The sequence below is a fragment of the Pelobates fuscus genome, chromosome 2, assembly GCF_036172605.1.
Source record: "Pelobates fuscus isolate aPelFus1 chromosome 2, aPelFus1.pri, whole genome shotgun sequence".
In the NCBI taxonomy this organism is placed as follows: domain Eukaryota; kingdom Metazoa; phylum Chordata; class Amphibia; order Anura; family Pelobatidae; genus Pelobates; species Pelobates fuscus.
This window is the reverse complement of record NC_086318.1, coordinates 11,237,481-11,309,569: the sequence shown is the minus strand read 5'-3', so window position 1 is coordinate 11,309,569 and position 72,089 is coordinate 11,237,481. Positions and strand designations below refer to the sequence as shown.

Sequence of the window (72,089 nt, the reverse complement as noted above, 5' to 3'; positions counted from 1 at the left end):
CGGACATAGTGAGGTAAGTCAGGCAGACCTATTGAGTCCGGGATGCCGCGGAGTTTAAGATTATAGCGCCTTTTCTGATCCTCCATGGCGTCCAACCTGTTGGTGGTTGTCAGCTGGTGTTTTTGTAGTTCTGCAATCTGGTTTTCCACTACGGTTAGCCTGGAGTCTTGGGTGCTAGTTGTGGCTTCTAGGACAGTGATCCGAGAGGTGGCTTTTCAATGGGCATTTTAAAGTGGGCCATATATGCCGCTATATTTGCCCTGAGCTCTGCCAGCATGTCTTTCAGTTGGGCAGCGGTTACGGGTTCGGCTGGGGCTATATATTTGGCTGTGGGTCTTCTGGATATGTTGAGTGGTATCTCCTCTCCCATGTCGAGTGGGTTGTCGTCCGAGGAGTAAGAGGAGCCATCTCCCACCTCCCTCCAGCGCCATTTTGTCCCATGACGCCCTTTGGGCGCCTCTCAGGAGTTCACCGATATCTCGGCTTGCCGGGGTCCGATCGCTCTTGGGTTTTTTGTTTTTCCGTCCCATACTCCTTTCCCCTCCACTGGTGACGGTATTTGGCTTAAAAGATGACAGTTTTTACGGTGTATTTTGCTATATAGGTGAGCCAAGCTCGGAGCTCGGGGAAAACGCGTCCTCTCTGTTCAACAGTTGGCTCCACCCCCGAATTTTGACAGTTTTAATGGAAGAATATATTTATAGTGCTTTTAGATTGTCTTGAAATAAAAAAAGAACACTCATAATGGCTGTATAGACTTTTGATGCCTAAAGCTAATTCACTGTTGCTTATATTTTATAAATTTAAAAGCTACAAAAAAATAAAACAAACTTTTCATGAATGCTTTACCCTGCCTGTAACACTACTGCTTCAGCACACTGGACTGAACAGGCTACAAAAAACACAATATTTTCTTTCTACAAACAGTTAAACAGACCTGCCACACTTTAAATCAGTGAATCAAAGTTTGAGTAAGTGGCACAGCAGTAACCTAACCGGTCTCACACTAGGATCGGGGACACGGACTATATCTCACTCCAACAGAATGCCAGCTGGTCTGTCTCTCGCAATAGCTAAAATCAAAGTGTCCGGGAGAATCGTGCTTGGAAATATATTATTTCTACTGATTCTCCTTGTCTCCCACTATTGCTCACGTCTCATTCGATCTGTGATTAAAACACTTAGTGACGGTCCCCTAACCATCAATCATATTTTTCTCTCTCTCAAATGGACAGGAGACATAGCCAACATTGCAAAGCATCATGGTGAATTAAGCTACTTATTCGTTTAATGTCCATTTCACTTGTTTTGGGATTTATCCTTAAATTATTTCGGATATGTGGAATTCAGACCAATTGCCAAAAATGCTGATGTATCACAATTGGTTTGAAACCGAATGTACACGTCTAGTTGTTTGTTCTTAATTACCATTTATTAATTATTCACTTTTAATATCATTTGAAGTCTTTTTTTATATATTTTTTTATTCAGCTGTTGGTTCCACTGTCCTTTTCACCATTTTTCTAAATTCAGGGAATGCAGTATTCGTCAAAAAAAATATCTGTATTCCACAGAGGTTTTCCCTTACAAATCACTGCTAGAGAAGCTTAATTTGAGAATGTGTACACTTCTGAGACCTATCGGTAATGATTCTAGAGAACTTAGTAGTGTTAGTGTTTAGATTTATTATTGAGGCCATCATCCTTCAACACTTTAATAGAGATACTGCTGTAATGTTTTATATTACAGTATTATAAAAGGTACGAGTTCCATGATTGTAAAATATTTGAGGTTGTAGACACTAGTGATGCAAGTAACCAACAGCAAATGTATTTTTCTTGTTAAAATTACACCAGAACCCACCAACACTGGTGTACAGTGATATGCTGATAGGCTTATTTTGAAGCTGCAGTATTGTTTTTAACCTGAATATTAGATATTAGATAATAGCAAAATAAGTTTAGCAAAATGCAATGAAAACTCCAACTGAGAAAGTGTTACAAATGTTACCTAGAGTTGTTAAACATGATATAGACTAATGGATAACAACATACATATTGGATGAGCGATTGGGCTGTTTTAGTAGACATGCCCCAACTCACGGCATGGGTGGTATGGACAGAAGGGAGGATGTAACCATAATTCTAATAAAGCGGTATTATTGACCTCCTCCGTGGGCCAAGGGTGAGAGGGGCAGGGGGATTTAGGAAGTGGAGGGGAACACAGCCCACCGTTGCTTCTTTTTTACATTGAGGGACCCTCGAGCCGGAGGCTGCCTCCTGTAACTGTAACAAAAGTAGAACAAATAGAAATTTCATCCAACAAGCAATTCAGTCTTCGTTTTATTATTATTGGGCATTCCGAAAATGAATGCCTAAGTCTAGACAGTAAGTCACACATTTGTATGGTTAACCAGCAGATTTGTTACTAATTATAAAGACCACTAAAAGTAGAATGGTTGAGTAGATCCATTGGTGTTTGGACATACAATCTTCAGATGTCTACCAAAGCAACATTATCCCATGGAGCTACCATCAAACTTTATTTACCGTAGATGTATCAAACATCAATCCTTCTTGACCAGGGTAAATAATGACATTTATGGATTTGGTCTAGAATAAAATGTTGTGGAGACTAGAAGCTCTGATTAGATCAGGAGTGTATGTGTCTTCAACCTATTGTTTTACTTTGGATAACTGACAAATGGGACATACGATAGTATAATGGAAGATAACAATTTACCTGGAATTGCGTAAATACCAGAAGGCAGACTATTGATATTCTATTGTATTATTAAATAGTGAACCAGGTGTCTGGATACTGAAGACTCTTTTTCCCTGTTTTTCCTACTAATTTTGAATGCAGCATATTTAAAAGAAGAAAAACTACCAAAACAAGAGGACATAGTTTTAAATTAGAGGGGCAAAGGTTTAAAAATAAAATCAGGAGAGGGTAGTGAATGCATGGAATAGCCTTCCAGTTGAAGTGGTAGAGGTTAACATAGGGAGTTTAAGCATGCGTGGCATAAGGCTATCCTAGATATTGTCATGGCTCAAGGCTCTGAGTGTATGTATAAACTTAAAAGAATGTCACACAAGAAAAAGGAAAAGGGAAACGTAAAGGGCTGTGCCACTTAAAATAACAATAACCCAAAGCAATTCAGATAACAAGTATTGAAACAAAATATAAAATGTATAGTCCCAACGATAAAAGTTCTCACATACCAAGATGCCTCTAATTTAGAGGTAAGTGCAGCTGTAGATGCTGGATAAGCATAAATTATTTGTACTTGGGGGATGTGATAGTTCAATTTCTTAGGTTTCCATATGTGAGAGGAGATTAAAAAAAACAGGAAGAACTGATAGTGCAATATGTCAGAGCTCAATAACTGAATATAGTCAAAATAGCGATATCACATTCGCATGTTAAAGATCTATAGCCAGTTCTAGCGTATGTTGTATTCAGTGGTACAAACCCCACTTATAGGATATGATGAGGGCATATAAACTGATAGATTTTTTTAATTAGGGGAGATAAAATATATGGATATATTATAAAAATGCTTCAAAAGACGGAACACGTGACCCGCATCATGTGCGCTTCATAATATACCGGCTGCAAGGCCTTATGGGGACTGTAGCCCTTGGTATGGTGTATATGATGTCAGCAAAACTCTTGTAATCGCTGGCATCAAAACAAAGCTGTACACACCTGATTAGTGCATTAGACAGATAAAGGAAGAGGTAAATAGACACCTGGAGAGTAATTAATTCTAATTACATAAGTAATAGTTTAAAAAGTGGCCGCAGTGGCCATCTCGGAAGAGGAAGATAACGAAAGATAGAAAAGAATAGTGCAGCCATTTCAAAGAGAGAATTAGTCAGTATAATTGTGATGTTGAATGCCTGTAAGATATAATTTAATGGTGCTGTAAGATAAGTGTAGTTTAAGGTGGCAAGAAGAAACAAAGGCTAGGATAGATGTCATTGCAAAAGGTTGGGATATGTCGTAGTCCAATAGAAATATTTTAAACAGTGTGAAGGCTCCGTTGTATGTTTTGCGAGTGTTGGATGACAGTGCTAAAGTGGACAGATCCCTGCTGTGTTGCATTATTACTGCTAATCCGCTGGAACGGAGGAGTGCTTGTGGCTGCTTGAGCGGCTGACGGAAGTGCTTGTTGAAAAGCTTGAAAATGTAATCGAGACAAACTGTCAGCGGCTATGTTACAAATGCTTGGTACATGAACGCAAATCAAGAAGAAATTGTGACATGCTGCCAACCAAGTAAGTTTCCTGAGAAATCTAATGGTTGTTAGAGATGATGAGCGGCCCTTGTTGATGATGTGACATGTGGCCTGGTTGTCTGAGTTGTCTGGGAGGAACAAGCTTTTACCATTCCATGTGGTTAAGAATTTCTTACACATGTGCAGGTCTGCTGTGGCTTGAATATCTAGGGACAGTCTATGTTCGTCGTGTCGGAAGTGTGGAGAAGGCAAAGAAATCTGGATATGAATGCCCGACCTTGTGGTATGATGCGCATGGCAAAGTTTAAGGAACCTAGAAGAGATTGTAGTTCATTGTGGTTGCAAGTACCCAGCATGATGTAATGATTGATGCTGTTGAGAATGTTTGTTATTTTCTCTTGTGGTAAGCTTGCTTGCATGGATGCTGAGTTGAGTTGTAGCCTAGGAATGTAATGCTGGTGTCTGGGCCTTCGGTTTCTTAGGGGATGCTGGAACACTCAAGTGGTCGAACAGACTAATGGCTTCTTTCAGGCTTCTGGGGGGAAAGGTGTTTTCTTCGACCAGCAGAAGTCATCTAGATAATGTATGACTGTGGGGCATCTGGAAATGTTTAGTAACAGCTAGTAAAATGTCAATGATTTTGGGGCTACTTTTTGACCCAAAGGTTAAGCGGGAGAATAAATAGTAGTCTTCCCACTTGATGCCATGTAAGTGCCAGAGCGTGGGGTGTATTGGTAGTAGTTTGAACGCATTAGTGATGTCTGTCTTACTTAACGAGGCTCCGACACCTGCTTGGGTTATGGCTGTAATGGCATGATCTAGGGTGGCATATTGCAGGGAAAACACCTTGGAGGGAATGAGGGAGTTGATACTTGGGGTAGCAGAGGTGTGTGGTGCAGATAAGTCTATGGTTAGTCTGTGTTTAAGGGAAGATTTCCCTGTGACAATTCCACTGGTTTGTGCGCCATGCTGTATATGGTGGAGATTGGCAAAGCCCAAGTAGAAACCCCTCTGCAATGCTTGGGCTATGAGTGTGTTTACAGCCGTTGGGTTCTGTTGTGCTGACTGCAAGTTAGGCCATTCTAGATTCTCTGAAGGTATATGTATGATACCTGTATGAGAACCCTCTGAAAATCCAGAGCTTAGTAAAAAAAAAAAAAAATAGAGATTTGTTGAAAATCTGGGATTTACCGAAAAGAAAATGGGATGACCCAATTTGTCTCTGGTAGTTGGCTCCATTTTACCAGAGGTGTTGCTACCTGGAGCCTGATAGTGATTGTCCGTTTGGTTAGGAGAAAAGTTTGTTGTGGGTATGAAAGAGTTAGGGTACATGCACAAATAACATCTCTATATATGCCAAATGTCAAAACAACTCAGGAATGGTCAGATTCCGTTTACCTGGAATCCCTGGATCTGACCCCCACGGATACATTGTCATACATATATATGCTTTGTTAGCCATTGTGCTGGGATCATATGTGCAGGGTTAATGTCCTGAGTGTCATAAGAATTGATTGTACCAGGTAACCGAGTTTCGGTTGGTGCTGGTTGTATGGTAGCGGGAGGCCCAGCCTTTGTGAGTGCTGTGGTGAGAGACTTGAGATTTGCCAGTCTGTCGTTAATTTTTTGCTCATGGAGTTTATGAGTGAGGTTAGCATGGCCTAGGATGGTCATTGGTAGAGTTGTTAAGTTGACATCTTTCACCTTCCAGGATATCTGTTACTGTGTGCTGGGATCATATGTGCAGGGTTAACGTTCTGAATGTCCGGAGAATTGATTGTACCAGGTAACCGAGTTTCGGTTGGTGCTGGTTGTACAGTAGCGGGAGGCCTATTGCCAGTTTGTTGTTAATTTTCTTATGAGTTTGTGAATGAGGTTAGCATGGCCTGGGTGTCACCTGAGTTGGTGTTGCTGAGCCTCTACGTGAAGGTGTATCGATTCTAGCCGAGGTGCTAGGAAGAGATAATTCTTCGCCACATTCTTAAAAAATAACAATAAAGATTGCAATTATTGCTTGTACCCAGGGGTCTTGTACTGGCTTGCTAGCTAAGCCGGGAGGCGAAACAATTAGGCTTGGTGTTTTTGGTGACTGGTGAGGCCCTGCTAGTTGCCAAGTGGCTTGAGAGGCTCTATCTATGCGTTGGCGCGAGGGTTTTTTTGTGGCCACCAAATGTAGTGGCTCTTGGTGACAGTAACCAGAAAATAGGAAAGGGAGTGACAGGTGAGGCCCCCTCTATGATACAATGCGAGGCGGCTAGCTCACGAGTGGCCCGAGGGTGTATGCCTCAGAGTGTGAGGCGGGGTGTTGGCCTCGCGGGACCACGAATCCGAAGCGTACTGCAGAGAGAGGGGGAGCAATACCTATTGGCCCCTATCAACCTAATTGCCAGTACGCTATTTCTATTCCAGGGGAGATAAGGTATGTATATACAGTGTAAGCAGGTGTATGTACCTGAAAGTATGGTTTTGAAACCTGAGAATCCGTATAGGTTTCAGTAGTACCTGTAAACTAAATAGATGGAGACCGTATGAAATAAAGAAAATCTGGCACAAAACCAAGTTTACCTTAATTATGTTTGGCTGTTGACCTGTAGAGGTCAGTGAAGATGATGTTTGTAAAATCTCCATACATTTATTAATGTACTTGCAGGCCTGTAGGGGGCAGTGTTGGTAGGCCTCCGTTGGTCTTGGTGTACTGTAATATTTATACATTAAACATGCAATTGGGCCCATACTGAGTTTGCTTAGGCGAAATGTTTGTAGCACGGTGGACGTACTACAGTATTTAACATGAATCCTGAGTTAGAAGTCTATGTGGCGCGAGTATATGATTGATCTAGGCAATATAATATAATATATATATATATGTACAAATGTATATATTTATATATATATATATATATATACCCGCAGTTTCCATAAGGCATGTACTATTATTATAGGGGGGGAATGTATTTGTGATAGGTGATCGTAGTATGTATTGTATATGAAATAGATTACCGGGTATTTATGTGTAAAATAACTGGCTACTGTATGATAATATATGTGTCCGTTTATTATTAGTAGCATATGGTTTGATAAGTGAAAAATTGCGTTTTGGTTGTTAACCTATAGTGGTCAGTGCTTCTGAAAACCCCAAAATTTACATTATATAGAGTGGTCTGTAGGTGGTAGTGTAGGTAGCGATATTTCCGTAATAGATGTATTAAAATGTGAAATTAAATGTTGAGTGCGTGTGGGACGGTATTTCATGTAAATAATAAGGTGTAGCCTGTGATAGTAACAGGCATATAGTGAATAGGGATCCCGTGGGATGGTAAAATGTGAAGCCCGTAACATGGCTAAAATGTAATGTGCCCAGCTGTTCCCGTAATGGGGGGAATACTTCTAACCAGATAACATTAGTGGTTTAAAACCCTGAGGTTTCCCCCCCGTTTGTGCAGTTTAAAACCGCACGAACGGTAAATGCCTGATGTACACGAATACATGAAAAGGTTACCGTACGGGAGTATGCAAATGCCCGGCGGCCAAGATACAAGTACAGGCGAACGATTGTAAAACCGTTCGTGAGTACGAAAAAGTGTTATGCCGTATACAATAAAGGAACACAGACTCCGTTCGGAGGAGTCATACAAACAACAATTAAGCTGGTTCCCGTTCCGGACTATGCGAAAGGTCCTGCAGGCACGGTACATGGAATATGCATGGAAATGTTAGAAACAAACCGAAAAGTGCACGAACGGTTTGCATAGAGAGTCGGTTTGTAGCATGACAGTGTGGATCAGACCAGTCCAGGCGTAATGGGTAGGTTACCCAATGGGTAATGGACCCCACGCGGGTCACGTGACGCGCTAGAGTGTAAATACAATCTAATATTATACAAGCTATATAGCTTCGTTTTCCAATTTTCTTCTGCCTATTATGTCTGGCACACACCAGACTTTTAGAATATACCTATCCTTAATAGTATTATAAGTTGTATCCTTCATATGTATTATGCCTAACTGTGATTGGCTTATGTTAATTGATGCTATGTTTGGCGCCGTTTTTAAAGTAACAGTGCACCTATATATATTTTATTCTTGCCAGGTTTTAATGTTATTCCATTTTGATAAAACCCTTGTGGTGAAACGCGTTAATGGATTTTATTGTATACTTTTAATAATAAATTACGTTTGGCTTTATCACTGTGCCATTCATATTTTTATTATATACATTTTTATCACTCCAATTTTATATTATCTTTTCCTGGCATTTTATATATCCTAAGGTGGGGATTATACCACCCACGCCATATCTCAAGTGCAGTGTCATCTGCATTGTATACTGTGAGTATATTTATTTTGTTTTGTATATATCACATCTTATCTTCAGAGAGCACTATCTGTTATATATTTTTCTCCCTTCTCCTGAGAATTGGACAGCACCAGTGGATCAGAATTTCCTGATATCCTACTAGCAGGGATTATACTGCAGAACGCCCATTCCACCTGAGCTGGTTATAGCTCATACAAATGTGAGTTTATTACATCTTTATTCTTCATTTGCCACGTACCCCACAATCTGCACCATTGTTCCTTTTCCCTTTTCCCTTTTATATTTTACATATCACGGGAGGATCCAAAGCATCATAAGAAGAGAGAACACCAGTGCAACATTGACATTTATCCTTCTTTTATTTTTATATTGACTTTTATATATATTTATATATATTCTTTTTATATTTTTATTGGGACTTATTTTTATTGTATCTCTTGGCGCAGCCTTTTCTCCTCTTTTTCCTGTACATCCTTATCCCAGAGGGTTAGAGGGTGACCCTCTGTAAGGTTGCTGCCTCCTTTGTATATTATTAGCGCTAACCTACTCCACACTTTTTTCTTGTAATGGGTAGGTCAACTTATGGTTTGCGAGTTATCTGCGGCGATGGAAAGAAGCAAGAACTTGGTCGAACGGAAAAGCCTGCGGCAGAATTCCTGGACACAGCTCAGCGTGGAAGACCTTGTGGGTGTCAGGATCGGGACAGGGATCCAACACGCAGAGTACAAACAGTAGCCAGATACGTATACCGGACCTTAGAATGGCCGGACTAACGTAAGTAGTACAGTATAGAATGGTCAAAGACAAGCCGAGGTCGAGGGTAACAGAAGACAGGTAAGCGAGAGACAAGCCGAATCAAGGGTAACAGAGATAAGCAGAGTAAGGTAAACAAGCCGGGTCAAAACCAAAAGGGATAATAGAATACACAAGCACTGAGTGACTAGAACAAGCTAGAACCACGACAGGGCAATGAGCTAATGAAAGAAGCTCTGTTAAATACCCTGTTCAGAGCAGTAACCACGCCTCCAAGGCGTCCTGATTGGTCCTGCAGCCATTGACTGACAGGATGTTCCGGGGGAGTGTCCTGATGACTACTTCCTGCCTAGATGCTGTAAAAGGCAGTCACTCCCTCGCGGCCGGCCTAGCATGACCGGATAGACCGCGGGGAAGGGAGCCATCAGACCGTCTGGATGGAGGAACAGCTAAGTCTCTACCTCTTTCGGAGGTAGAGACCACAGGTACCCTGACAGTACCCCCCCTCTCAGATACGCCCACCGGGCGGAATGAACCGGGACGAGATGGGAAGCGAGAGTGATACGCCCTGCGGAGACGGGGAGCATGAACATCCTCCTGAGGTACCCAACTCCTCTCCTCAGGACCATATCCCTTCCAATCAACCAGATATTGTACTCTCCCCCGGGAGATTCGAGAATCAATAATAGAGTTAACCTCATACTCCTCCTGACCCTCCACCTGAACGGGGCGAGGAGGGGCTATTGTGGAGGAAAATCTGTTACATATGAGTGGTTTCAGCAATGAAACGTGAAACGAGTTCGGGATGCGTAAGGTATTAGGAAGAGCTAAACGATACGCAACTGGATTGATACGGGTCAGCACCCTGTAGGGTCCAATATAACGAGGAGCGAACTTCATGGAGGGCACTTTTAAACGGATGTTCCTCGTGCTCAGCCATACCCTATCACCTGGAACAAAGACCGGAGCCGCCCTTCTACGTTTATCAGCGTGTTTCTTGACCAACATAGAGTTGTGCACAAGGATTTGTCGAGTTTGATCCCACAACTTCCTCAAATTGGCAACATGAACATCAACCGACGGCACCCCCTGGGAAGGGGAATCCGAAGGAAGAATAGACGGATGAAAACCATAATTCATGAAGAAGGGGCTTGAATGAGTAGAATCGCAAACGAGATTGTTGTGTGCAAACTCCGCCCAAGGAATCAAACCGACCCAATCATCCTGGTGTTCAGAAACAAAGCATCGTAAATATTGTTCAATTTTCTGGTTGGTACGTTCAGCAGCTCCGTTAGACTGAGGATGATAGGCAGAAGAAAAGTTTAATTTAATACCAAGTTGAGAGCAGAAGGACCTCCAAAAGCGGGAAACAAATTGGGAGCCTCTGTCCGATACAATTTGAGAGGGTATCCCATGTAGGCGAAAAATCTCCTTAGCGAATATCTCTGCCAATTCGGGAGAAGACGGGAGTTTAGGCAGGGGAATGAAGTGTGCCATCTTAGTAAACCTGTCAACCACGGTGAGGATAACAGTCTGTCTTTTAGAGATAGGTAGATCGACAATAAAGTCCATGGCCAAACAGGACCATGGTTTTTCTGGAACCTCCAAGGGTTGCAGGAATCCACATGGAAGCGTATGGGGTTGTTTGGTTTTAGTACAAACTTCACATGCAGCGATGAACTCCTCAATATCCCTCCGTAAAGCAGGCCACCAGAAGTCCTTAGAGATCAACGCGTAAGTTTTGCGAATACCAGGATGTCCCGCCATCTTGCTATTATGTAAACACTGTAAAAGTTCCAGTTGAAGAGCAGGAGGAACGAAATGACGGCCCGCAGGAGTCTGTTTAGGTGCTAGATGTTGCAACTTAATGATCTCGGCCAGTAATGGAGAATGAATCCTAAGATTCGTATTAGCAATGATATTGCATTTCGGAACTATAGAAGAAAGAACTGGTTCAGGTACAGTAGAAGGTTCATATTGGCGAGATAATGCATCGGCTTTAGAGTTTTTAGAACCAGGTCTGTAAGTCAGTACATAATTGAAGTGAGTCAGGAATAAGGACCAACGAGCTTGTCTAGAGGATAAGCGCTTAGCCTCCCCAATATAGGACAAGTTTTTGTGGTCCGTCAAAATCGTAATAGGGTGTAGGGTCCCCTCCAACAAATGTCTCCACTCCTTTAAGGCTTTAATGACTGCTAACAGTTCCCTCTCCCCGATGTCATATCTGCTCTCAGGCCCAGAAAATTTCTTAGAGAAGAAACCACAAGGGTGTAACGGTTTATCCACCCCTAACCTTTGAGACAGAACAGCCCCAACTGCTGTCTCAGAGGCATCGACCTCGAGCAAGAAAGGCAGAGTCGTATCAGGATGGACTAGAATGGGAGCCGAGGCAAAAAGTTCCTTGAGAGTCTTGAAAGCACCCAGAGCTTCCTTAGACCAGAACTTAGTATCAGCCCCTTGTTTGGTCATATTGGTAATAGGCGCAATGATAGAGGAGTATCCTTTAATGAAGCGCCTATAGTAGTTGGAAAAACCAATAAACCTTTGGATAGCCTTGAGTCCTTTGGGCAAGGGCCAGTCTAAAATAGATTGAAGTTTTACAGGATCCATTTTAAAACCCTCCCCAGAAATCACGTATCCAAGAAAGTCTACCTGAGACTGATCAAAACTGCACTTCTCCAATTTGCAATATAGACCATGTTGCAGCAGCTTGTGTAATACCTTTCTGACCTGTCTATGGTGAGTCTCAATCTCCTTAGAGTGTATTAGTATGTCGTCCAGGTAAACAATAACACAATCATGCTGAAACTCCCTAAGTACCTCATTAATCAAATCTTGAAATACTGCAGGAGCATTGCATAGTCCAAATGGCATAACAGTGTATTCGTAATGGCCATACCGGGTATTGAATGCCGTCATCCACTCGTGACCTTGCTGGATTCTCACCAAATTGTAAGCCCCTCTGAGATCTAACTTGGTGAAGATTTTGGAGCCCTTAAGACGATCAAATAACTCGGTAATCAGTGGGATAGGATAGGCATTTCTGACAGTTATTTTATTCAAGCCTCGGTAATCGATACAAGGTCTCAGCGTGCCATCCTTCTTCTTAATGAAAAAGAACCCAGCCCCGGCCGGAGAAGAAGACCTCCTGATGAATCCCTTTTCTAAATTCTCCCGAATATACTCCTCTAGAACCGAGTTTTCCTGAACAGACAAAGGATATACATGGCCCCTCGGAGGCATAGTGCCGGGTAGAAGCTTAATCTTACAGTCAAATGACCTGTGTGGAGGCAAAGAATCGGCATTCTTCTTGTCAAACACTGCCCTTAAGTCTAGGTAAAGGTCTGGTATTTGTCTTTCTGTGGACTGAGTAGGATTCTCCGGTATGTTAATATTAGCTAATGGAGAAACCTTGCACAAACACCGATCCTGGCAGCCCTGGCCCCACGAGAGTATCTCTCCTAACTCCCAATCGATAATAGGGTTATGTTTTTTCAACCATGGGTACCCCAGAACTATGGGAACGGAAGGAGACGAAATGAGCAGAAGAGATAAATTCTCCACGTGTAGGATACCCACATTTAAATTAATGGGTATGGTCTCACGAAAGATAACAGTGTCTAGTAGTGGTCTACCATCTATGGCCTCAACGGCCAAAGGTGTCTCCCTTAGCTGGGATGGGAAATTGTTCTTACTAGCAAAGGCTTGGTCGATAAAATTCTCAGCAGCACCGGAATCTATCAATGCCATAGCCCTTACTACTTCCTTCCCCCAAGTTAAGGAAACTGGTAGCAGAAGCCTGTGATCTTTATAATCAGGAGTAGAGGACAAAATAGAAACACCCAAGGCCTGTCCTCTAGAGAGACTTAGGTGCGAGCGTTTCCCGGGCGGTTAGAACAGTTCGAGAGTAAATGACCCTTGGCTCCACAATACATACACAAACCCTCTCTTCTCCTGTGCTGTCTTTCCTCCTCAGAGAGGCGGGTATACCCTATCTGCATAGGTTCAGTAAGCAAAGATATCGTGGAGTCAGGACTTGGAACAGCAGGAGCTAACCTAAAAGAAGGTCTCTGGTTCCTCTCTCGAGTGTTCTGTCTCTCTCTTAGACGTTCATCTATACGAGAGATGAACGAAATTAAATCCTCTAAATTCTCAGGGAGTTCTCTGGTAGCAACCTCATCAAGGATTACATCAGATAGGCCATTCAAAAATACATCCATATACGCCTGCTCATTCCACTTGATTTCTGCCGCCAGAGACCTGAACTCTAGTGCATAATCCACCAGTGTTTGGTTCTCCTGTCTCAGGCGCAACAGTAATCTGGCTGCATTAACCTTTCTACCTGGAGGGTCAAATGTTCTTCTAAAAGCAGCTACAAATGCGTTATAGTTAAAAACTAATGGATTATCGTTCTCCCATAGTGGGTTGGCCCATCTCAGAGCTTTCTCAATGAGTAGGGTGATAATAAATCCTACTTTTGCCCTATCTGTAGGATAAGAGCGAGGTTGCAATTCAAAGTGGATACTAATTTGGTTTAAAAAACCACGACACTTCTCAGGAGCCCCACCATAGCGTACTGGGGGGGTAATGTGAGAAGAAGCACCCACTGTGGCTACCTCTAGACCTGAACCGACAGGAGAAACAGGGGTATTACGTTTCTCCTCTGGTGGGTTATTGGCACAAGCTAATAGAGCCTGTAGCGCAAGCGCCATCTGATCCATTCTGTGATCCATGGCTTCAAACCTAGGATCAGGAGCAGCCAGCTGACTGTTTGTACTTGCAGGATCCATTGGCCCTGTCGTAATGTCAGGATCGGGACAGGGATCCAACACGCAGAGTACAAACAGTAGCCAGATACGTATACCGGACCTTAGAATGGCCGGACTAACGTAAGTAGTACAGTATAGAATGGTCAAAGACAAGCCGAGGTCGAGGGTAACAGAAGACAGGTAAGCGAGAGACAAGCCGAATCAAGGGTAACAGAGATAAGCAGAGTAAGGTAAACAAGCCGGGTCAAAACCAAAAGGGATAATAGAATACACAAGCACTGAGTGACTAGAACAAGCTAGAACCACGACAGGGCAATGAGCTAATGAAAGAAGCTCTGTTAAATACCCTGTTCAGAGCAGTAACCACGCCTCCAAGGCGTCCTGATTGGTCCTGCAGCCATTGACTGACAGGATGTTCCGGGGGAGTGTCCTGATGACTACTTCCTGCCTAGATGCTGTAAAAGGCAGTCACTCCCTCGCGGCCGGCCTAGCATGACCGGATAGACCGCGGGGAAGGGAGCCATCAGACCGTCTGGATGGAGGAACAGCTAAGTCTCTACCTCTTTCGGAGGTAGAGACCACAGGTACCCTGACAGTGGGAAAGCAAAAAGGTATTCCAAAATGGCGACTGGATGAACCGGAAGTGCATTTAGAAGCTGACCTCGAGCGGTATGGAGTCAGGTAAGGGGTGTACCTTATATAGGTAAGTGAATTAACTTAAGCCTCTCCCACAATTACAAGCTAAACGGCCTTAATACATATATATATATATATATATATAAAGATATACTTTAGAAAAGATTCTTTAGAAATTCTAAATCAAACAGAATTTGCTGTAAAGGAAGTGTAAGCATTAGATGTCTTGTTACAAGAAGTGTTTAGGAAGGCTGTGTAAGTCACATGCAGGGAGGTGTGACTAGGGCTGCATAAACAAAGTGATTTAACTCCTAAATGGCAGAGAATTAAACAGTGAGACTGCCCTTTTTGTTGGTTTGCACACTTTTTTGTTGGTTTGCACACAGGCACCTTTTTGTCTCTGTGGAAGTCCCTGGCTGGGACGAAATGCGTAGATCTGGTGGACTGATATTTAACTTATATGTGAGTTATTAAAATTATCTTTGCACTTTATTGGTATTTGCAGTATATTGTATATATTTTGGCACTTTCTTTTTCCCATCTATGGTTCAATGGTATTGAAGCTACACAGCAACAAGAGACCTTCATTAACATCGCCAAGACCCTACCCCCTACCCCTACCTACTTTTTTGCCACACAATATGCACTTTGCCATTCTTGGAGGCAATCCCAACGATTTCCTCAGCACGAGACATTAGTGTAGCAGACTCATTGCCCTTGTGCTCGGTTGTCCGTACCCCCCTTGTTCGTTTCCCAAATAGATGGTGTGTGGTCCCCCTTTTTATACCTCCCCAAACACTGACCACGCCTGGCTGTTAACCGCAATTAAGTCATTAATTCAAGTGTTTTCCGTTGGTGGTCGCCATTTGTGTAACCGAACGCACATGCTCCAGTGAATGGTGGCCATTTTGTCTCCCGAACTTAGAATGGCCGGACTTAACGTACCAAAGAATAGTCAGAATACTTGCCGAGGTCAGGGACACAGAATGAGACACAACGATGAGGGAAAGCCAAAAGTCAAGGATACCAGAATACAGGGAAGTAAAAAACGAAGCCAGAGTCAAAAACCAGAAAATAAAAGCTCAGGAACACATTCTCAGATAACCACTAAGGGAAATCACAACAGAGATAGGGAAAATCAAATGACCCCTGGGAAGGCAATCCATAAGGAAGGGGCAACTCTGAAAAAGTCCTGTAGGCTACAGTCTGGGGTAAAAATGCTAGAAACAGACAGTAACAGCTTGACAGAGTGAAGAGGCTGGCTGGAGCATATCTGATAATAAGTGAGCTGATGTAAGTATATGCTGTGCAATTTTGGGCACCTGTTCTAAAGAAAGATATCATGGCACTAGAAAAAGTGCAGAGACAAGCTACAAAATTGATAAAAGGAATGGAGAATTTTAGTTACGAAGAAAGGTTAAACAATTTATATCTGTTTAGTTTGGAAAAACAGCGCCTGAGAGGGGATATGATAATATTATACAAATATATTCGGGGCCAGTACAAACCCTTACCTGGAAATCTATTCATAAACAGGGCTATACATAGGACACAAGGTCACAAATTTAGGCTGTAAGAAAGGAGATTTCATCTAAGGCAAAGAAAAGGTTTTTTTTACATTAAGAGCAATAAGGATATGGAATTCTCTGCCTGAAGAGGTGGTTTTATCAGAGTCCATACAGATGTTTAAACTGCAATTGGATAAATACTTGCAAAAACATAACGTACAGGGATATCATTTCTAATTAGTGGGGTAATAGCTGCTTGATCCAAGGAGACATCTGACTGCTATTTTGGGGCCAAGAAGAATTTTTTTCCTAGTTTGTTGAAAAATTGGAAGCGCTTCAGACTAGGTTTTTTTGCCTTCTTTTGGATCAACAGCAAAAACATATGTGAAGAAGGCTGAACTTGATGGACGCAAGTCTCTTTTCAGCTATGTAGCTATGTAACTATGTCAATATGGGGCATGGTCATGGAGAGCTTTGTAAGTAAGCACGGGAACTTTGAATGGAACTCTAAATTAAACAGGAAGTCAGTGTAGGGACTGACAGAAAGGGAAGGTGTGAGAGTTGCTGGATGTAAGGTAGAGGAGTCTGGCAGATGCTTGCATTGCGGACTGTAGATGGTCAATCTGGGCACTTTTTAGGCTGACGAACAGTGGGTTATAATAATTAAAGTCATGAAAAACGAGTGCATGGATAAGTGGATTTAGTTGCATCCTGAGTGAAAAGAGGTGAACGTGAGAATTTTGAGGTGAAAATGACATATTTTAATTTGATGTAAGGTGATTAAGTTTTAGTAAACCTGAAGTTATCCAATTAGAAACAAAGGACATGTAGTCAATGACACGTTCAAGCAGACGGGGAGAAAGATCACATGAAGAGAGGTAGATTAAGGTATCATCAGTGTACAGGTGATATTCCAAGCAATAGGGTGATATTAGGTCACCAAGAATTGCAGTGTACATTGAGAAAAGATAGGTCCCAGTACAGAGTCTTGAGGAACTCCAGCTGAGAGAGGTACAGATGAAGCGCAAGAACCAAATAACCCGACAATAAAGGAGGAGCAGCTAAAAGAATAGGAAGAGACCCAAGATAGAGCAATGTCACCATGGCCAAGGTTGCAATGGGTGAGGAGGAAAACAAGGGGATCAACAGCATCAAAAGATTCAGATCAAGAATAATAAGTAGCAAATAAAAGTAATTAATCACCTTGGTCAGAGAGGAAGCCCAATTGTAATGGTTTGTGACGAAATAGCCCTAATGTCGTCCGTGGGTACTTCCATTAACTTGATCACTATAATAAGTGTTTAGTGTTATGACCTGGGCTTGGAGTCCCTTTATCCACCAGCATTCAGCAGATCGTGGATATTTACAGCAAGGAAAGAGACAATCAGCTTCTTTCTTGGTACAAACAGCAACTGTCTTTATTTTTACTTCACATTAGGATATACAAACTGCATTTCCCTTTCCCCATCTGCAAGTTCACCTTGACAACAAAAGCATACCTAGATCGGCCAGGCAGATATTCAGCATGGGGAGAGGTTCTGCATCTTGTGCTATATGACACATTAAAGTATCTTTTTGTCACATTTCTCACCCCCCCCCAAAAGAAAGTCCTGCTGCCAGACTGGGACCCTTAGCTGCATATACACACACACACACACTGCTTTATGTATAAAACAGGTACACAATACAGCGATATCTAGATACATGGAAAACAGTCACAAAAATGGCACCACAAGCTTGTGGCTTACACCAAACAAATCAGGCCATCCATCACATATCTCCCTGCATAGAAATAGACAGACATGTGGCCAGAACCACGACAGGCCTGCAACAAGTCTGTTGGACTCCCCTGAGTCCACAGTCCAAGTCCTTGGGGGTAAAATGTAACTGGACAAGTGGGTTCAAGACAGTCCCTGGTCTCTTTGTGTGTGGGCGAAATGGTAGCCAGTCTCCCCTCCCAACTCCCCTCTCCCCTGGCAGAATCAGTCCAAGGGAAAAGACATGGGAACATCACAACAATAGTTAGGTAGTTACATAGCTGAAAAGAGACTTGTGTCCGTCAAGTACAGCTTTGCTGTTGATCCAAAAGAAGGCAAAAGAAAAAACACAGTTTGAAGCACTTCCAATTTTGCAACAAACTAAGAACAAAATTCCTTCTTGACCCCAAAATAGCAGTCAGATGTCTCCTTGGATCAAGCAGCTATTACCCCACTAATTAGACATTATATCCCTGTATGTTATGTTTTTGGATGTATTTATCCAATTGCTGTTTAAACATCTGTATAGACTCTGACAAAACCACCTCTTCAGGCAGAGAATTCCATATCCTTATTGCTCTTACTGAAAAAAAAAAAAAAACCTTTTCTTTGCCTTAGATGAAATCTCCTTTCTTCCAGCCTAAATGTGTGACCTCGTGTCCTATGTATAGCCCTGTTTATGAATAGATTTCCAGATAAAGGTTTGTACTGGCCCCGACTATATTTGTATAATGTTATCATATCCCCTCTCAGGCGCCGTTTTCCCAAACTAAAGAGATTTAAATTGTTTAACCTTTCTTCATAACTAAAGTACTCCATTCCATTGTAGCTCGTCTCTGCACTTTTTCTAGTGCCATGATATCCTTCTTTAGAACAGGTGCCCAAAATTGCACAGCCTATTCAAGCTGTGGTGTTACCAGCGATTTATAAAGAGGCAAAGTTATATTTTCATCCCAAGAATTTATGCCCCTATTTATACTACACAATACCTTACTAGCCTTAGCAACTGCAGATTGACATTGCATATTGCTGCCTAATTTATTGTCTATAACAATTCCCAAATCCTTCTTGTGTGTGGTTATCCCTAATTCACTATCATTTAGGGTGTAAGTTGCTTGTGCATTCTTGACCCCGAAGTGCATAACTTTTCATTTCTCTACATTAAAGGAGCACTATAGGGTTTAGGAACACAAACATGTATGCCTGACCCTATAGGGTTAAAACCACCATCTAGCCACCCTGGTCCCCTCATGCCTCCCTAAATATAGTGAAATCTTACTTGTATTGAAGTCTGCAGCTGCTTACGTAGTCTTTGTTTCTTTTAGACGTGCCCACTGCCTGCTGACATCAACAGAAGTGTTAGCCTGATCCAATCCCATTGCTTCCCAATAGGATTGGCTGAGACTGAGAAAGAGGCAGATCAGGGGCAGAGCCAGCACAATTTAAACACAGCCTTGGCCAATCAGCATCTCCTCATAGAGATGAATTGAATCAATGAATCTCTATGAGGAAAGTTCAGTGTCTGCATGCAGAGGGAGGAGATACTGAATGTTTGGATGCATTTTAGGCAGCCATGACCCAGGAAGGATCTCTAACAGCCATCTGAGGAGTGGTCAGTGAAGTTATCACTGGGCTGTAATGTAAACACTGCATTTTCTCTGACAATACAGCATTTACAGCAAAAAGCCTGAAGGTAATGATTCTACTCACCAGAACAAATTCAATAAGCTGTAGTTGTTTTGGTGACTATAGTGTCCCTTTAATACATTAACTCTTGGGGAGGTCACCCATGTTTGTAAGGACTGGATCACGTCTTCTGAGACAGATCTAGAAATGTTGAGGAGTAACTCCAGCGGAGGTAAAAACAATGGGAAATCCTTCTCGGCCCACCCAAATATTATGGAACCCTTCCCAGGGAAAACTAATAAAGTCGCATCCTTGCTGGCCTCCTCATCAGGCAGTTGGGGCTGAGACTGTGTCAGGCCATCTGGGCCTGGGACCCTGGGCATCGCTGGTGGGGACTCTGACCCCGCGCTTCCAGTGACTGACACCTCTGCCATTGCTGGCGAATCTCCCATCGGCTGCACTACAGATCGGTTATCTGCTGGGGCATGTGGCACATTTCTGCTTTTGGCTTCTGCAGTGGTACCCAGCCACATCTCAGGAGGGGCCATTAGCTTGTCCCCTGCTGGCACATATGAGGGGGCAAGGGCATAGTACTCATAGGGCACAAACTCCTTCACATAGGATGCCTAATCAACCCACGGCTCCACTTCCTCATAGAAAGTGTCCCTTCAGCCTGGATGGGTCACATTCACCTGGCGATCACGATCCTCACGGGCCAGGTCCTCTACTGCTATTGCTAGCAGATCTCCATTGCTTACTTGGCCACCTGTGGCATATCTGTAGTCCTGCATTCACTGGGCCACTTTGATTGCTCGGGTTGACATTTCAGGAGCGATGCTGGAAGCCTCTGGTTGTGGTTTAAACACTATTCTGCTGCACAGCCCTGTTGCGTCCATCAGAGTGCCCTGAGCTCTGGCGTGCGTCTCCCGTCAACTTTAGACTCTTCAGATCACTGTACTGCAAGTTATCCCACGGCTTGCCACCAGTTTGTGACAATACAGCCCTAATATCGTCCGTGGGTACTTCCATTAACTTGCACAGCCGATCACTATACTAAGTGATTTGACTTAGGCTTGGAGTCTCTTTATCCCCCAGCATTCGCAGATCTTGGATATTTACAGCAAGGAAAGAGACGACCAGCTTCTTTCTTGGTACAAACAGTAACGGTCTTTATTTTCACATTAGGATATACAAACTACATTTCCCTTTCCCCATCTGCAAGTTCATCTTGACAACAAAAGAATACCTATATCGGCCAGGCAAATATCTCAGCATGCAAACACATCTCCATGTGCTCTGCATCTTGTACTATGTGACTGTAACAGTCACCTGGGGACTTATGGAACAGTTGGAGCCCAGTTGCAGGAGATGGCACAGGAAGCAGACAAAATCCAAAACACAGTACAGATTAAGGGGAAATCCAAAGGCAGGGTCAGTTTAGAAGCAGAAGTCAGGGCTGGAAGCGCAGTAACAAAGTCGGTAAATCAGGCAGAGGTCAGAGTCCAGGAAATCAGTCAGTAGCAAATCAAAGATCCGGCAGGAAACACCAAACAGGCAATATGACCAGATACCAGGTTTCAGGCAGGGCTGGCTTTTTTACAGCCTGCTAATTAGGTGCAGCTGACCCTAATTGGAGAAGGGCTGCAGGTGGATCAGTGCTGCTTAATCCAGGGCAAGGTGGTACGGAAGCAGAAAAATTCAAACAGAAACTGAAGCCCCCTGTCGGATGTCATGGCAGAGAACCTGACTGAGATGCTGGAGCTGTGAGTTCAAACCCAGCCAGGTCTCTGTCTGCAGGGCTCACGCTGTGCCATCACAGTGACACATTAAAGTCTCTTTTTGTCACATTTCTCCCCTTCCCCCAAAGAAAGTCCTGCTGCCAGGCTGAGTAAGGTGCAAGATAATGGCATCAATGGGGCATGTGGTAGGGTAGGAAGAAAAGAGTAGTTCAGAAACAGAAATATTTAGTGTAGAGGAAGAGACCGGGCAAAGAGTTGGTCAGCTGAGAGGGGAAGCAAGCAAGACGATTTATTGTCAGATGTTTTTGATCTTTTCTGTGAAACAGGAAGCAAAATTCACAGCAGTAAGATTAGTTGATGGTGGAGGCAATTCAGGATGCATGAGAAGAATGAGAGGGAGGTGAAGTAAGTTTGTTGAGAGAAAAGGCACAGGTGTAGGTATACAACATAAATTTGTAGTGTCAGAAGCCAGCCATTCAATAAGATGTTATCAAGTAGCCATTCAATAAGATGTTCTCAGCTCCCCCGAGTTCCTTTGCAGTTGACAGGTGAATTTTGTATGCCAGAGTTGGTTTTTAGTTTGACCGACAGGGTGGGCAGTGATTGGACATAGCTTAAGTACTTAAGAAAGACAAGTTGTGGAGGGTAGATGCTATACAAGGTCAAGTGGTAGTCGACATCAGTAAGTGGAGATATTGGATGTCAATGGAAAGTTGTTGCACGTCAAGAGATTTCAGGTTTCTGAAGAGTGTAGGTGTGGCAAGTGAGGGTGATTGGGCAGGTGGCAAGATAAGATTGCATCTTAGGAGGTGGTGACCAGAGAGAGGGAGAGATGTGATATTTGAGGTTATAAATTTTACATAGATTGCAGAAGATGAGGTCTAAAGGATTACCAGTTTAATGGTTAGGGGAATTTATCTACTGCGTGAAGTTGTTTGAGAGGAGTCAGTGGTAGAGAGAAATTTAGAGGCCTCAGACGTATTCAATGCATTTATGAAGATGTTAAAGGGAAACTATAGTGCCAGAGAAAAAAAAGTTGTTTTCCTGTCACTATAGCTCCCTATAGTGCCTGCCTCCCCCCCTTAAAAACCCCTTCTGTGACTTACCTGAGTCCAGCGCCGATGTCACTCTGCGCTAGCTCGGGCTCTGCCTTTGCTTCTCCCCTAATGTGCATGCACATCAATGCTTTCCTATGGTGTTTCAGGTGACACTGGATGTGCTCACGCATTGCTTTAGAGTTAGACAAGCAAAAGTTGCCTAGCAACATGGAAGTTCCTCTAGTGGCTGCCTGGTAGACAGCCACTAGAGGTGGAGTTAACCCATAAAGGTAATTATTGCAATTAATTAAAAACTGTAATAAATACCTTTCCAGAGTTAAAGGACCTGGGAATATGCACCCAGACCACTTCAATGAGCTGAAGTGGTCTAGTGTCCCTTTAAACAAGGTTATTCAGTCCAAATGGTCCCAAACAAAATGGGGCAATACTATCCAGTAACTTCAGAATATGGACATTGTTTATGGAAATTATCAATGTCCGGATTGTACAATTCAGGTTCCGAATGAATCAAATGACTCAGAGCCTTCAATAAAAAAGAAGGTGAATTATATGACCATTAGCAGAACAAGCAGCCAGCTGGCAAATAGTTAAAACCTTTTGGCAAGAGTTAATTATGTGACTTCAGGCCAGAAGTTGAAAGAAACAGAGAGAAGGAGACCAACACCGCTACCCTTGTGGTCACCAGGTCTGGGAGTATGTGAGAGTTGGAGGCAGCCAATGCCATAAGCCAAAGAAGCAGGGACAGCACAGCTCAGCGGGGGAGAGCCAAGTTTCAATGAAAGAAATCAAAACGTTGGAAATAAAGGAATCATGAATGAAAGCGGATTTGGTACAGACAGAGCGAGCATTCCAGGGGGTGCAGTGAAAAGGGATAGGGCACATGGCACATCACAGAAGGTGTTTCTGTAAATCATTTCAAGAGAACTTGCCACGAAAGTTTGTGGTGATATTGTGTCTGCATTTTACATGTGTTGACACATATATTATCTTTAATCTGTCTGAGACACTTGCAGCATTGGGTAAAGAGATGTCATCAGCATTGATGCATTGCTATAAATACTGTCACTGACAGAGATAAATTAGAGAATACGTTGTTTGATTTCTGACGTGACTACAATCCATACACTCAATATGGCATTTCAGGTAAGTTATAAAGCCGAACAAAATGCTATAACATATTGCATTATATCTGTCTATACATGTTACTTATTCCAGTCTGCACCACAATCACTACAGCCATTGTTATTGTGTGAGGAGTAACTGGCCATGTTCCCCAGTAATTTGCAACAGTTTTCCCTGTTACCTGGTCCCTGTCTGGCACCTGGGAGAATTACAGCCAGTTTCTGCAGAGCTTCAAAACCCGGGTGCCAATCCCACCACTCGTTAACGGGCTGAGAGCATCAGCTGATCACTCTTAGCCAATAAATGAGTATCTGTGCATCAAAATATACCCATAATTGACATGAGTCCAGAACTCTGCAGGTTGGGATAAAGACAAATTACGCAGGAACCTTTACATTTTTATTGACAGTAAAATGATATAAATATTTATCTAAAATGCAAATAAAATTTGTGATTGATATAGAAGCAAATGGCTTAATTATTTTTATTTTAGTTATAAAATTTTAAATGCAGGGTCATCAGATGCAAGACAGACATACAGACAAGCAGACAGATTCTATTTAATGCAGTTTACTGTCAAAAAAAGTAATTATTTGGCGTCATCTAGTGGCTAAATTCTATATCACACTTGTAGTTTGAATTTAGCCTTAAAGGGACACTATAGTCACCCAGACCACTTCAGCTCAATGAAGTGGTCTGGGTGAAATGTCCCTCAGCTTTAACCCTTCACATATAAACATAGCAGTTTCAGAGACAGTCGCGAATTTCGCATCCATCGCACAGAGCGTCCATTGAGAAATGCTTTCCTATGCACTGTTTGAATGCGCACGCGCAGGGCCGCCATCAGGGCATGACAACCGCAACGGTTGTCATGGGCCCGGCGGTCCTGGGGGGCCCGGACTGCTCAGGTCGTCCAGGCCCCACATTCAGTGGGAACATACCGGGTCGCAGGGGGCCCTGCGACCCCGGTATGTTCCCACTGGGCCAGCCTCTTCTCCTGGGGGGCCCAGCAGCCGGTCACCTCAGGGCCCCCCAGAGGCTGGCCCTGCTGACACCCTGCGGGCGCGCGAGGGAGCACTCTCCTCTGAGTGCTTCCTCTTCAGCTCCCTCGCGCACCGTACTGATGCCGGAGCCGGAAGATGACGTCATCTTCCGGCTCCGGCATCAGTACGAGGCGCGCGAGGGAGCTGAAGAGGAAGCACTCAGAGGAGAGTGCTCCCTCGCGCACCCGCCGGGTCACCGGGTGTCAGGAAATTTGAGTGGGTGGGGGTGGCGGTGGGGGTGGGGGGGGAATTTGAATGAGTGGGGGGGAGAGGGAAGGCAGGAAATTTGAGGGGGGGGAGGGAGGAAATATGAATGAGTGGGGGGGAGAGGGAGGGAAGGGAGGAAATTTGAGTGGGTGGGGGTGGGTGGGGGGAATTTGAATGAGTGGGGGGGAGAGGGAAGGCAGGAAATTTGAGGTACGGGGGGAGGGAGGAAATATGAATGAGTGGGGGGGAGAGGGAGGGGGGGAGGGAGGAAATATGAATGAGTGGGGGGGAGAGGGAGGGAAGGGAGGAAATTTGAGGGAGTGGGGGGGGAGAGGGAGGAAATTTGAATGAGTGGGGGGAGAGGGAGGGAAGGGAGGAAATTTGAGGAGTGGGGGGAGAGGGAGGGAGGAAATTTGGGGGGGAGAGGAAGGGAGGAAATTTGATGGGGGAGAGGAAGGAAATTTGGGGGGGGAGAGGAAGGAAATTTGGGGGGGAGAGGAAGGAAATTTGGGGGGGACAGGAAGGAAATTTGAGGGAGGGGAGGGAGAGGTAGGAATTTGAGGGGGGAGAGGAAGGGAGGAAATTTGAGGCAGGGGGGAGAGGAAGGGAGGAAATTTGAGGGGGGAGAGGAAGGAAATTTGAGGGGGGAGAGGAAGGAAATTTGAGGGGGAGGGTGGAAGGAAATTTGAAGGGGGAGGGAGGAAGGAAATTGGAGGGGGAGGGAGGAAGGAAATTGGAGGGGGAGAGGAAGGAAATTGGAGGGGGGGAGAAGGAAGGAAATTGGAGGGGGAGAAGGAAGGAAATTGGAGGGGGGGAGAAGGAAGGAAATTGGAGGGGGGAGAAGGAAGGAAATTGGAGGGGGAGAAGGAAGGAAATTGGAGGGGGAGAAGGCAATGAGAGGGAGGGGGAGAAGGAAATGAGAGAGAGGGGGAGAAGAAGGAAATGAGAGGGAGGGGGAGAAGAAGGAAATGAGAGGGAGGGGGAGAAGAAGGAAATGAGAGGGAGGGGGAGAAGAAGGAAATGAGAGGGAGGGGGAGAAGAAGGAAATGAGAGGGAGGGGGAGAAGAAGGAAATTGGAGGGGGTAGAAGAAGGAAATTGACGGGGGTAGGGGGAGAGATTGACATCCATCACACACACACACACAATGCACCCCTTGCACACAGAAAAACACACAATGCATTACACACAGACACACATACACAAGCAATGCATCCCTTACACACAGCAACACACAATGCACCCCTTCCACACACTCAGTGCATCCCTTACAGACACACACACTGCATCCCATACATACACAAACTCACCTTGCAGCCCTTACACATACAAACACAGATTCACACAATGCATTCCTTACACACATCAGGACATCCCCCCCCCACACACACACCCCACACACACACACCCCTGTGAACAAACTCATTGGTGGAACATGAAGGTGGACCCTGGGACCCAGACCTTGAGCTGTGTAAAGGGCCCTCAAAAAAATGGAGCTGCTTCTCGTTCTCCCAGAACATTGATTTTTGTGACCACAGTTACAAACCGCCTCCAGAGAGCCTGTTCTACACCAGACCAGTGGAGCCAGATGGCAGCTGAAGCCCATCATCATCTTCATCTGGTTGTAAGTAGGCAATCTAGTATATTATTCGTGGCACTAATCTTTAATTTACCTCACATTAAAGGGACACTATAATCCCCAGAACCACTGCAGCTTAATGTAGTGGTTCTGGTGTCTATAGCCTGTCCCTGCAGGCCTTTTATTGTAAACACGGCGGCACTGCAGCACTGTGTTAGTTAACATGGCAGATCATATGGGTGGGGCACTGTGATGTCACATGGGGGGGCGGCAAACTTTACTTTTGCCTAGGGCGGCAAAAATCCTTGCACCGGCCCTGCAGAAACTGCATCCCTGTGGGCGGACTCAGGGGGGGGGGAGGAACTCGGGTGCAGGCGCCGGGGGGCCCAGACCTTGAGCTGTGTCAGGGGCCCCAAAATTTCTGATGGCAGCCCTGCGCACGCGGCATGTGCTTTTCGCTCCAGTCGGGAGCTGATGTCGGCTGGATAAAGGTAAGCTGCTGCAGGGGTTTTAACCATGGGAGGGGGACCCTGAGGGTGGGGGCACCCTCAGGGCACTATAGTGTCAGGAAAACCGCTTTGTTTTCCTGACACTATAGTGATCCTTTGAAGTAGTCAATTTATTTCACTCATTAATAGGAATAGGTCTGAATGGTTTATTCCCTTTATATGGGATCATTCACATATTTTAGGGTATTCCTATTTATGATTAAAAACATTTAGAGGCAGACTCAAGACTATGTGTGCAGTCAGGCACCCCACCAGCTGGAAATGTCACCACCCACCACTGAACAGGTATGGGTTATTCAATTAGGGAAAACAGCAGTAAAAGGTATTTTGGAAAATAATAGTCAGTGAGCACTCCAGCATTGTGCGGTGTACTTCTAATTTGTGAAGACATTTTGTAGTTCATGCATTATGCATTCAACTGAAGCACATTGACATTGTAGTGGGCCTGCTGACAACCCGACCGATTTTCCTTGCCCAGCCACATCGTGTCCCTGGAAGGGAATCAGTTATCACACAGAGAGACCCATTTCCCACCCAGTAACCGGACGACACACAGTCCTGGGGGTACAACAACAATTTTATTGGCCACAATCAGCTTTATACTTTCCCCATGCAAGGGGTGGATCACACACAACGGCAATGTCCCCTCCCAGGGTCTTCCCCCTCCTGGGGGTCGCACAATGGAACCGGAGCCTCAGTCCCTTTGCCCCTTGTTCCTGCCACTCAGTGCCCCCTCCCAGGGACTTGTGCGTGTGACAGTAACTCTAGTCCCTTTGTCCCCAGTTCCCGCCACCCATGCTCAAGGTTTCCCACCTCCGGTGACCAGGGGATCTTTATCCCTTGAGCCTCTGTATCTGGGAGTCCCAGCACAGGAAAGCTTCCCGCCTCTGTTACTCCCAGCTACAGAAAGCCCGCCAAACCGCCATTGTCCCCAAAGAATATCCCCACCAATCTCAGGGTCCCCTGGAACGGTAATCGCCCGAATAGCCTTCATTCGCAGGGTCACTGGGTGAAACCAGGCAAGGGAAGCATCTCCTTTCAGGACACGAATGCTCCTCCTGGTCGCCGCTCGTCTATATGAACGGCGGCCACCCAGGGAAGTACTTATTTATTACTTCCTTTGCGGTTTCACACTTATGTTGCAAGTTGCCAACATTCTAATTGATTGGTGCGAACATTCCAAGAGGCACTGGGAAAGTCCTCGTTCAGGAACCAAATGAGACGAGAAGCAATCCGCAAATGCCCCCCCTGGACTGCATTTTTCTAACAAACGGGCCGCAACCCAGGGTCGACATGCGCTGAGGCTTCTCTTGAGGTTTGCGGCTTTCACAATAATTGGAGTATTAGGAATAGGAATAATAGGAGTATTGCACATAAATACCAGGAATTCCTTGCGGAATTTAAACTGACGTTTGAACCATTAGGCAGGGAGGACGACGCCTCCACTAAGCTAATGCGTATCAAACAAGGGAACCGGTCTATCTCAGGGCCAGGAGGTTCTGGGATTTGCTGCTTACATAGGCAGAACTGATTAGCAGCAGGGTTGATTACTACTCTCAGGTGAGTAACCGTGGCAACATACTGAAGGAGCTGATAGTAATTACAGCTGAAAACTCAGTCACTGAAACAGGAAGGGTTACTGTTTAAAACAGCAAAGAAACCCTGACAGTATGCAAGGGAGGCGCCCACAGACAATTAAACATTACCCAATCACACAATGGTTACATCCCACAGATTCCCTCCCCTTAGCCTGAGAGGTAACCTAATTATCCGTACAGTTTAAACATAGTTTTTACCCAACTTTCATAACTCTAAAACCATACATCTAATATTAATTAAAATATATATTATTAATCAGCACATTCCAAATACAAACATACCCAAAAATCATTCAAATCCGTTCAGCCATTCGGGAGATAGGTATAAGTCACTTTTGACCGACCGCAAGCACATTTTCATGCCCAAAACAGTTCCATGGATTTGGGCTGTGCGGTCGGTCTATTTTACACCGAGAAATGGGACTTAGTCTCCAGCCGCGGTGTCGAAGAAGGTACGGGTCAGCGGTGTTCGTGCATTTGGGTAGCCGCAAACAGTTCCATAGATTTGGCTGCACACACCGCTGACCGCATTCGAATAAGTTAAAATGGCCGCCGCCACGTGTTCGTTTGTCGAATGGCGGCCACTTCGACGACTTCGGCACTTCGACAACTTCGGCACTTCGACTGCATCCGAAGTGCCAGTTTAAAAGTTGTAACACTGCTCCAAAGTAATTAAAGGGCCAGGAACAGCATTATACAAATCCATTATGCCCAAATACAGTCTGTCTCATTAGAGATATATTTGCCAGAGGCTCAAGGAAGAAAGGTGAAAGGTCAGTGTAGGACCCGCTTAGGGGGGTCTGCCTTGACGTTGGCAGGCGGGAATTCTATCCAATGGCCATTGGAGTAACTAAATGACCTCCATTTGTCTAAATATACATAGGGATTAAGGAGAGAGCGCATGTAACTTTTTTTTCTTTGGTTTTTATTATATATTGGACGTGCACTGTGGATGTGCTGCCGCCCAGGAGTGATGGGAGTGAGCGCAGGACTTATCTTTTTGTATTTGTATCTAGTTGTGTTGTATCTGTGGCTGCTAGTCCCCCTGCCAGAAGGAGACGTGCTGCTCCAGCTGTCAGTACTGCTGAAGCCAGATATCCCATCCTGCAAATCCTGGCATTAATTTGGATGTCACAGGATTTAGCCCTCAGCAGTTTATGGAGGTGTTTCTGGGCTATGATGTATTGGGGAACATTGTCACCCAAACTAATTTATATGCCCATCAATTCCGTGCTTCTAAGCCTGAGTCTTTTTTGGCAGAGCAGCAATAGGCCCCCATCGATGTGCCAGAATTTAAAAGATTCTGGGCATTGACTATGCTGATGGGCATCATAAAGAAGCCCTCCATCCGCTCCTACTGGAGCAGTAGCCCCATCTGCTCTACCCCCATTTACTCCCAATGTATGTCGAGGAAGAGGTATGAAATGATTCTACATTTCATGCACTTCAGTGACAACAGCCTGTGCCCCCCTAGGGAGCATCCCCAGTTTGACAGGCTGTATAAAATCCGCCCCCTGATTACCCACTTTGCTGCCAGGTTTGCAGAGGCTTATACACCTGGAAGGAATATATGCGTGGATGAATCCCTGATGAAGTATAAGGGAAGGCTGGGATTCAAGCAGTATGTTCCTTCCAAGTGCTCTAGGTATGGTGTAAAGATGTATAAGCTCTGTGATAGCGAGACTGGGTATACTCAGGCCTTCCGGGTGTACGAGGGAAAGGATAGCCACCTTGACCCTCTAGGTTGCCCAGAACATATGGGAACCAGTGGCAAAATTGTCTGGGACCTGATATTCCCCCTGATGAACAAAGGGTACCACTTGTATACTGACAATTTTTATACAAGTGTCCCTTTGTTCAAGCTACTGTACTGTTTTGATACAGTAGCTTACAGTACAATAAAAAAGAACCGCGCAGGTTTCCCAGGACAAGACCTCAGCTCTTTGCCAGGAGGAGCTGTTGGCAGTTAAGGATGTGTACCTTCTTACCACCATCCACACTGAGAGGACTGTGGAGGTTTCTGTACATGGCAGAGCTGAGAGCACAAGGAAGCCAGTGTGCATTAAGACCTATAACCGGCATATGGGTGGGGTTGAATTGGCAGATCAGCTGCTGCAGCCCTACCTAATTATATGACAAGGGCCTGGTACAAAAAGGTTGCAATCTACTGTCACGGCCCCCGCTCGCCGCGAGGTGTGGTCGCAGTCGACCGGTACGACCGCCCTGACAAACTGAGCCTACCTGCTCAGCGGCGAGTCGAGAACCGCTCCGCCAGATCCTCCTGGCCGTCTGCCCTTAATCAAAACTCATGTTCTGGGGTCAGAGGTCACCCCCTAACCAATCACAGCCAAAGGAGGGGTATTTAAAACCCTGAAGTGCCCTGTTGTGGTTTCCGTTCCTGGTTCCCGAGAGTGCATTTTCTTGTCCTGTTGTTGATATTCCCAGTATTTTGACCTAGGCTATTCCCGACTATTCTGATTTCTGGTTCCCTTACTTGGCTTGTTTTACGATATTGTTTATTCCTTGCTTCCTTGACCTTGGCTATCCCTTGACCATTCTCTGTCTTTAACGTATTAGTCCGGCCATTCTAAGGACCGGTTTACGTTCTCTCTTTTTCTGTTCTGTCTATGTGCTGGACCATAGCTGTCGTGACATCTACTTAATGCAGATTGCAACCCACAACGTTTTTTTGTTGTGCAAAAAAGCAAACCCCGGAATGCAACTGACTTTTTTACAGTTTCAGCTCCAGATCATTTTGGGAATTTTGTGCCAAGATGCACCTGCTCCCCGGGCAGTGATGGGAGAGAGCAGAGTTGGGGCTACACATTTTATTTTTAAAATCCCCCCTACTGCGGCAAGCAGAATCCTCAACGAAGATGCAGAGTCTGTTTTAAGAGGGGGCAGAGAAAAGATACGGTATATCACTGTCCTGATTGCCCTGGACAGCCTGGACTCTGCATGGGGGACTGCTTCAAACGATACCACACACTGGTCCATTTTTTTTAACATTTGCCGTTCTGTGTTTTTTTTCGGTTACATTTACCCTATGTATGGGGGGGCATGGGTGGACTCAGGAGGCCTTGTAGAAAACACCCTGGAGTGTTTTCTTGCAATAACCAACAACAGGTTCCCCTGAATCACAGTCAAAAAGCAATGTGTGTGTAAAAATGAAAATTTAAAAATTACCATCACACACTTTCTCCAATTTTGGGGGCTAAAACGGTTGGATCAAAGGCATCAAAACACTCCATATACAATACCTTGGGGTGTCTACATTTCAAATATATACACTTTCATGGCAATAAATAAAACTGAGGTACGTGATCGGCCCCAAACTAAAGATAGGCGTATCAGAACCTTCCAAAGATCCAGGCAAACCTATGCATGGGGGACATGAGTGTACTCAGGAGGCCTTGCAGAAAACAACCTGGAGTGTTTTCTTGCAATTACCAACAACAGGCTCTCCTAAATCACAGATAAAAAGCAATGTGTGTGTAAAAATGAAAATTGAAAAATTACCCTCACACACTTTCTCCAATTTTTGGACTAAAACGATTGCATCTAAGGTATTATCCAAGGTATCTCCGCTGGTAGACAGGAAAGGCAATCCAAACAGGTACAAGACAGGTAGCGTAGTTACAATCCCTTCCCTCCAAGAACTAGACAACACATAGCTTGGAGGTCAACTGAGGCTTTATTCACACACTTCCAGTATTTATGGAATTTCCCAGGCAAGGGGTTTCCCTACTGACAATTCAGGGGTTATACAATAGGAAACTGAACAATCTGGATATTTCTCCCATCAGCCCCTGCTGCATGCGAGGGATACTCCCACTAGAATATACAGTTAAGTGGGTTATCCCTCGGTGCAGCAGAACATACAATTTACATTAAAATGCATAACTTTTATAATATTCGTCTGATTTAAACAAATGGACGTTCGGTAGATAGCTGGGGTCTGAGCACACAATTCGTGGGAATCCCGCTCAGATCCCAGCATAAATAACCGAACGCCGCCCGAAATCAACATTACATTCAAGTGACCTTCAAACTACCGATTAACTGTAGGGAACCACTTTACCGAACGACCGGGGCTCCCGAACGGCTTGGAAGTCCAGCGGTATGCGTGCCGCCGAGTAGCCGATTTAGTTCCAGGCGCTCGACGACCAAATACCGCTGGGCTAACAAAGGATCCAAGATGGCCGACCGCCGCCTGAATCCGCTTAATTTACCGATTGCAACAATGTTGCAATCCTTAATGAGAGGCACACGACCTCCTGAGGGTGGTCTCCCTTCGGCAGTTTGTTCGTTTCACGAACAGAGATGGAATTCACTGTTCGTGGAACGATTACATGAATGCCGACGGGTTTTTATACCGCCAGCATGCGAACGCCAAGACCTGTAACACATATTACACATGCATACCCTTGGTTCTTAAAGTGGTACATACATATTCAAGAAAATACAGTTTTAAAGTGGCTGCTGCTGCCACACGCTCCATATACAATACCTTGGGGTGTCAACTTTTCGAATATATGCACGCTCATGGCAAGAAAATAAATTGGGATATCTAAAATTCCACCAAAAAGAAGATAGGCAAGAAGGATATGGCAAATTTGAAAAACACATGTCAGAAGTTTGTATTTGCACCCCCCAAACAACCCAACAAACCTATGCATAGGAAGTATCACTGTACTCTGGAGATGTTGCGAAACACATATGGGGGTGTTCTTTGTAATATTTTTAGTAGTAATAGTCTGTGTCCTACAATAAAAAGCTAAAAAATCCGTTGTCACTGGTAAAAGAATAAGTAATGAATCCACCCAATAGTAAAGGTATATATGGTACCCGGAGGGTAGGGAGCTCTAAAACCCACCAAACGTCTAGGTATCAGGTAAGGTAGCTGCGCTGAAACTATCCCCAAGTCTGAAAAAACTCTGGGGGTTTGCCAGAGCAACTTAGCCTGTCCGCTGAACTAAGCGTGAGGCTGGGGGAGCACGCCAATCTACCCGCCAAGCGATAGGTGGGTGTTCCACTTCGGCAGTTTCTGTTACCGGGAATCACTACCGGGTCATACGGTTCACGCTGGAGATGCAGTGAGAAGACAAGCAGTCTACGCGTTTCACCTTATATAAGACTTTATCAAGACTAATGTCCATTGAAAAGCTAGTGAGTATATATACCCAAATCCAAAGTTAGCTTATAACGGTATTGACATCATAAATCAAAATGGGGCACATTTACTAAATAATGCTCAGTTTTTATATAAACCCCTTTCTTTTGTGTATCCTTTAACTCTTGATACATAGTTTTCAAGTTACCGCTGGATTTCAGATTGAGTACGGTGTTGAATTTTAGTTGAAGCGCTCACATAATGGTTGTAGATGCGTAACAGATTTTGGTGGTCAAAGTTAGAAAAAGTATGGTGATTTTTAAAAAAAAAAATTCATCATATTTTATATTTTTTATAGTAAATTATATGATATGATGAAAATAATGGTATTGTTAGAAAGACCAATTAATTGCAAGAAAAACAGTATATAATATGTGTGGGTACAGTAAATGAGTAAGAGGAAAATTACAGCTAAACATAAACACCGCAGAAATGTAAAAAAAGGGACACTCCAGGCACCCAGACCACTTCTGCCCATTGGAGTGGTCTGGGTGCCAACTCCCACTACTCTTAACCCTGCAAGTGTAATTATTGCAGTTTTTTATAAACTGCAATAATTACCTTGCAGGGTTAACTCCACCTCCAGTGGCTGTCTATTAGACGGAGTAAGAAGGAGGAGCGGCGCGGAGGAGGAGACAGCGACGAGGGACATCGTCGCTGCCTCAGGTAAGTGACTGAAGGGGATTTCACCCCTTCAGTAACTTGGGATTGGGGGGGTAGGAGGGAGAGGGAACCTCCAGTGCCAGGAAAACAGATTGTACTGGAGATTCCCTTTAACGGTAAGAAAATTGAAAAACGGTCTGGTCACTAAGAGGTTAATGTATTATTAGGTATACATATAGTATATGAAATGAAAGCCCTTTCTGTTCTTATGTAATATATGTAATATGCAGGGCCGCCATCAGGGGGTGACAACCATGACGGGCCTCCCGGGCCCCACGTGGAGTGGCGAAACTGCCGCAGGTGCATCTGCACCGGGGGCCCATCAGGTGGTCCAAGCATTTAGGGCCACCCGATGGGCCCTATATCTTCAGGGGCCCAGTCAGCTCTGCAGCCGTGTAATAGCGCGACCGGGCCCCTTTAAAAAAAATTGCGCGCGGGAGGAGAGGAGAGGCATCCGCTCCCATCATCCCCAGCCACCTTCCTGCAACTTAAAGGTAAGGAAGAGGAGGGTGGATGATAAATGAGGTGTGTGTATATGTATGTGTCTGCATGTATGTATGTATGTCTGTTTGTCAGTATGTATGTGTGTGTGTGTCTGTGTCTGTCTGTCTGTATGTATATATCTATCAGTATGAATGTGTGTATGTATGTCAGTATGCATGTATGTCTGTATGCATGTATGTCTGTATGTATCTATCAGTATGTCTGTGTGTGTATGTCAGTATGTATATATATGTCTGTGTGTGTGTCAGTATGTATGTGTGTATGTATGTCAGTATGCATGTATGTCTGTATGTCAGTATACATGTATGTCTGTGTGTCTGTATGTCAGTATGTCTGTGTGTATGTGTCTATATGTATGTGTGTGTATGTCAGTATGTATATATGTCAGTATGTATGTGTATATGTATGTCAGTATGTATGTATGTATGTGTGTATTTCAGTATGTATGTATCTGTGTATGTATATATCTATCTGTATGTGTGTGTATGCCATTATGTATGTATGTATGTATTTATGTGTATGTCTGTATGTCAGTTTGTATGTATGTGTGTCAGTATGTGAGTATGTATGTACGTCAGTGTGTGTGTCTGTATGTCAGTATGTGTGTGTCTATCTGTATCTCCTTATGCATGTGTATGTGTCTGTATATGTGTGTATGTCTGTTTCAGTATTTGTGTATCTTTCTGTGTGTGTGTCTGTGTCCTTTTGTGTCTGTGTGTGTGTATTCCTGTGGGTGGGATTTGGAGGCGGGGCTTGGAGGCGGGCACTCGGGGGCCCAGACCTTGAGCTGTGTTAGGGGCCCCAGAATTTCTGATGGGGGCCCTGGTAATATGCATGGGGGCACTTACAAAGAAAACATGAAGAATGCATTTATCTTTACAAGACTAGATAAAGATTCGGACAGGTTATAATGTTTCTCCTTTTCTTGGCTGACTACACCTCACCAGGTGTGACCGCTTCAACTCATCAGTAGCGGTGTCTGAAATTCTCTACAATACCACAACAGGGATATTGAACTTTTTCTCTGAACTCCAAATCCGGATTAGCAGTTCCTTGATTTTCCATAGATCACTTTCTGTTTATGTAAGCTAACTTGACATGTTTTTAGAAAAATAGAGTGTTGCTAAAACATTCCTGCCCGCATTCTCCACCAAACTGTTTACAGATTCTACGAGATTTGTTCAGAGCATTTTGTTCTTATTCAGTATTTAATGTCTTGGAAAAAAAATGCCAAAGTTGGTACCGAAGCTCATAGTGTGGTTAATTCTTCATTATTGCATTAAGGTTGTATCTTATTAGATGTTCATGTTGTGGTGGAATCTCGGTAAAAATAAATTTAGTAGGCCGAGATTACCACGTGGCATGTGTACGTGCATATGCTGACGTATCGATCAGTTGGTTGCACGAGGCAAGATACGATCAGTAGTGTACGGAGCATGTGCAAGAATACAGGATGTAGTATTCCCCTCCTCCATTGTGCTGGACAAGCCATGCGGTCAAGCAGGAAGTTAATTCTTATTTGTATTGATTGGTCAAGAGAATGTGCGGGTGGAGCTTAATATGGGAGGAGTTATGTGCCTATATAAGGAGCCTGCACTATTGTCCGGGACTCAGAACATGTGGTATTTTGGTGACGCTAGTCCCTCTGAGTCCCGATCGGTGATCCAATAAAGAATCTCTTCCTTCCTGAAGAAACCTGTGTCCATCTCTCTGTGCTTCGCTTCCGTCAGTTTCTCCGGTATCATTTGGTGCATTGGCCGGGAAGCTCATCGTTCAACGGTAGCTGAGAGGCAGAGGCGTGAGACGGTCTATCTTTGCCCACGTTCTCTACGGCTGCACCCCTGAACTTCTGCGTGGACCTCCCTTCGTCTCGGCGCCACTGGTCTGTTGTCCAGGAGATCATCGGCCTCTACGTGAGAAGTGCTGGGGTGTCCCCGTCGATGAGTGTGAACTCAGGTTCAGGAACGAGGAGGTAAGACAACTGCTGTTTTAGACGGCAGAACCCACTAGGGGTATACCGATTGTGCGGTAGGCCCAAAGGGGTTTGAATCTGTGTATCTGCCCCCTCTGTCGGAGGGAAGGAGCGAAGGCGCACCGCTCGATCGAACGCTCTTTAGTCAGACCGTTTGATTTTGTTAGTCAGGCGGGGTCCTGTGTAAATAGCCCTAGCCGGACACCGGTGTCTTGTCTAGACTAGCGTTCTAGGGTGTATATTACGTTCGCTAGGTCGGAGGGACCGGGAGACTAAGCGGCGCCTGTGTAAATTCGGTTCGCTAGCTCTCAACCTATCTGGGCTAAGTGGGAAGGCGTGTAAATTTGGAACCCACTAGACTTTTGATAGTGCGACTAAGAGGCGCCTGTGTAAATTCGGTTCTCTAGCTCGCTATATGTGGTGATTGGGCAGTGTGGCTAACCAAAACGGGTGTATATAGTTTTAGGTAGTCCATTCAAGGTACTGGCCAATAGTTTAGTTGGGAATTGTAAATGTGATAAAGATTGTTTAGTAAAGTGTATATCTTGTTAGATAGCGCGAGCTCAGCCGTCTAGCGAGAGTGTTAATAGTGTGTTGCTGTATCATAGTGCACGGTACCATAACCCTGTATATTTACTGACACTGTATATAAGTACTAATCATTGTCGTCTATTGCATGTTTAACACCATAACCACTAATAATTGTATTGTGACCTTAACTTGTGCTTTGACTTATGCTAACCGTACTGTAACCGCTATTTGTAAAAGACGATGTTACTGGGGTGTGTTATAGACGGGTAATTCATATATAGAGAATTATAGCGTGGGTGACTGTATAGTTTCGCCAAAGGGCATAATATTGATTATATAGTGACTGGTGTAACAGCTGTGTGTGTACGGGAATTCCCTGAGTGTTTATTGTTATTGTGTACGTTTCACTTGGTAACCGTACCACGTGGTGCTGTTGCCAGAGGAAACGGGTGTGATTGTTGAATAGTACGCGTGTATAGTATTCGTTGTCGACGACGTTCCATTGATAAGTATGGGTGTGTCGCAGTCAACGATTCCGGATCCCTTAGGTTGTATGGTGAAGAATTTTAAAAAGGGATTCAAAACTTGTGATTTTGGGGTTAAAATGTCTCCTGTACGTTTGGTCACTTTGTGTACTAGGGAGTGGCCTACTTTGGTTGCGGCATGGCCGCCACGTGGCAGTTTGGATCCAACTCTGGTACAGCGCTTACACGTGGCTGTATCAGGTAGGCCTGAACTTTACGGCCAGTTTCCTTATATTGTTTGTTGGAGACAGGCCGTAAATGACTCGCCAAAATGGCTCCAGACATGCCACGAGGAGCAATGTCGCCTCATGGTAGCTAGGACTTGTTTGTCCACTAGGATTGGTGTTAGGCCCATTTTGGACACGCCCCCTGAGTCCGAGATCCCTTTGCCGCCCCCTTACTTTCCGTTAAGAGGAAGTGACGCAAATGCAGGAAGTCCTGCAACCCTCCCCTCATTACCCTCATCCACTTCCGCTTCCTCCTCCAGTACAGGATCCACCCCCCCTCGTACTAAATCTCCCCTTCCGGAATCAGAACCAACCCCCATTAAAAACGAATATCCTGATTTGGCGCCACTTCAGACTTCCGGTCAAGCTTCATCTAGCTCGGCTCGAAGTGTTTTATTTACAACCTTTTCCCAAAACCAAGCTCCCATATCCCCATACCCTATTTCTCCCCGACTGGAACCTATGACTGACGCCCCTCCACGTAGCCCCATACAGACCCGACAGTTGACCGGTGCCCAACAATTAAAACACTATCAGATGCCTCTTCGTCTGAATCCTGGGTCAGCCTATATCGATGCCGCAGGCCAAATGGCACATGCTGACCCAGTCTTTGTATATGTCCCATTCACGACAACCGATCTCTTAAATTGGAAGACCCACAATTCCTCGTATACTGAGAAACCACAAGCTATGACTGATCTGTTCACCTCAATAGTACAGACACATAACCCGACATGGGCTGATTGGCAGCAGTTATTAATGACTTTATTCAACAATGAGGAAAGGACAAGAATAAATCAAGCGGCTATTAAAGCGCTAGAAGATAAAGCCCGTACTTTGAACCAAGCTAATCCAGCAGCATGGGCCGCAACACATTATCCCAATACCGATCCCGACTGGAATGTAAATGGTGCTGATATGGTTCAACTCAGAGCCTATAGAGACGCTATAATTGCTGGCATGAAAGCCGGAGGAAAGAAAGCCATTAACATGTCGAAGACAGTTGAGGTGATTCAGAAAAGTGATGAAGCGCCCAGTGTCTTTTATGACCGATTATTGGAGGCATACCGCTTGTATACCCCCTTTAATCCGGAAGACGCAGATAATTCCCGAATGGTGAACTCCGCCTTTGTCAGCCAAGCTTACGGAGATATTAAGCGCAAGCTACAAAAGTTAGAAGGGTTTGCAGGTATGTCCATCACCCAACTAATGGAGGTAGCGAATAAGGTTTATATGAATAGGGAAACAGAAAGTAAGAAAGAGGAAGAGCGCAAGATGCGTAAAAAGGCTGATATGCTAGCGGTAGCGATCGCAGGCGTAGATAGACGGGGCCCAGATAGAGGCGATAGTAGATGGAATAGGGAGCCTTTGAGTAGGAATCAATGCGCGTATTGCAAGGAAGAAGGGCATTGGAGGAACGAATGTCCACAAAGAGAGCAGTACGAGAGAGACCAACCCAGGGCAGGTTACGGAAACTTTAGAGGCAGAGCGAGAGGTAGAGGAGGCCCCGGAGGGAGTAATGGTAATAGAGGGAGTAATGGGAACAGAGGAAGTGTTAGGGAAGATAGATATATCCCAGCAGCGCAAATGTCCCGCGATAGAGAAGGCAGGGACTTTGTAGGATTGGCTGACACGGTCATGGAGGACTATTGATACCGACCGGGCTCCATCCCCCTTGGTCGAGCGGAGCCTATGGTCGATGTATCAATAGGGGGAAAAAGGAGTGCGTTCATGATCGACACTGGTGCTGAACATTCAGTGGTGACTAATCTAGTTGCTCCTCCATCTGGAAGGACTATTACTGTAATAGGAGCAACTGGAAGAAGTGCTGAAAAACCGGTTCTTAAAAGTCGACTCTGTACATTGGGAGGCCACGTAGTAAAACATCAATTCCTTTATATGCCTGAATGTCCAGTCCAATTGCTGGGACGTGATATGCTATCTAAGTTACAAGCGCAGATTACGTTCCTACCAAATGGAACAACAAAGTTTAATGGGCCTTCAGGTATCATGACATTATCCGTACCAAAGGAAGAAGAGTGGCGACTTTATACAGCGTTGACTAGCCAAAACCCTAGGAGTGATGAGACATTATTTAACATACCAGGAGTTTGGGCAGAGAACAACCCACCAGGACTGGCCCGCAATATTCCACCTATAAAAATTGAACTAAAACTTGGGGTTTATCCAGTGAGCCTAAGACAATACCACATCCCGCAGAAGGCTAAGAAGAACATCCAATCCTATCTGGATAAGTTCATACGGTATGGTATCCTAAAATTCTGTACTTCCCCCTGGAACACCCCATTGCTGCCTGTTCAAAAGCCCGGTACAGATGAGTATCGACCTGTGCAGGACTTGAGAGCAGTCAATGATGCGGTTGTTAGTATACATCCAGTTGTACCCAATCCATATAACCTGCTTGCTTTAATTCCGGGCGGGGCTACTTACTTTACAGTCTTAGACCTCAAAGATGCCTTCTTTTGCCTCCGAATTGCCGCAGAAAGTCAATGTATTTTCGCTTTCCAATGGGAGAACGCTGTAACGGGCTTAAAACGCCAAATGACCTGGACAAGACTGCCCCAAGGGTTTAAAAATTCACCTACCCTATTTGGTTCAGCCCTAAGTCAAGATCTACTGGATTTCGAGTCCATCCCAGGAGAGTGTGTATTGTTACAATATGTAGATGACTTGTTGATAGCAGCAGTTACAAAAGAAATCTGTCAGCAAGCAACGCACGATCTACTACACATTCTCTGGAAGGCAGGATACAAGGTGTCTAGAAAGAAGGCTCAGTTGTGTTTGCCAACTGTCAAATATCTGGGATTCCATATCTCTGAAGGTCAAAGAATAATGGGGCCAGAGAGAAAAGAAGCTGTGTGCCAAATACCAATACCCAAGAATAGAAGACAAGTGCGAGAATTCTTGGGGGCAGCAGGCTTCTGTAGGATATGGATTCCCAGTTACGCGATACTGGCAAAACCTCTGTACGCAGCTATAAAAGGTACAGAGCACGACTCCTTCTTATGGACCCAAGAACAGCAAACGGCATTTGAAGATGTGAAGAAGGCTTTGATGAGTGCCCCAGCATTAGGTCTACCTGATCACACACGACCATTCTACTTATATGTACACGAGCAAAGAAGAATGGCTGTGGGAGTATTGACACAGTACTTGGGATCATGGCAAAGACCTGTTGCCTACATGTCTAAGCAATTGGATGCAGTGGCCAGCGGACTTCCACCTTGTCTAAGAGCCGTAGCTGCAGCCGCCCTGCTAGTAGCTGAAGCCGATAAACTCACTCTGGGTCAAGAACTTTATGTACGAGTCCCACATGCAGTACAGACGTTGTTGGATTACAAAGGAAATCATTGGTTTAGTAACAGCCGTATGACCAAGTATCAAGCAATGTTGTGTGAAAACCCCAGAGTGCATTTAGAGACTGTAAACACCTTAAATCCAGCTACCCTTTTGCCACAACCTACTGAAAGTCAACATGATTGTTTGGAAGTAATGGATGAAGTATTCTCAAGTAGACCAGATCTTCGTGATTTTCCCATCCAGAACCCCGATGTTCAGTATTATACCGACGGCAGTAGTTATGTGAAAGAAGGGATCCGCTATGCAGGATATGCAGTAACAACAATAGACAAGGTGATAGAAGCTTGGCCACTGGCGAAAGGAACATCAGCACAAAAGGCAGAATTGATAGCACTGACACGAGCGTTACAATTGGCTGAAGGTTTAAGAGTGAACATCTACACGGACTCCAAATATGCGTTTTTAACCACTCATGCCCACGGAGCTTTGTATAAAGAAAGAGGACTACTGAATTCAGAAGGAAAAGAAATCAAATACGCAGCTGAAATCCTACAACTATTGGAAGCAGTGTGGGAGCCGAAAGAAGTCGGTATCATACATTGTCGAGCGCATCTGAGAGGAGATGGTGATGTAACTAAGGGAAATCGGATGGCAGATAGTGCAGCTAAGCGTGCTGCTAAATCAGGAAGACAGGAGTATGTGGGGCATATAGCTGCTCTTATACCAACTCCACTGTCCCAATGGACTCCAGTTTATACAGCTCAAGAAGAGGAGTGGTTAAAGACTGAACCGGGAAAGTATTTGGAGAACAAGTGGTATCAGCTAGAAGATGGAAGAATAGTCATACCAGCATCACTAGCGGTAGAAATTGTCCAAAATTATCATAACGGGACACATTCTGGGAGAGACAGTACTGAAGAATCTCTCAGAAAACATTTCTACATACCAAGATTGTCCAACTTGACTCAGGCCATTGTACGAAGATGTGTAACGTGTGCTAAAAATAATGCAAGACAAGGACCAGTAAAGCCACCAGGAGTCCAGTTTATGGGGGGACTCCCCATGTCCGATTTACAAATTGACTTTACAGTGATGCCTAAATTGGGTGGACATCGTTACCTGCTGGTAATTGTGTGCACCTATTCAGGCTGGGTAGAAGCATGTCCTACTCATACAGAGAAAGCAGGAGAAGTTGTGAGATTCCTGCTACGAGAAATAATACCCCGATATGGACTACCCTGTTCTATAGGATCGGACAATGGTCCAGCTTTTGTTCATCAGTGCCTACAACAACTGACTCATATGCTTGGTATAAAGTGGAGGCTTCATACTACATATAGACCCCAGAGCTCTGGTAAGGTAGAGAGAATGAATAGAACTATTAAGAATCAGTTGGCTAAAATGTGTCAGGAAACCCAACTTAAGTGGAACGTTCTCTTACCCATAGCTCTATTGCGAATCCGCAGTACCCCTACCAGAAGGATGGGCCTCTCTCCTTTTGAAATCATGTATGGGCGACCACCTCCCGTACTTGGTAACTTAAGGGGGGATTTGAGTCAGTTGGGAGAAGGAATTACCCGGCAGCAGGTTGTAGAGTTGGGTAAGACTATGGAGGAGGTACAGAAATGGGTACAAGATAGATTACCTGTGAATATTTATCCCCCTGTTCATAGTTATCATCCAGGAGATCAAGTGTGGATTAAAGAGTGGAATAATGTACCGTTAGGGCCCAAGTGGAGAGGTCCTTATGTTGTTCTTTTGTCTACCCCTACAGCGACAAAAGTAGCCGAAGTGACTCCGTGGATACATCACTCCAGGGTTAAACCAGCAGCAGTCGATTCTTGGCAAGTTACAGCAGATCCAGAGAATCCCTGCAAGATCCGGTTAAATCGCACTACTCAGTCGGAGTAACGAGGAACTATTGTGGATTACAAATTTTATTGTTACAGGGATTTGGTGAAGTGAGTGTTTTTAGACGGCCATAATAAAGCCTGTCCGCTCACCAGCACATAGTATATAAGCCAGGGAAAGTCTCGAAGGGACTCCTGTGAAGACGAGCAGAACTCCATTCCCTGCAGCCCTTACATCCTGGAAGCTGAGGTGCCTTCGCACGGACGAAGACTGAGGATGACGGCGAAAGATGTGTTTTTGATAGTGTTTATTTATGTGTGTTTTTATATTCAGGAAGGTAGAGGTACCGACACTCCTAGCTGTGAGGTATGCATTAAGACTACGAGAACAGGTAACCATATTTCCCAAACCCTAATTTGGCATTCACAATACGAGTGTAAAGGAGATGTATCGAGATGTAGATACCTAAATATAGACTATAGTGTGTGCCATTTAGGAGTAGGAGAACCTAAGTGCTTCAGTCCGGAGTATCAACCTCGTACAATTTGGGGACCCTAATTAATAAGACGGTGTTAGAATCCGTACATTCTTCGGGTGTTCTGCTATTTGATGCGTGTAAAGCGATATCGAGTGGTAGAAAGCCGTGGAATGTATGTGGGGATCTTAGATGGGAGAGGACGTATGGGTCTAATGATAAATATATTTGTCCCAGTAGTAAAAATAAATATGTGAGTCCTAGATGCCCAAATAAAGACTATAACTTTTGCCCATATTGGTCTTGTGTGGGGTGGGCGACTTGGGGACAGACAGTAGACAAAGACATGATAGTGACTAAGTTGCCTACCAGCCCATATTGTAAGTCTATGGAATGTAATCCCATCCATATACTTATAAATAACCCCGATAAGTTCTTAGACAAATTGTCAGGGTACCTGAGGCCTCTACCTCTGAGAGAGGTAGAGACTTAGAAGTTTATCCGTCCGGACGGCATGTCTCCTCGGCCCCTCGCGGTTCACTCGGTCTTGCTAACGCCGGCCGCGAGGGAGTCACTTCCTTTTATAGCAGGAGGACCGGAGGTCGACGTCATGACGCCAACCCGGAACGTCCTGTCACTCAAATCTCGGGAGACGAATCAGGACTCGCCGGAGGCGTGTCTTCTCTCCCTAGCCAGGATACTTAACAGTGGCTCTCTCATTTACTCATTGCCCTGTCGTGGTTCTAGTCTGCCTAGTCACACAGTGCTCTGTTATTCTCTTGTCTTTTGGTTCTGACCCGGCTTTGGTATTTACTCTCCTGTCTTTCTGTTATCCTTGACCCGGCTTGTCTCTCGCTTACCTGTCTTCTCGTTCCCTCGACCTCGGCTTGTCTCTGACCATTCTATACGTAGTTTTACGTTAAGTCCGGCCATTCTAAGGACCGGTATACGTATCTGCTACTCTTTGTACTCTGCGTGTTGGATCCCTGACCCGATCCTGACATTACGACAGGGCCATGGATCCTGCAGGTACAAATTGTCAGCTTGGTTCTCCTGATCCTAGGTTTGACGCCATGGATCATAGGATGGATCAGATGGCTCTAGCACTACAGGCGCTGCTGTCTCGTCCTATTAATCCACCTGAGGAGATGCGTAATATGTCTGCTTCTTCTGTGGGTTCAGGGCTAGAGGTAGCTACTGTAGGTGCTTCTTCCCGAGTTACCCCACCTGTACGTTATGCTGGTTCTCCTGAGAGGTGTCGTGGCTTTTTGAACCAGATCAGTATTCATTTCGAGCTACAGCCTCGTTCATACCCTACTGATAGGGCAAAAGTGGGATTTATTATTACCTTACTCATTGAGAAAGCTCTGAGATGGGCTAATCCGTTGTGGGAGAATGATAATCCATTAGTCTATAACTATAATGCCTTTGTAGCTGCTTTTAAAAGAACTTTTGATCCCCCTGGCAGGAGGGTCAATGCAGCCAGATTACTGTTGCGCCTTAGACAAGACAACCAAACACTTGTGGATTACGCACTAGAGTTCAGGTCTTTGGCGGCAGAGGTAAAATGGAATGAACAGGCCTATATAGACGTATTCTTAAATGGATTATCTGATGTAATACTTGATGAGGTAGCGACAAGAGAGCTTCCCGAGAACCTGGAGGACTTAATTTCCTTTATCTCTCGTATTGACGAACGTCTAAGGGAGAGACAGAATACTCGAGATAGAACCGGTAAATCTTCCTTTAGACTAGCACCATCATTTCAAATTTCTGAAACCAAAAATCCACAGGTTTCAGAACCTATGCAGTTAGGCCTTACTCGTCTCTCAGAGGAGGAGAGACAGTACAGGAGAAGGGAGGGACTGTGTATGTATTGTGGGGCCAGAGGTCATGTACGTTTGAGCTGTCCCAGTCGTCCGGGAAACGCTCGCACCTAAGTTTCTCTAGAGGACAGACCTTGGGTGTTTCGATTTTGTCCTCTACTCATAACTACAAAGAACATAGACTCCTATTACCGGTCTCTTTAACTTGGGAGAGGGGAACTTTAGAGACTATGGCATTGATAGACTCCGGCGCTGCTGAGAGTTTTATCGACCAAAAGTTTCTCACCAAACACACTATCCCATCCCAGTTAAGGAAGACACCCTTGGCTGTTGAAGCCATTGATGGTAGACCTTTAGTTGAGCCTGTGATTTTCCGGGAGACCACACCTCTTTACTTAACTACTGGTATTCTACACAAGGAGGAAATATCCCTACTACTCATTTCATCTCCTTCTGTTCCCATAGTCCTGGGATACTCCTGGCTTAAGAGACATAACCCCGTTATAGATTGGAGATCAGGGGAAATAGTTTCGTGGGGTCAGGATTGTCAAGAGAATTGTTTAAAGAAAGTGTCACCTCTTTGTAGTGTCAACTCACTTAATAACGCTACCGACTCTACCAAAGTACAGATACCGTCCTTGTATCAAGATTTAAAGGCAGTATTTGACAAAGGAAAGGCTGATACCTTACCACCACATAGGCCTTTTGATTGCAAAATTAATTTACTTTCTGGTACCATGCCCCCCAGGGGTCATGTATACCCTTTGTCTACGAATGAAAACTTAGTTCTAGAGGAGTATATTCGTGAAAACCTAGACAAGGGGTTCATTAGAAGATCCTCCTCTCCTGCTGGGGCTGGATTTTTTTTTGTTAAAAAGAAGGATGGCTCTTTAAGACCCTGCATTGACTACCGAGGTCTTAACAAGATAACCATCAGAAATGTATATCCGATTCCCTTGATCACCGAGCTTTTTGATCGATTAAAAAGTTCTAAGATTTTCACTAAGTTAGACCTTAGAGGTGCTTATAATTTGGTGAGAATTCACGACGGAGACGAGTGGAAAACTGCATTCAATACTCGATATGGGCACTATGAGTATACTGTAATGCCTTTTGGTCTCTGCAATGCCCCGGCGGTATTTCAGGACCTTATTAATGAGGTTCTTAGGGAGTTTCAAGATGACTGTGTGATTGTATACCTTGATGATATACTTATACATTCCAGGGATATTGAAACTCACCACGGACAAGTCAGAAGGGTTTTACACAAACTTCTTCAGCATGGCTTATACTGCAAACTAGAGAAATGCAGCTTTGACCAATCCCAAACTACCTTTCTTGGTTATGTGATTTCTGGGGAGGGGTTTGAAATGGATCCGGAGAAGCTCCAATCCATATTAGATTGGCCTTTACCTAAGGGTCTCAAGGCTATCCAGAGATTTATTGGTTTCTCCAATTACTACAGACGTTTCATTAAGGGATACTCCTCTATCATTGCTCCCATCACCAATATGACCAAACAAGGGGCTGATACTAAGAATTGGTCTACTGAAGCACTTCTGGCTTTTAAGACACTCAAGGAGCTGTTTGCTTCCGCACCAATTTTAGTTCACCCTGATACTACACTACCTTTCCTACTCGAAGTTGACGCTTCTGAGACAGGTATAGGTGCTGTTCTGTCCCAAAGGTTGGGTGTTGATAAACCATTACATCCTTGTGGATACTTTTACAAAAAATTGTCAGGTACTGAAAGCAGATATGACATTGGTGACAGGGAACTACTAGCGGTTATAATGGCCTTGAAGGAGTGGAGACATTTGTTGGAGGGTACTTTACATCCTGTTACGATTTTGACAGATCATAAAAACTTATTCTAGGGGGGCGGGGCCTGACCGGGGAGCTGAACAGACACGTTTACTGAGAGCTCCTGAGCCTGATCCCGGTTTTAAGCAAAAATCAGGGGGTAATCTACAATTTCTGCACCCCAGTTCACCCTGCCTTGTCACACAGGAGCAGGGGTACCGGGAGACACCTTGATCGACTACATGCCCGCTGTGATGCTGAACCGGAGGGCCGAGGCCTACAACTCGCAGAGCTGGAGAGAGGCGGCCGCTCTCCCAGCTCACCGATCCTCACAGCACCCGCAGTATCGGACCTCCCTCCCCCCCCCAAGACCGGCGGGGGTTATCCCGGTCCCCATCGACACGTGCCATCAGCCCACAAACGAAGCAAAAACCGACGGCACTCCACAACAGGCCCCGCACCAGCAGGCTGTGAACCGCAAAATGGCGACCACAATCCTCAACACGGAGCCTGCAGAAACTCAGCCCCTTCATGTACGCCTAGATGCTCTGCTGAATAGTTTTTGGGAAAAACTGGAGCAGCGGCGTTTACACCAAACCCCCAACCAACCTGCAGTAGTGGGGAAGCGGGAGACTGCGAGCCGGAGAGGGCAGATCCCGGACATGGCCGCCAATCCTTCAATGGCGGAGTGCCCTTCTAGGCAGAGGCCCGACAGGAGATTCTCTCCAAACCACCGACCACACCGCAGGAGGGTCGCCCGCCGCCGGCGGCGGAGAACCACCAGATCCCTCCACAGCGCCCATACAGGGAAAGACCCGGCCCAGAGAGGTACCCGAGTCTGTGGACACGAGGTGGGGGCCCAACGTAAAGCCTGGAGCTGGGGAGAAGCTTCTCACCGCACTCAATCCCTCTGCACGCTTACCCCACGGCCTGATGTCTACCTCACTACACTGCCGAACAACCGACCATCTATCCGTCCGACACCTGCCTGGATCCTGACCGGCATTGGCTGAATGCTACCAAGACGGTTCAGCTACCTTGATGGACTGGCACTGTGCTGGACATTCCTACCTAACGATCTGAGCAGCTGCTCTAGCCCTCAAACGCCATGCACCATAATTTGAGTTTTAGGTCCTTTTCTTTTACTGATCGGATGAAGGCAACTGGCAAAGCCCTACCACGTACCCTCCTGTTGCCAGGCATGTGGACTGCTATACAACTGAACTCAATACCCGGTATCTGAAAAGCTACTTTGCCTAGTTTGACACACCGAGCAGTACTGGGTACTTATGCAACTTGAAGCATGTTTAAGCCACATAAACTGCAGTAATCACAGCCATAGTATAACCTTGATAACCATGCATGATAGTACAGGGCACTGTTTTACATCACTTAATTACTCACTTGATACTTTGCTTATGATTAGCAAGATTAAGACAAATAAGCCATTCTGTTTCCAATCGTATTGTTTATTCCACTAATATAACATGAGGCAGTCCGACATAGGAGATGTTGTCACGTGTTACCGTTAGGCCTGTATTTTCTTTACGTTACTCAGCTTTACGAAATCTTAAATAACTAAAAACCTGTCTAGCTTGCATAGAACTTCTGTTGTCACATCTATATAACTACACTACATAAAAAAAAAAAAATAATTAGGCATTGAAAATCTGGAAATGTACTCTAACTATGTGTATTGTTGTACCAACCCTATAATGTAACTCGCTGAAACGTTTCCCCCGTCTTCTCTTTTGTACCCCATACTGTATGCCTTAATAAAAATCAGATTGACAAAAAAAAAAAAAAAAAAAACTTATCCTATATTGGAGAGGCTAAACGACTATCATCTAGACAGGCTCGTTGGTCCATATTTCTCACTCACTTCAACTACGTACTCACATATAGGCCAGGTTCTAAGAATTCTAAAGCCGATGCCTTATCTCGCCAATATGAACCTGCTGCCGTATCTGAGCCGGTTTTGTCCTCTATAGTACCCAAGTGTAACATTATCGCTAACACTACTCTCAAAGTCCATTCTCCGCTACTTGATCAGATAAGGAGCTTGCAGCATCTGGCACCTAGACTGATTCCGGCTTCCAGACTTTTCGTTCCTCCTGAACTCCAATTGGAGCTCTTACAGTGTCTTCACGAGAGTAAGGTGGCTGGTCATCCGGGTGTTCGCAAGACGTATTCTTTGATCTCCAAGGATTTCTGGTGGCCTTCGTTACGGAAGGATATTAAGGATTTTATCGGAGTTTGTGAGGTCTGTACTAAGACTAAACTACCGCATTCGCTTCCTTGTGGCCTTCTACAACCTCTGGAAATTCCTGACAAACCTTGGTCCTGTGTGGCAATGGACTTTATTGTGGATTTGCCTATTTCTAAAAGGCACACTGTTATCCTCACCGTAGTCGATAGGTTTACCAAGATGGCACATTTCGTACCTTTGCCTAAACTCCCGACTTCTCCTGAATTGGCGGAGATCTTTGCTAAAGAGATTTTTCGCTTGCATGGGATTCCTTCGGAGATCACTTCTGATAGAGGCTCCCAATTTGTTTCACGTTTTTGGAGAGCCTTCTGTTCTCAATTAGGCATCAAATTGAATTTTTCGTCCGCCTATCATCCTCAGTCTAACGGAGCTGCCGAACGAACCAACCAGAAGATTGAGCAATACTTACGTTGTTTTGTTTCCGAACACCAGGACGATTGGGTCGGTTTGATTCCTTGGCCGGAGTTTGCGCACAACAATCTCGTTTGTGACTCTACGCATTCAAGCCCCTTCTTCATGAACTATGGCTTTCATCCATCTATTCTTCCCTCGGTTTCTCCTTCCCAAGGAGTGCCGTCGGTTGATGTCCATGTGGCCAATTTGAGGAAGTTGTGGGACCAGACTCGACAGATTCTTCTACACAATTCTATACTGGTTAAGAAACATGCTGACAAACGTAGAAGGGCGGCTCCGAATTTTGTTCCAGGCGATAGAGTTTGGTTGAGTACAAGGAATATTCGCCTTAAAGTTCCTTCCATGAAATTCGCTCCTCGTTATATTGGTCCCTACAGGATCTTGACTCGAATTAACCCAGTGGCGTATCGTCTAGCTCTCCCAGCTACTTTACGCATCCCGAACTCCTTTCACGTGTCATTGCTGAAACCTCTAATCTGTAACAGATTCTCCTCCACAATCGCCCCTCCGCGCCCTGTTCAGGTGGAGGGTCAGGAGGAGTATGAGGTTAACTCCATTATTGATTCTCGTGTCTCCCGGGGGAGAGTACAATATTTGGTTGACTGGAAGGGTTATGGTCCTGAGGAGAGGAGTTGGGTACCACAAGAGGATGTTCATGCTCCTCGCCTTCGCAGGGCATTTCACTCCCGCTTTCCATCTCGCCCCGGCTCCTTCCGCCCGGTGGGCGTATCTGAGAGGGGGGGTACTGTCAGGGTACCTGAGGCCTCTACCTCTGAGAGAGGTAGAGACTTAGAAGTTTATCCGTCCGGACGGCATGTCTCCTCGGCCCCTCGCGGTTCACTCGGTCTTGCTAACGCCGGCCGCGAGGGAGTCACTTCCTTTTATAGCAGGAGGACCGGAGGTCGACGTCATGACACCAACCCGGAACGTCCTGTCACTCAAATCTCGGGAGACGAATCAGGACTCGCCGGAGGCGTGTCTTCTCTCCCTAGCCAGGATACTTAACAGTGGCTCTCTCATTTACTCATTGCCCTGTCGTGGTTCTAGTCTGCCTAGTCACACAGTGCTCTGTTATTCTCTTGTCTTTTGGTTCTGACCCGGCTTTGGTATTTACTCTCCTGTCTTTCTGTTATCCTTGACCCGGCTTGTCTCTCGCTTACCTGTCTTCTCGTTCCCTCGACCTCGGCTTGTCTCTGACCATTCTATACGTAGTTTTACGTTAAGTCCGGCCATTCTAAGGACCGGTATACGTATCTGCTACTCTTTGTACTCTGCGTGTTGGATCCCTGACCCGATCCTGACACAAATATGGCAATTTATTTGGGTTTCAAATATACGGGACGGGTTTAGATCCTGGGACAGTATTGTTTATAGGGATAGAGACTGATACGGTATCCTCCCAAACTCATCAAGTATACCATTCCTTTTATGAAGAGATGAGTATAGATAATAAGATCCCCCATAATGCTAAAAACCTGTTTATTGATTTAGCCGAAAGTATTGCCGGTAGTCTTGATGTTACCAACTGCTATGTGTGTGGAGGTACTAACATGGGAGACCAATGGCCTTGGGAAGCAAAGGAGGTAATGTCCAGTTCTGAGGCAGTTGACCAACTAATATCTACACAAGCCGATTATCATATGAGTGTTAGAGGTAAATCTGAGTGGAGATTAAAGACCTCCATCATAGGTTATGTTTGCATAGCAAGGAAAGGAATAATGTATAACACTTCTGTAGGAGAATTAACTTGTCTAGGGCAAAAAGCTTATGATGATGATACAAAGAATACAACTTGGTGGTCGGCTTCAAATGTCTCAGAACCATCTAACCCGTTTGCTAGATACGCCAATTTAAAGGATGTGTGGTTTGATTTATCCATCACATCTACCTGGAGAGCCCCAGCAAATTTGTACTGGATCTGTGGTAAGAAAGCCTATTCGGAGTTGCCACAGGACTGGGAAGGGGCATGTGTGTTGGGTATGCTCAAACCATCCTTCTTCTTGTTACCTATTGAAACAGGTGAGACTTTAGGTGTTAAAGTGTATGATGTGAATCATAGGAAGAAAAGGGGGCCCATAGAGATAGGCGCCTGGGAAGATGATGAATGGCCTCCCCAGCGTATTATAGATTATTATGGGCCAGCCACGTGGGCAGAAGATGGTACCTTTGGTTATAGAACCCCTATTTATATGCTCAACCGAATTATAAGATTACAGGCGGTGGTTGAGATTATCACCAACGAGACATCACAAGCGCTCAATCTTCTAGCAAAGCATAACACCAGGATGAGGACAGCAGTCTACCAAAATAGATTAGCCTTGGATTACCTTTTGGCAGTAGAGGGAGGTGTATGTGGGAAGTTTAACCTGAGCAATTGCTGTCTTCAAATAGATGACGAAGGGCAAGCAATAGCTGAGCTTACTAGCCATATGGTTAAACTAGCGCATGTGCCTACTCAGGTATGGAAAGGGTACAATCCAAGTAGTTGGTTTGGTAGCTGGTATGAGTGGTTTGGAGGGCTTAAGGCAGTGGTAGGTGGAGTCCTACTGATTTTAATGTTGTGTCTACTCCTGCCGTGTCTTATACCCTTAGTAGTTAGGTCTGTGCAAAGCCTGATAGAAAATATAGCAGAGAGGAAGGCTGCTGCACAGATAATGGCGATTTATAAGTATAAGGCTCTAGATCAGGGAGAACCAATGCAGGAAGATGAGTGTTAAAAGATTCACATCATAAGATAAGTCTGGTCTGGTTCAAGGTAACTTGCGGTGTATGCAAACCAAGGTTAAGTGATGCCTCAAGTAATTGTGAAATATCAAGAGGCATCAAAGGGGGGAATGTGGTGGAATCTCGGTAAAAATAAATTTAGTAGGCCGAGATTACCACGTGGCATGTGTACGTGCATATGCTGACGTATCGATCAGTTGGTTGCACGAGGCAAGATACGATCAGTAGTGTACGGAGCATGTGCAAGAATACAGGATGTAGTATTCCCCTCCTCCATTGTGCTGGACAAGCCATGCGGTCAAGCAGGAAGTTAATTCTTATTTGTATTGATTGGTCAAGAGAATGTGCGGGTGGAGCTTAATATGGGAGGAGTTATGTGCCTATATAAGGAGCCTGCACTATTGTCCGGGACTCAGAACATGTGGTATTTTGGTGACGCTAGTCCCTCTGAGTCCCGATCGGTGATCCAATAAAGAATCTCTTCCTTCCTGAAGAAACCTGTGTCCATCTCTCTGTGCTTCGCTTCCGTCAGTTTCTCCGGTATCAATGTCAGACTGTCATTACGGATGTATAGCCATTCTCTCGGCATATACACACAGGAAAACTTTTTATAGACCTGGTTAGCTGTGACTAACAGGCTGCAACAAATACAAAGAACCGAAAAGAGGGCTGTGCGATGTTATACCTTCATTGCTAAACAGACTTTGTGGCCTATTAAATATCTTATTATTTCAGCAAACGTAGATAAATGATAAACCTAGGATATTTTCAACTCCTGCATTGAAACACAGTAAATATATATATATTAAACTATTCTATGCCATTATCACAATTCCTTGCTTACTGTAGTGAACATAATGCCAGGTGTTCTGCGGCTCTGTTTCGCAATAGTTTGCGACTTACCCGAAGGCCTGCGGTCAATCCCGGCCTTTCAAAAAAACGCAGTGTTTACATTGCTGCGTTGGCACACCCCCAGTAGCAGTCACTCAGGTGGCACTGAACTTTCCCCATAGAGATACATTGATTCATGCATGCGCAGTCCATGTGCAATAGCCACCCAATGCTTTCCTATGGCTTGACTGACTGACCTTGACTGATATTCTAAAGATTGCAAGGACAGACACCAAAGGGGGTAATACTATAAACACTATTGTGATTCCAGGTGCAGAATCTGTCTGTCCTCTTCCTCCTGCTTTCTTATTGGAGCCTAACAACAACCGGATTTACACCGAATGAAATAGGAAATATAAACGATTATATCACCAGGACCTTTACGTAAGGATGTATTTATTTTAATCACAATGCAGGAACTGGGTAGTGAATGTGGTATTTAAACATTGTTGATTGCTATTGGAAAACATTTGTGCAGAGCTATTGCCACCGTGGTACTCTGATCAGCCACAACATTAAAACCTTCCACTTGAAGCTCCAATAAACATCTGTATTCTCTCGACAGACGCATCGTCGCCATATGCGCAGGTGGAAATAAACCCTTACATGAAAACCCACCCAAGAAAACATGGACACTAATGGGTTTATGGTTTAAATATGTCCACAGCTTTAATGTTAATAATAAATAACAGACATAATAATAAAGTCATCCCACATGTCATAAGAGGCAACGACCCATATCTGTAAACAAAACATGAACAATATAGCAAACAATAAATAAAAAACATGAACAATATAGCAAACAATAAATAAAAAACATGAACAATATAGCAAACAATAAATAAAAAACATGAACAATATAGCAAACAATAAATAAAAAACATGAACAATATAGCAAACAATAAATAAAAAACATGAACAATATAGCAAACAATAAATAAAAAACATGAACAATATAGCAAACAATAAATAAAAAACATGAACAATATAGCAAACAATAAATAAAAAACATGAACAATATAGCAAACAATAAATAAAAAACATGAACAATATAGCAAACAATAAATAAAAAACATGAACAATATAGCAAACAATAAATAAAAAACATGAACAATATAGCAAACAATAAATAAAAAACATGAACAATATAGCAAACAATAAATAAAAAACATGAACAATATAGCAAACAATAAATAAAAAACATGAACAATATAGCAAACAATAAATAAAAAACATGAACAATATAGCAAACAATAAATAAAAAACATGAACAATATAGCAAACAATAAATAAAAAACATGAACAATATAGCAAACAATAAATAAAAAACATGAACAATATAGCAAACAATAAATAAAAAACATGAACAATATAGCAAACAATAAATAAAAAACATGAACAATATAGCAAACAATAAATAAAAAACATGAACAATATAGCAAACAATAAATAAAAAACATGAACAATATAGCAAACAATAAATAAAAAACATGAACAATATAGCAAACAATAAATAAAAAACATGAACAATATAGCAAACAATAAATAAAAAACATGAACAATATAGCAAACAATAAATAAAAAACATGAACAATATAGCAAACAATAAATAAAAAACATGAACAATATAGCAAACAATAAATAAAAAACATGAACAATATAGCAAACAATAAATAAATAACATGAACAATATAGCAAACAATAAATAAATAACATGAACAATATAGCAAACAATAAATAAAAAACATGAACAATATAGCAAACAATAAATAACATCATAATAAAGAAAGTGTCAACAATTGTACTTAAATAACCATGGTAGGGGTATACCCAGATACCCCTACATCCAGCAGGTTCTGAGCCCCCGACAGACTCGAAACTTATACACAACATTGCTAATCCACCTTCCTAACCAGCCACATCATCTACCCTGTTCTTATATGAACTACAAAAAGGACCCTTTCCTCCCTGGCTAAAACTGCATGGACTCCTAGCCATAGGGAGGGACAAACTAAACCAGGTAAGTTAATTAAAACTGAACAATTACAGATTACGGATTACGGATTACGGATTACGGATTACGGATTACGGATTACGGATTGGTGCTCTGGATAAATATTATATTCACACATTCCGTTTTCGGTTTGTCCAAAATACCTTTGTGTTTTTTTCTTTTCAGTTAGTTCCTAATTTCAATAAATATTTTCGGTTATTTAATAAATTTATAATATCATCTCTGTGGAAATAAATATCAGTAATAAAAGGAGGGATATTGGATATTCTTATGTCTTTGTGTTTGAAGACCAGCTCATTTGTCAGTTGCTGCCCCAGCTTCCTTTACTATACATGATTTAAATAGAATTCTTTCCTAATGCTCATATACACCGCACTCTGTGAGTCTCAATTTACAGTACGTCTTCATTGATATGTACTATGAACTGAGACATTATAGGCACCCAGACCTTTTCAGCTCATTGGAGTGGTCTGGGTGCAGTGCCCCTGTCTCCTTAGCCCTGCAATAATTACAGCTATTGAGAATCTGCAATAATTACCTTGCGTGGTTAACTCTACCTCTAGTGGCTTTCTACAGACAGTCCTTAGTGGATTTTTAGACTGCTAAATGATGTTTGATGTCCTCACGCTTTCAATGAGGACATCCAGCCTAAGCATAAACGCCGTGAGAAAGCATTGATTGAGGACCCGAAAAGAAGAGGAGGAGCCTGCAGGCTAGAGTTCATGCACCATCACCAGACAACCAGGGCTTGCCATCTCCCACCTTCCTGGCCAAACGTAAGAAGGGACGGCAGATATTTAGTTGTTTTTTTTTTCTTTAAAAATAAAATACATATTTTTCTCCTATACAAACACCCCCACACACAATACCTCTCAACAATAGTATGCACCCCTCCAACACACACTGTACCCTTATATACACACTGCACCCCTCACAAACACACACTGCACCCCTCACACACACACTGACTGTACCCCTCACACTGCACCCCTCACACTCACACACTGCACCCCCACACTCACACACTGCACCCCTCACACTCACACTGCACCCCTCACACTCACACTGCACCCCTCACACTCACACCCCTCACACTCACACTGCACCCCTCATTCACACACACTCTACCCCTCACACACACTGCAACCCTCACACACACACATATTGGCACCCTCATGCACACCTCACTCACACACACTGTACCCCTCACATACACTGCAACCCTCCCACACACATATTGCAACCCTCATGCACACTGCACCCCTCACACTCACACAATAGATCCCCCTATAGACACAATATCCATTATACACACACTCCACCACTTACACACACTACATCGCTTGTACACACTGTAACTCCCCTACACACACTAGATGCCCTATGCACAATAGATACCTTATAGGAACACACAGCACCACCTACACACACACTGCATCCCTGACATACACACTCTTGATCACCTATGCACACACTAGAACACACTTTCTATAGCCCTTACACACACACACACATTACATAATCTATATTCTACAGCCCCTATACACACACACTCACTACATTCCCTATACACACACACTCTCTCTCTCTAACTCTCTACAAGCCCTAGCCACACATTTTATATCACAACCACAACATGACTGAAACCTACCTATTTACATAAAACACCACAGTCAGCATTGACCCAACATGCTCACTTTGAGAGGTGCTTGTTGTAACGGATCACTTGGCACCCCAACTGGGTACCTCCATTGAAGGATGCTCCTAGCGCTTACAGAGGGCTCCAAGCGCTCCGCAGACACCACAACCACCACAGACCCCACGAACCGCCACAGCTTGGTTGGGGTCTCGCCGTCTCCTACCCACCCTGGACCTACGACAAGGCTCAAGGTTCCAGTGGGTGAACCTCTCCTCCAAGAGAGTCAAGCAGGAACAAGCTCTTAAAAGAGCTTAGAAGTGATTATCCAAGGGAGCATGCAGAGCATAGCAATCCCTTGTAGTGATATAGCAATTCCCCCAATAAGAGACAGGACTCTAGATTGAGGGTGAAGAAGAACTCATATTTAATGGCAGGTACTCTGCTTTTATGCAATGCTCCCCTGCAAGATGACGCCCACAGGCAATTAGGCATTAACCAACCAGATAATGGTTACATCCCACATATTCCCTCCCCTCTGCTTGGGAGATAATTGAGTTTCTTACTGTATCTACTCAATTATCTCCAAGCTAAAACTTATACATTTTTATAACTCCAAAACTATACATCCAATATTCATAAAAGCCACATATTATTAATCAGCACACTTTACTTACAAACATGTCCAAAATTCAGCCAATTCCATCCAGGGGTTAAAGAGTTAGCTGGAAGTCCTTTATGACCGACCGCAAGCACATTTTCTTGCCCAAAACAGTTCCATGGATTTGGGCTGTGCGGTCGGTCTATTTTACACCGAGAAATTGACTAAGTCCCATTCGAACAAGCGTTCGAATCTTCGAACGGGACTTAGAAGTTATACATTGTGTATCCTGCATATTGAGTTGTGATCGGAGAAGTTATCTATAGTCTATCCTGCATATTGAGTTGTGATCGGAAAAGTTATACATTGTGTATCCTGCATATTGAGCTGTGGTCAGAGAAGTTATACATTGTGTATCCTGCATATTGAGCTGAGATCGGAGAAGTTATCTGTAGCATATTGAGCTGTGATCAGATAAGTTATCTATAGTCTATCCTGCATATTGAGCTGTGATCAGAGAAGTTATACATTGTGTATCCTGCATATTGAGCTGTGATCAGAGAAGTTATACATTGTGTATCCTGCATATTGAGCTGTGATCGGAGAAGTTATACATTGTGTATCCTGCATATTGAGCTGTGATCGGAGAAGTTATACATTGTGTATCCTGCATATTGAGCTGTGATCGGAGAAGTTATACATTGTGTATCCTGCATATTGAGCTGTGATCGGAGAAGTTATACATTGTGTATCCTGCATATTGAGCTGTGATCGGAGAAGTTATACATTGTGTATCCTGCATATTAAGCTGTGATCGGAGAAGTTATACATTGTGTATCCTGCATATTGAGCTGTGATCGGAGAAGTTATACATTGTGTATCCTGCATATTGAGCTGTGATCGGAGAAGTTATACATTGTGTATCCTGCATATTGAGCTGTGATCGGAGAAGTTATACATTGTGTATCCTGCATATTGAGCTGTGATCAGAGAAGTTATACATTGTGTATCCTGCATATTGAGCTGTGATCGGAGAAGTTATACATTGTGTATCCTGCATATTGAGCTGTGATCGGAGAAGTTATACATTGTGTATCCTGCATATTGAGCTGTGATCGGAGAAGTTATACATTGTGTATCCTGCATATTGAGCTGTGATCGGAGAAGTTATACATTGTGTATCCTGCATATTGAGCTGTGATCGGAGAAGTTATACATTGTGTATCCTGCGTATTGAGCTGTGATCGGAGAAGTTATACATTGTGTATCCTGCATATTGAGCTGTGATCAGATAAGTTATACATTGTGTATCCTGCATATTGAGCTGTGATCGGAGAAGTTATACATTGTGTATCCTGCATATTGAGCTGTGATCGGAGAAGTTATACATTGTGTATCCTGCTTATTGACGGGCCATCAGTGGTTAATGTGATGTTTGGTCTATAGCATTTCTAATGTCTGTTAATAATCAGTATGACTTTATTCCTGGTCTCTAAATTATAATACAAAGAGCTGTAATCACAGATTTTACAGATTGAAACTTTATTGAAATCTGAGGACAATAAGTGACATTTACTTTTTTTTTAATGTTTTTTAATTTATCATTCTGTGCAACTGTTATTTATATTTTCTAATCTCTCTTTATCGCAATGCAGAATTAATAACCAATTCGCCTGTGTGATCAAGTTCACGGAGACTGAATGTGGAGATTTGACTGCGGACACTATAAGGAATGCTCTGGAAAATGATAAGAATCGAATTAACATATATGACATCATAAATGGCGTAATACATGAGGGAGAAAGAATGGTAATGGCTTCTTTTTTCCGACGGCCCGATGGAAGTGGAGATCATGCAGAGCACCGTCTTCTGACTCCCGTTAATAATTCCCCAGTTCTACAACTACTGAACAGAGCTCCCCCTGCTGGATGTGTAATATTCTTCTCTAAATATTCACCATGCTACAATTATTGCACTGTACCCAATGGGCCTCTCAGTATTATAACAAAGCTAAACCAGTTTAATAAGGTTACAGATATAAACAATAAAGCTTTTGTCTTCAATAATATATACAACAAAGAATTAAATATTGATGCCCAGTTACAAAGAGAGCGATTCAAAGCAATTAATGATCACATGCTTCTGTATCGCTGCCCCAACCAGAACTGCATCCAGTGCTTTCCAAATAATAACTTTAATGCAAACTGTGTAAATTAACCCAATTCATAATCTGTAACCAAACAGAGGGCTGTGTCCCGGACAGTATCATGTTATTTCTTTATGTCTGTAACACACAAATCAATATGGAACTGGCTTTTACTGGGCAGACTGACAGTAATCTACCCCCCACCCCTTACAACAATAACAAAGTTCACATGTATAACAGATAAACGTATTATCCTTGCTACTTCTACCGCTGGGCACAGAGAACCCCAAATACCTTTATTCAAGTCAGACTCATGTGGCATCCTGCCATAGTTACATCAGCGGCAGACCTGGGAGGGGAGGGGGGCATTAGTGCAAATCCATGCCAAAAAAAGTCAGGGGCATTTATGTCTAACCAGGAGCAGGGGCTGAGTGAATGACCACCTCATATGGCTTCTGATCTACCCCCTTAACTCTATCAGTTTGAGCCTCGTCTGGGCACCATAACAGTTTCATCCAAATGAATTTTATGGTGCCAGGAGGTCCTTGGCACTGGCTTACACACTGTTACAATGTTCAGTCTGCGTCAGTCAAACATTTTAAGGTGGAGCTGGTTCCAATGGGCCTTCAGCAAAGATGGATCCTGAATCTGTGCCTAGTTTGACCAACTGTTCAGTCTGCCACCCAGAACCTGTTCCTTTATTTTCAGTATATTTTCATAATATATACATTTCCACGCGCACATGATTTCACATGATATGGGACGTTGCTTTTTCTGGATAATTTGCTTCTTGGGAAAAAAGAAAACATTTCTCTCTGCTTCTTCTTTTACAATAAAAGCATTCATTTAAAAGCATATTGGTTTTGGATTTACGTTCATTCTTTGTGGGTGTAATGTAGTGGGTGAGAAAGGTAACACGTGGCATTCAAAATGAATTTCAAACTTAAGTCAAACTAGAAGTATACAGTAAAAACAAAGAAAGGTTGCGCCAAAATTGAAAATAAAATAAATCAATAAAAGATAAACGATAATAATAATAATAAAAAATATAAAATAATAAAAATAATAATAGATAGGTTCCAATGAGTATCAGGAGATCAGATGATTCTAGTCTCTAATTCCACTGTGGGGGTGAATTCTCTTGTTGTAGTAGTTCACACCGTCTCGTGATATGGAAAACACAAGAAGAGAGGACCAATCGTGCAGAGTGTTTACAGTTACTATAGCAGTATTAAAACATAAGTATTACACTCACATTTAGATGAGCTATAGCCAGCTCAGGGTTTGTAGGCATATAGCGGAATAATCCCCGCTTACAGGATGTGTTGGTGCTTGTCCTCCAGGGGTTTTGTCCAGCTCTCAGAAGAAGGAGATAAAGACAGCAGATAGTGCTCTCTGATGGTGTTATTGGGGTAGTGAATAAAATAAAATAAAATATACTCACAAGAAAAGTGCAGGTCGCAGTGCACTTTAAAGGTAGCGTTAGTGGTATAATCCCCACTTCAGGATATGTAGAATAAAAATGCCAGGAAAATAGTTGAAATAATAAAAATTATAATAGTGTGTAAAAAATGATAATGGTACAATATCTAACCAAAAAATCATTTATTTTATAAATAACACAATATAAATAACCATAACGCGTTTCACCGCTGGGGCTTTATCAAAATGGTATAATATATAACCTGGCACATGAATAGTATATATAGGTACACTAGTACTTTAAAAAATGGCGCCAACATGACATCATTGCTTGGTAGCCAATCAAAATCATACATTGTACATTTAAAAAATAACGGATTTAAAACTGAAATTAAAACTTTAACCAAAGGTATGTATCTTTAATAGACCGTGTCTTAAGCTTATCAAAAAAGTTTTACTTAAAAACGAGGTTTTAAACCTTCAATACGATAGATTTTAAAATTGGCGCGTCACGTGACTCGCACAGCACCATGGGGAATGTAGTGCGTGAGTCACGTGATCGGCCTATGCAGAGTGGGGAGGTCTTATATATTAATGCTGACGTCCTGATAGTGGGCGGCATGCATTGCATGAGGGGCGGATCTTAAAACAGCACGTGACCCGTGGCCAATAGGAAGATGGTACACGGGTCACGTGATCGGCAGATCGGCGAAAGGGCGCATGGGAGATGTAGTATTGCGCGCCCTTTCGTCTATAGATCATTTTTAACTGATAACCCCCATGGAAGCAAAATGAGGGAATAAAAATATACTGACATGATATATAAGTATAGGGATATGATTAAGAAAAACAGAGTTGTAACGGATCGCCTGGCACCCCGACTGGGTACCTCCGTTAATGGATGCTCCTAGCGTTTCCTGAGGACTCCAAGCACTGCAGCAGACACCACAACCACCGAATCAGAGAAGCGTATAAATCCTCTCAAGCATATGAATGCTGTAGACAGTTGAATAGGAAACCATACGAATAGGTTTACACTCCTAGCAGTCAAACTGGAACAGCATACAATAAATCCTCCCCCAATAATGAGACGACACTTCACTTTGAGGGTTAAGCAGGAACTCTGGACTGGCACATCCAGCCTGGCTTTTATTTCCATCTCACACATATAAGACCGCCCACAGGGGAGGTGTAAAATATCCAATAGCATCACGGGTGCAACCCACACATCCCCTCCCCTTAGTGTGACACATAATCCTATTATTCATACAGTTTAAAATATACTTTTTACACAATATTTATAACTTCAAAACCATACATCACATTCACATAAAATTACATATCCACAATCAATCCATTCAGGGGAACAACATATTAAAAAATGGCATGGATCAGACCAGGGGTTCAAAAGTTAGTAAAGTATCTTTTAAAACCCCTAGCTTTCCAGCTCAGACCGGTTTTACAGAGCCTTCTCTCCTGGAGAAGTAATCCAATTACCTCCCAGCACAGAGACAGACTCCATTGAGCACATGGAGACACAAAGACAGTAAAACACTTTAAAATACATAAATTCACATTTTACACATAACACACAGACATTTCACATATCCCCAGATAGCTGGGATCTGAGCGCACAAAACTACCGATTAGCGCGCAGATCCTATTCACACAGTTCACTTGCCATGGAGCTGAAGTCTCTAACTACACGAATGGGCTCCATGGCATAGCTATCTGGGTTAACACATTCACATAAAGTCTGGTCCATAGTCCAAAGGCAAGAGGCGGGCAAGCAGCCCCCTCCAAGGACACGTGGCGAGGTCGGTTTCGCCACAAGAGTAAATAAATTAATATAACATACACTGTCAGGTTGGGCACATCATATATAATACACTTAAAAGAGAGAGTACAGATAGGGGAATTAAAATGAATATATAACCATCATAAAATATGAAAATAAACATGACATATGTAAACATTTATAAACAAGTAGCAATAGAGATAATTCTAAAAAATTTAAAAAAATGTAAATAAGATAAATAAATAAAAGCAAAGAGACACATCTTATATGAGTATAGGAAAGCTATATGGAGAGTGAACAGTAGTGGAAGCCATATGTATCAGGTTTCCATTAAAGTGCATAAAATAAACACATTTAGACATATATATTAATGATGCACATATTTTAATGTGCATACTTGTGATAATGTGGTCAGGCTGGGGGTATCCTACACTATAATGCCGTAAGTAACAACTATGAATAGGATAGCCCCAGACTGACAGCATAAAACTATACATGGTAAAATGACAGTTATTAAAAAAACAATCATATTATTATAAAAAATTAAATAAATCAAAATCAACGTTTAAGCCTTGGGGGGTTAGGGTTTGTAAATTGAACACCCACTCCATATTTAATCTCCCTAAAATATTTTTTATATTGCCCCCTCTCCAGGGCAGTTTACATTTTTTGATTCCTATACATTTAAGAAATTTAGGATCCCGATTGTGTTTAACAAAGTGCTTGGACACAGAGTGATTGGTGTATCCGTTTTTAAATTTCGTCAATGTTCTGCTAATCTGGTTTTAAGACATCTGGTGGTCATACCCACATATTGGAGGCCACAAGGGCACTCCAATAAATAAATAACGTTGGTGGTATTACATCCAATAAAATCTTTAATAGTATAATTTTTGTTGGTGATATTGGATTTAAAATTAGTAACTTTACAGTGTGTAGAGGGATCGGTGCTTTTACATACAATGCATCTTTTGCACTTGTAAAATCCTATGGCTCCATCTAAAAAGTTATGTTGTGGATTTTTGATTTCTTTAGTAAAATTATTAGCTAAGATGGATCTAAAATTTGGTGCACCTCTAAAAACAATTTTAGGCTGTATTGGTAAAATTTCTTTCAGGAGCTCATCTTGTCTTAAGAGATGCCAGTGTTTCTTAATTGTTTTTTTGATAAAACCATTTTTGTTATTATAGTTAAAAATTATAGGGAGGGTGGGGGCTTTCAAGTTATTTTTATCCTTGTAGGTGAGGAGGCTCTCTCTCGATTTATCTTTCACTGTTTCTATATATGTCCGTGTGTGTGTCACTATGTCTGTCAGTGTGTGTGTCAGAATGTCTGTCAGTATATCTGTCAGTGTGTGTGTCACTATGTCTGTCAGTATGTGTGTCAGTATATCTGTCAGTGTGTGTGTCACTATGTCTGTCAGTGTGTGTGTCAGAATGTCTGTCAGTATATCTGTCAGTGTGTGTGTCACTATGTCTGTCAGTGTGTGTGTCAGAATGTCTGTCAGTATATCTGTCAGTGTGTGTCACTATGTCTGTCAGTGTGTGTGGCAGTATATCTGTCAGTGTGTGTGTCACTATGTCTGTCAGTGCGTGTTATTATGTCTGTCAGTGTGTGTGGCAGTATATCTGTCAGTGTGTGTGTCACTATGTCTGTCAGTGCGTGTTATTATGTCTGTCAGTGTGTGTGGCAGTATATCTGTCAGTGTGTGTGTCACTATGTCTGTCAGTGCGTGTTATTATGTCTGTCAGTGTGCGTGTCAGTATGTGTGTCAGTGTGTGTGTCACTATGTCTGTCAGTGTGTGTTATTATGTCTGTCAGTGTGTGTGGCAGTATATATGTCAGTGTGTGTGTCACTATGTCTGTCAGTGCGTGTCACTATGTCTGTCAGTGTGCGTGTCAGTAGGAGAAAACTTTTACCCCAACATGCAGCATAGATGTGACTAGACTATAACTCATTATATGGGAAGGACCAACCAAAAGATATTGGAAACTACCAACCAATATATATATTATGGTTACTAGAATAGAGCCTATATAACGGCCAATAGTTGTTCTTTATGGGTAAACAAATAATATAGTTAATTAAATTGGAAAAATATGTTTTGGTATGTACTAATAATAAATGTTCCGAATTTACAATCTTTCATGAACAGAAGCCTCTTATGTACCAACAGTTTCAAAATAAGTGATATAAGAAAGCAGTATTAAATAAGAGTTTTACCAAAGAAAGACATAAGATAAGGCTCACGCCACAAGAAATTTTATTTTTAGAGATTAAACACTGAATATGATTAAGAAAAGTTAAGTAATCAGTTCACGTGAACCGGACTCTCGATGTACCATGTGAATAGTGTAAGCTTACCTTCATATATTTAAATCTTCACTGTAGAAAGTGTTGCGTAATGTGTTATACATAATATAGAAAATAGTGCTAGATTAAATAAATCAATGTACATTATCAATGTAAAAAATGTACCTTGAACTTTTATCATCATGACATTGTTTTAAATAATAATTCAACGCAAGCTGTACTATTGTCCAATGCTCATGCCCCATTGGGGACCCAATGTACTAGTCAGAAACTAGACTATGGATTGCCCTCTGCTGTTACAAAACATATTACTGGGAGTCTAAAATGAAGTTCCACAGGATGCAGTCATAGATGGTGTGTGTGGTAAGCCCTGTTTTCTCTTGCTCCAGTCTCAAGAGTTGGCTACTCCCAACACTAGAGTGGAAACCCCCTGGAATTCCCCTGCAATGATCAAGTTCAACTGTAGGCAAACATCCTGTCGTAGATGCTTTATTTTCTCCTGCTTTAAAAGTTAGTTACTCCCCATACTAGAATTCCCTGGAATCCTCCTGCAATGATCAAGTATGGTTTGCACTTTTGTCTTGCCTTTGTGAATTGCACCCATCTTGTATAACAGTGCACGCTGAAAAAGGAATTCTCTTGCAGAGCTTTGAGCATGTTATAGGCTCCATCACACAATCCAACAACAGAGTGATGTCTGCTTGATCTCCCACCAATTTCTCACCATGTTCCTAATTGCCTGCAAGAATTTCGCTGAATTGTGCTTTTGGTCCATGACTTCATATTTATCAGGAGAGATAGATTGACCTGCTGTTCAACAGACCCACTTACAGTCTAACATGCTGGTGAGGTTAGACTTCCTTCATTGCCACACCAATCCACTGTGGGATGCAAGTAGCATGCCAACAAGAAGAGGAAGGCATGTTGGCTACTGGGAGCACTCTATAAATCTGTGGTGAAATGCACCCACTTACCTACAGCATTGCCCGGTTGCTCCTTCAGTAGTAGCTCACAGGGACAGTAAAGTAACAGTGTTACAAGGGAAGTACAGTCATGGGAAGAAAAAAGTACACCCTCTGCTAAAGCTTGGCTGAATCTGGGTTATGCATTATGACATTGATCTCAACACACACCAGCAAATCATGATGGGGCTTTAAGAGAGCTGTGCATAAACAAATGCCAGCAAACGTCAATGAATTGAAGCAACGTTGCAAAGAAGAGTTTGCTAAAATTCCTTCACAATGATATGAGAGACTGATAAAGTCATAGAGAAAATGACTTCAAGTTATTACCGCTAACGGTAGTTCTACAAACTATTTAATCATAAGGTGTACTTAGTTTCATGGCTCTCCATTTTGGCTTTATATTTGTTTACTAAATCATGACATGGTGCTCTGTCTTGTGTTGGTGTTAATCTGAGGTTGGATTTTCCTAATTGTAAGACCTGCTAAGGAACACATGATTGTTATTATGTCCTGATATGTAAAACCATAGAATTCAAAGAGGGTGTACTTTCTTATTCCAATGACTATACATATTGGGGAGGGCCTGCATCAGTTGCTTAAAGGGCTACCTATTTATATTGGAAAAATAAACCCCCTCACAGTAATCAGTTGGGCTGTTAGGTGGGTGATTTTGTTATCTTGCTGTATTAGCATGCCATGTTCAAAAGTAGGCTGGTGAACATGTCCCTGGTACAACGAGTAACAAATAACAGTCCAGGCACTCAAGGTGAAAACAAATAGTAGATTTATTGGAACAGAAACAAAAACCAACGTTTAGACCGATCCGGATCTCTTTCAAGCTATCACATTGATACCGGAGAAACTGACGGAAGCCAAGCACAGAGAGATGGACACAGGTTTCTTCAGGAAGGAAGAGATTCTTTATTGGATCACCGATCGGGACTCAGAGGGACTAGCGTCACCAAAATACAGCAAAGTCTGAGCCCCGGACAATAGTGCAGGCTCCTTATATAGGCACACAACTCCTCCCATATTAAGCTCCACCCGCACATTCCCTTGACCAATCAACACAAATAAGAATTAACTTCCTGTTTGACCGCATGGCTTGTCCAGCACAATGGAGGAGGGGGAATACTATATCCTGTATTCTTGCACATGCTCCGTACACTACTGATCGTATCTTGCCTCGTGCAACCAACTGATCGATACGTCAGCATATGCACGTACACATGCCACGTGGTAATCTCGGCCTACTAAATTTATTTTTACCGAGATTCCACCACATTCCCCCCTTTGATGCCTCTTGATATTTTACAATTACTTGAGGCATCACTTAACCTTGGTTTGCTTACACCGCAAGTTACCTTGAACCAGACCAGACTTATCTTATGATGTGAATCTTTTTAACACTCATCTTCCTGCATAAGTTCTTCCTGATCTAGAGCCTTATACTTATAAATCGCCATTATCTGTGCAGCAGCCTTCCTCTCTGCTATACTTCCTATCAGGCTTTGCACAGACCTAACTACTAAGGGTATAAGACACGGCAGGAGTAGACACAACATTAAAATTAGTAGGACTCCTCCTACCACTGCCTTAAGCCCTCCAAACCACTCATACCAGCTACCAAACCAACTACTTGGATTATACCCTTTCCATACCTGAGTAGGCACATGCGCTAGTTTAACCATATGGCTAGTAAGCTCAGCTATTGCTTGCCCTTCGTCATCTATTTGAAGACAGCAATTGCTCAGGTTAAACTTCCCACATACACCTCCCTCTACTGCCAAAAGGTAATCCAAGGCTAATCTATTTTGGTAGACTGCTGTCCTCATCCTGGTGTTATGCTTCGCTAGAAGATTGAGCGCCTGTGATGTCTCATTAGTGATAATCTCAACCACCGCCTGTAATCTTATAATACGGTTGAGCATATAAATAGGGGTTCTGTAACCAAAGGTACCATCCTCAGCCCACGTGGCTGGCCCATAATAATCTATGATACGCTGGGGAGGCCATTCATTATCTTCCCAGGTACCTATCTCTATGGGTCCCCTTTTCTTCCTATGATTCACATCATACACTTTAACACCTAAAGTCTCACCTGTTTCAATCGGTAACAAGAAGAAGGATGGTTTGAGCATACCCAACACACATGCCCCTTCCCAGTCCTGTGGCAACTCCGAATAGGCCTTCTTACCACAGATCCAGTACAAATTTGCTGGGGCTCTCCAGGTTGATGTGATGGATAGATCAAACCACACATCCTTTAAATTGGCGTATCTAGCAAACGGGTTAGATGGTTCTGAGACATTTGAAGCCGACCACCAAGTTGTATTCTTTGTATCATCATCATAAGCTTTTTGCCCTAGACAAGTTAATTCTCCTACAGAAGTATTATACATTATTCCTTTCCTTGCTATGCAAACATAACCTATGATGGAGGTCTTTAATCTCCACTCAGATTTACCTCTAACACTCATATGATAATCGGCTTGTGTAGATATTAATTGGTCAACTGCCTCAGAACCGGACATTACCTCCTTTGCTTCCCAAGGCCATTGGTCTCCCATGTTAGTACCTCCACACACATAGCAGTTGGTAACATTAAGACTACCGGCAATACTTTCGGCTAAATCGATGAACAGGTTTTTAGCATTATGGGGGATCTTATTATCTATACTCATCTCTTCATAAAAGGAATGGTATACTTGATGAGTCTGGGAGGATACCGTATCAGTCTCTATCCCTATAAACAATAATGTCCCAGGATCTAAACCCGTCCCGTATATTTGAAACCCAAATAAATTGCCATATTTGTCTAAGAACTTGTCGGGGTTATTTATAAGTATATGGATGGGATTACATTCCATAGACTTACAATATGGGCTAGTCGGCAACTTAGTCACTATCATGTCTTTGTCTACTGTCTGTCCCCAAGTCGCCCACCCCACACAAGACCAGTATGGACAAAAGTTATAGTCTTTATTTGGGCATCTAGGACTCACATATTTATTTTTGCTACTGGGACAAATGTATTTATCGTTAGACCCATACGTCCTCTCCCATCTAAGATCCCCACATACATTCCACGGCTTTCTACCACTCGATATCGCTTTACACGCATCAAATAGCAGAACACCCGAAGAATGTACGGATTCTAATACCGTCTTATTAATTAGGGTCCCCTGAGGATCTCCATTCCTGAGAGTCAACCAAATTGTACGAGGTTGATACTCCGGACTGAAGCACTTAGGTTCTCCTACTCCTAAATGGCACACACTATAGTCTATATTTAAGTATCTACATCTCGATACATCTCCTTTACACTCGTATTGTGAATGCCAGATTAGGGTTTGGGAAATATGGTTACCTGTTCTCGTAGTCTTAATGCATACCTCACAGCTAGGAGTGTCGGTACCTCTACCTTCCTGAATATAAAAACACATATAAATAAACACTATCAAAAGCACATCTTTCGCCGTCATCCTCAGTCTTCGTCCGTGCGATGGCGCCTCAGCTTCCAGGATGTGAGGGCTGCAGGGAATGGAGTTCTGCTCGTCTTCACAGGTGTCCCTTCGAGACTTTCCTGACTTATATACTATGTGTTGGTGAGCGGACAGGCTTTATTATGGCCGTCTAAAACACTCACTCCCTGTAACAATAAAATTTGTAATCCACACGATTCCTCGTTATTCCGACTGAGTAGTGCGTTTTAACCGGATCTTGCAGGGATTCTCTGGATCTGCTGTAACTTGCCAAGAATCGACTGCTGCTGGTTTAACCCTGGAGTGATGTATCCACGGAGTCACTTCTGCTACTTTTATCGCTGTAGGGGTAGACAATAGAACAACATAAGGACCTCTCCACTTGGGCCCTAACGGCACATTATTCCACTCTTTAATCCACACTTGATCTCCTGGATGATAACTATGAACAGGGGGATAAATATTCACAGGTAATCTATCTTGTACCCATTTCTGTACCTCCTCCATAGTCTTACCCAACTCTACAACCTGCTGCCGGGTAATTCCTTCTCCCAACTGACTCAAGTCCCCCCTTAAGTTACCAAGTACGGGAGGTGGTCGCCCATACATGATTTCAAAAGGAGAGAGGCCCATCCTTCTGGTAGGGGTACTGCGGATTCGCAATAAAGCTATGGGTAAGAGAACGTTCCACTTAAGTTGGGTTTCCTGACACATTTTAGCCAACTGGTTCTTTATAGTTCTATTCATTCTCTCTACCTTACCAGAACTCTGGGGTCTATATGCAGTATGAAGCCTCCACTTTATACCAAGCATATGAGTCAGTTGTTGTAGGCACTGATGAACAAAAGCTGGACCATTGTCCGATCCTATAGAACAGGGTAGTCCATATCGGGGTATTATTTCTCGTAGCAGGAATCTCACAACTTCTCCTGCTTTCTCTGTACGAGTAGGACATGCTTCTACCCAGCCTGAATAGGTGCACACAATTACCAGCAGGTAACGATGTCCACCCGATTTAGGCATCACTGTAAAGTCTATTTGTAGATCGGACATGGGGAGTCCCCCCATAAACTGGACTCCTGGTGGCTTTACTGGTCCTTGTCTTGCATTATTTTTAGCACACGTTACACATCTTCGTACAATGGCCTGAGTCAGGTTGGACAATCTTGGTATATAGAAATGTTTTCTAAGAGATTCTTCAGTACTGTCTCTCCCAGAATGTGTCCCGTTATGATAATTTTGGACAATTTCTACCGCTAGTGATGCTGGTATGACTATTCTTCCATCTTCTAGCTGATACCACTTGTTCTCCAGATACTTTCCAGGTTCAGTCTTTAACCACTCCTCTTCTTGAGCTGTATAAACTGGAGTCCATTGGGACAGTGGAGTTGGTATAAGAGCAGCTATATGCCCCACATACTCCTGTCTTCCTGATTCAGCAGCACGCTTAGCTGCACTATCTGCCATCCGATTTCCTTTGGTTACATCACCATCTCCTCTCAGATGCGCTCGACAATGAATAATACCGACTTCTTTCGGCTCCCACACTGCTTCCAATAGTTGTAGGATTTCAGCTGCGTATTTGATTTCTTTGCCTTCTGAATTCAGTAGTCCTCTTTCTTTATACAAAGCTCCGTGGGCATGAGTGGTTAAAAACGCATACTTAGAGTCCGTATAGATATTTACTCTTAAACCTTCAGCCAATTGTAATGCTCGTGTCAGTGCTATCAATTCTGCCTTTTGTGCTGATGTTCCTTTCGCCAGTGGCCGAGCTTCTATCACCTTGTCTATTGTTGTCACTGCATATCCTGCATAGCGGATCCCTTCTTTTACATAACTACTGCCGTCTGTATAATATTGAACATCGGGGTTCTGGATGGGAAAATCACGAAGATCTGGTCTACTTGAGAATACTTCATCCATTACTTCCAAACAATCATGTTGACTTTCAGTAGGTTGTGGCAAAAGGGTAGCTGGATTTAAGGTGTTTACAGTCTCTAAATGCACTCTTGGGTTTTCACACAACATTGCTTGATACTTGGTCATACGGCTATTACTAAACCAATGATTTCCTTTGT

General features: G+C 43.4%; 1 protein-coding gene across 1 annotated transcript; it reads left to right on the top strand.

Moving 5' to 3' along the window:
- The first annotated feature begins 23,505 nt into the window (after nt 1-23,505).
- LOC134585372 (uncharacterized) lies at nt 23,506-60,159 on the top strand. Its single transcript, XM_063440775.1, has 3 exons — nt 23,506-23,549; nt 53,902-54,014; nt 59,537-60,159. Exons 1-3 carry the CDS (start codon nt 23,538-23,540, stop codon nt 60,096-60,098), a joined length of 687 nt encoding a protein of 228 aa, XP_063296845.1. The 5' UTR covers nt 23,506-23,537; the 3' UTR covers nt 60,099-60,159.
- Nucleotides 60,160-72,089: the final 11,930 nt, after the last annotated feature.

Bases quoted from the DNA above. Each gene is read 5' to 3' on its own strand.
- LOC134585372 (XM_063440775.1), top strand. The intron at 54,015-59,536 runs GTAAGGATGTAT...ATCGCAATGCAG, and splicing joins TATATCACCAGGACCTTTAC to AATTAATAACCAATTCGCCT.